Source organism: Hemiscyllium ocellatum, chromosome 3 (genome assembly GCF_020745735.1).
Source record: "Hemiscyllium ocellatum isolate sHemOce1 chromosome 3, sHemOce1.pat.X.cur, whole genome shotgun sequence".
Classification (NCBI taxonomy): domain Eukaryota; kingdom Metazoa; phylum Chordata; class Chondrichthyes; order Orectolobiformes; family Hemiscylliidae; genus Hemiscyllium; species Hemiscyllium ocellatum.
In genome coordinates, this window is record NC_083403.1 from 87,515,786 (window position 1) to 87,587,874 (window position 72,089).

The window sequence follows — 72,089 nt, forward strand, 5'->3', positions numbered from 1 at the left end:
TACTATTCTATGAAGTAATGCTTAACTTTTTAACTCTTCTTTCTCTAACTACTTTGTACCTAAACTTTTTATATATCTAGCTACCTTGGTAGCTAAGATGGAGCCATGTGTGGCAACATTATACACTTTTCACTATACTCCTGTATTTGAGTGCACGTAACAAATATATAAAATCTAAATCTAAATCATTAAAAGAGCTATTCACCTTTCTCAGTACTTCAGCCAGGTACAGTTTTCATGACATCTGCTTTTTGTGAAGGACATCTTCACTGAAATATGTCACCTCCTGAAGCTACAATGAAGTGTTTGAGCAGGACATGAACAACATTGCCACTGGCTGTGTAAGTGAATGTAGCCATGAACTCTTATGCATCTAACTACTTCCAGATTGCAGCAGGAGGAATTTGTAACATTTCACAGTGTTGTTAAACAGAGGTCATTGATACTTTATTTATTGCTTACTAACTTTTCCTCGTTTATCAGAGACAAACAGATGGAATGAGCGTGTGGCTTTGATGGATCTACATGCTTTCCTCTGGTGCAGGCCGTCATTGACAATTGTACAATGATTGGTAACTTCTGTATGTCAATTTTGTCCTACATCAGAACGAAAAGGGATTTCGCTTCAGTGACCAACTGTTCGCTTCAGTGCTTGCTATCCTGACATATTCATGGTGCCTTCATTCTGTAGCAGTTCAATGTTCAACAACAAAATAAAGGGCTACTATGCATCAAGGGCTATCCACTTACCAAACGTTTGCTGCCTCTAATGTGCAACCCGTGCACTTGTGTGCAACATGCATATAATGTAAACTGTGCATCCAAAAAAAAGGTATTGAGGCAGGGCTTTTACATGCCGAAACAATGTTTTCACAGCCTGGACCTACTAGAGCAGCTCTGAATTTCCATTCATCTCGAATCAAAAGCTTTAACATCCACCTACAGAGCGAGTGGCTGCAAAAAGCTGGAGGAAGAAGAAGAGTGCAGACAACCTATATAGCCCCCTTCAAGATGAGCTGTCTGCAAAAAAAACCTATGTGTGACACCAGTAATTGCAATGCTCAATCTCTTTTCACCAGCATACCTCATCTTGCCTCTTCTACTGACTGTCACATGTTTTACTCGGTCACAATGCAAAAATAAAAGCCACTATAAAATATACATTCCAAACAACATTTATAAGTAAAGTAAATCCAAATGCAGAAGTCAACTAATCATGCTTGTTTATTCTCTTAGTGCCTGTTTACTATATGTTGACCCAATGGTCACAGTATGGCTAGTGAAAGGCCATAAGAGACTGCAGATGGCTTAGGAGGGCAACCTGGAACAGATCTGGATCTAGAAAGCCTTGCTGTAGGCAATAATATCTCAGCTTTGAAATTGACAGTCTAAATTGGTTCACTATCAGCCAACAGAGACGGTGGAACAGCAAGGTTAGGAAGGTGAATGCTACCTTTCTGAACACTCTCCTGCATGTATTTCCCGAAACAGGCCCTCAGCGACCCTTGTATGCGTTGCTGCGAAACATTGCAGCTTCTATGTCAGTAAGGCAATGTTGGATGATAGCAGTCTGAGTTTCCAATGCAGGATTCAAACTTGTGCTGTGCTGCAATGGACACTGAGGCAATAACCATCAGATACTGCATCACAGTTGGATCTGCAAGTCTTCTGAAGTTGGCATCCACTTTCATGCTGGAGAGGATGAGCACCTTTGCACAAAGCCCAGTGTCATTTTGGTGCTGCACTCTTCCATTCTCATTGATATTGATCACAGACTTTTGCCAAGTTTCCCAATGCACAAAGCATTTAGATGCACATACCCATTAAGTTTTCACTGTTATAGAGTCATAGATATACAACATGGAAACAGACCCTTTGGTCCAACTAGTCCACACCAACCATGCTCCCAAAGTAAACTAGTCCCACCTATGTGTGCTTGGCCCATATCCCTCCAAAATTTTCCTCTTAATGAACCTATCCAAATGTCTTTTAAACTTTGTAACTATACCTGCATTCACCCCTTTCTCTGGAAGTTCATTCCACACATGAACCACACTCTTTGTAAAAAATGTTGCCGCTCATGTCCTTTTTAAATCTTTCTGCTTCACCTTAAAAATATGCCCTCTAGTTTTGAACTCCACCACCTTAGGGAAAAGACCCATGTCATTCACTTTATTTATGTCCTTAAGATTTTATACACCTCAAAAAGGTTGCCCCTCAACCTCCTGTGCTCCAGTGAAAAAGTCTCAGTCTTTCTAGTCTATTTTTAAATCTCAAACCCTCCATTCCCAGAAACATCCTGGTAAATCTTTGTTGAACCTACTCCAGTTTAATAATATATTTCCTATAACAGGGTGACCAGAATCTGGCATGCTGCCATTTGTGCTGCACTTTGTCCCTGCTTTGGAAACAGGACTTATGCTTGGTCCAGATATTATTCTCCTGTAAAATATATTTTTCATCTGTACCTGAACTTGTGGCTGCAAGTATAAAATTGAATGACTGCGTGTCATGTTGCTATTTCTCCAATGCCTGATCATGCTGCAGTGCTTGGTTATATGAAAGAAGCAAGAGAAAAGGGTGGGGATTGCACAGATGATGGTTAGAGGAAGGAAAAGGTGTTTGCTGACAATACTTGCACCTTCTAAATCAGCAGAGTGTATGACATAAGCAGAAATGGGACGTGAGTGGGGTTACAGATGAGGATATAATTATCATTTATGTCAGTTTCTCCACCATCTATATCAATAAGCATCCCAATAATGGTTAGCATCATCTCCCCCATGAAGTCGTGGCTTACATATGGCCTTTTCCCTCCTGGTTAGTTTCTGATATCTCAGCCATATGCCATCTTGGCTTATAAGAAAGAGGGAAATATTGTCAGTCAGTATTAGACAATCTGTTTAGATGATATGACTGTCATGGTTGAATGCCTGGCAGTTGTAGAAGCTATGCAGTGTAGGAGTGTGGCTTGCAGCGCTGTTGAGTGAGATTTGCAGCAGTGCTATGTGCGGTGAAATTGATACAAATTGTTGCTAGGTGAATAATCAAGGTATGGTGAGTTAAGCTTGTGCAATTGCTAGGAAATGGCAGTTGAAGATGCTTTTATTGACCTTGGTCACTCTTGTGAGGTCATTGAACCTTTTCTAGCACTATGTTTTGACTTTTAGGGTTTAACTCCTAGCATTGACTCTACAGCTAGTTGCTCCTATTCTGAGATTGCATCAGCAGAATCTCCTGTCTCCCTGTTAATAAAGGATGCCTCTGTTCCCTTTTACTTCTTCAACCAAGTGCATGTCTGAAACCTTAGAGCCCACAGTCTCCCATGTTTTACTGTTATTCAATGTATTCCAGGTGAAATTCACTTGTTGCTTGACTGTCAGAACTTGCTCCAGCTACAGTGCACCTTCTCTTTAAGAATTGTAGGCTATCTTTAAACAGAGCAGCGAGCTTTAACTGCTGCTAGCCATTCATAGAATGGGCTACCTGCTTAAACAAGCAGCTAATCGATTGAAGGGTTTTTACAGGTTGGATACAGAAATTGTTTAAAACAAAGAAAAGCAAATGCTGCCTTTGTACGGTCAATGGATATGGATTAATCACACTTCAAAATCCCCTCACGTGTTTTAGGAAATGGATGTGGGGGGGGGGAGGTGTTGCTGAGAATGCTGTCAAATTGAGCCCCTGGTAGTTTTGTTTGACCATTGTTTCTTTCTAGTGTGTTCAATGTAACATAAGCAATGCAATTGTTGTAAAATACAGTTACAATATCCTGCGATAATTCACAATCCAACACATACTGAGCAGTCTCTCGTAGTCAAAATCACTTGCTTTGTTTAGATGTTGAGAGGTTCAAATGCAACACTTCCTTTTTCTGCTCAGTAGTTCTAAGTTTGTTCCTACAAGTCAAAGCTGTTTGATTGCAGAAGCAGTCAAGGGAGGAGCTTTTATTAAAACAGCCTGATGGTCATTGGTTAAAGTTGCCACTAACTGACACTAAGGGAATAAATGAATGTGGGACTCTTTTCCTGATCTGGGAGTTGATCTCACCAGCTTTAAGCATCAGCACCACTGTGATTTAATCTTACTCACTTTTACATACATTTCCAAAAGTTAGACAGATTATCTTTAATTGAAGTGATCTGATCCACAGTAATGGCTACAATAATAAGCCCATATTCATGGACAGAGGGTTTGGAATCTCCTGCTGGGGAAGGAAAGCCCAGGGCAGGGCTTACAGCTCACGAATCTTCAGGCAGGAACAGAGCTGAACCACGAATCCGGAGACCCATGAATGCCTTCATGGTTTGGGCTAAGGACGAGAGGAAAAAACTAGCAATCCAAAATCCTGACCTTCACAATGCAGAGCTCAGCAAAATGCTGGGTAAGTATACACAAGAAGTTTGAACAAAAATCAATCAAATATAATTTTAACTGAAACATATTAGTCACAAGTTATACTTAGATAGACAAGGTTGTATCTAAAGTTGTGCCAAAGCAAACCAGAAAATTGATTCACCATAAGTAAAAAGTCACATTTTTAAATATTTGAAATTATTTTATTGATGAACTCAGTTTTATTTTAATTTCTGGAAATGGCTCTATTTAGAATATAGAAACACAGAATACTATTAATAGTCATTTTGATTGAAGACTGCTTGCAATTAAAAAGAAAATTGAATACAACAAATCTGGAACATCATTAATTACACACTTTTATTTATTACTGCCTCTTCTTAAATTATATTGGTTTAAGTAATTTGTGAATGGTCAGCGGTAATGATTTGGTTTTTAAAGTTTTAATTAAAATGTAAATATGTAAGGTTACATTTTTCACTGTACATGCTTTTATAAGTTAAGAAAAAAGTGTGGTTAATATATAAAATTATATTTATTCTTTTCAGAACCAAGATGTGGCCCTTTACTGAAGTGTGTATATTATCTTGTCTTCTCGACTTTGTTAATTTCTCAACCATATAATTGATGATAAAATATTACCAGAATCTTTTGTTTAAAATTACACTGCTGACTAATGATCCTTTCTTTTTACAAAAGCTGTATTGGGACAAATTAAATTTCTAATGAATATAATAAATTTCTAAAATTCTGAAACATAATGACACATTATGGTACATGAATAATTTTAAAGCAGATTGAGTATAACATAATCCTGCCATTTTTACTATTAAATGAACTGTCTTTTGTGACATGATATAAAGTGAAATTTATCCTGTTCAGGATTATATTTAATCTTGCTTTAACCCTAAAGACTGCAGGTACGTAGATGCTGATGTGATTCCTTTGAACATTGAACACTGAATTGTCCCACCTTCTGCATTCAAACCAAAACGCTGTGTCTGCAGACTTTTAAAAAATTAACAATAGCTAAGTTTGTAGCTGAGGTATATACTATTGCTTTGGATTGGCTGGAATAGTTTTGTTGTTGATTTGTTTTAGCTTCCTTTTTGCTTTGTTTTCAACCAAATCCATCTGATGGTGTGCTAAGGAAAAAGATAACCCAAGAAAATTTGAATGTAGCTAAGAATTAAATAAATTTTCCTTCTGTAAGATGTTAACCTCATAACCTGTAAGAGGACTGGACTGCAAGTTTCAGTTCTTAAAGTAAAGTAGAGACGGCTTGATTGAAAGAAAAATATGTCAAGCCTCCAATTTTTGCTTATCCTTAATTAATTTAAAAATAATTTTAACCTAATAATTTTTTTTGTTTGTGCCTGAATTTGGTTTGAAAGGGTCTGACATGTTAGTTTATGCAGGCCTTCCTACATAACAAAGCGATCATTGAAATGTAATTACTGTACCTATATCCCAAAGGGATGTAAAAGTATGTTTTAACAGAATACAGTTTAGTGTATCCAAAGTGTTCCTGTGTAGATAGCTTCCATGTGTATCAAAAACCTTGAATTCAGTATGCAACATGTCATGGACTTTTAATTCAAATCATGATTTTGTTTTGAGTGATGCATTTGAATGAATTTTTATAAATCCACTAGGTGGCATCTAAACATCTGCCACAAGGATCATCATTTAATATATTCCACATAAAGGAAAATATAATGAGGAGTTTGAATTGAGTAGGGTGTCTAAAGCTTATCTAAGGGGTTATACCTGTATAATCTTGGGTTAAAAAAGGAAAAGAAGGGAAATTAATTGAAGCAATTGAAAACAAAACCGCAAGGCCAAGTACAGATAATCCATTTTCCCCAATTACTGGAATGGAGGCCCCCCCACTGATCCCCCACCCCCCTCCCCCGCCCCAGGATATATGAATCCATTTGTAACTTACAACTGGGACTCAACTTCAATGTAAATTACTAAAACCCATACAATATACTAAATTAGGGATTGGAGTGCTGAAAAAGTTTCATGTCATAAGCTGACAATAGAGGCCACAAAAGCTAAATAGTGCTACAAAATGTAGACAGACTGTGGCAAACGAAAGTCCATACAGATAATTGCAACATAATGTACAATGGAAGAAAAATTAATTGTGGCATACATATCCAATGAATTGCATTAATACTGGTGAAATTGAAAAAAAAATAGGACTTGACATTTAACAGCCTAGATTTTCCATTGGTGGTTTTCTCGCCACTTGACCCACTTATATTAAACAGGTTAATTCCAGTACAAAAATAACGGCGATTGGAACATCTAGGATAACATACCCAGTCCTTATAAAGCTGCAATCAAAAGCTATCACATAAGAAGCTGAGATGAATTGCCAAATTAACAGAGTAGCTGCTTGAAGATATTGTGATGAGACCGTATAAGCTTGTGGTACCCCTGTGCCCTGAATACAGTTTAGGTGAACAAGATACAGAAGAAGTAGTGTAAAGAGTAGTAATGATTATTAATGATTATTTAGGGGGAAAGAATTGAGAAGCCTGTACCTTGAAATGAAGCAACATTTTAAAAAATTTAGGAAGTATTGAATAATACAACTGAAGTAAATCTAAAGTACTATCTCAAATTAAGTTATGTGAAAGGTCATACATTTAGAATGGCAATAGACAAGCATGAACTGATGTCAAGCATCAATACCTACAGTAGATTTGAGGTCAGGCAGAGTTATAAATGCACAAACTTGGGAAGCACATCAGAAGCAATCAAATTATCTGCACTGTAGGTTGTTCTAGAAAGATGATCTTCAATTTCTGTACTTCTTACCTGTCTTTTTCAATTAGTAAATGTTAGAAGTAATGGTGAACCAGATTTGTCCAAATTGAAACCAATGTTATGGACTTGATAGCTAACTATTCCAGTTTAAAAAGTTCCAAATTGCAACAACCCCAAAGCATTATCAGTGGTATCAGTGTATTTTTGCAAAATCTGAGCAGTAATTAACATTGCATTTGCTACTTTTATGTAAATATCCTTTTCCCTTGCATTAGTCAATGAATAATATTAGAGAAAGCACAAGAGCACATGCTTGGAAAACTGATGTTATCTTACCTTGACGCATTTTGGCAATAAAACAATCATCAAGGCTAAATGGACCAACTAAGATTGTTTTGGGTCATTTCTATGTTACTTTAAAAGAGCTGAATTCTTCTTCGAAACATGTTACAGAATGAAATACGAATAGCCAAAGCCAAATTCTGAATCCAAGTTAGAGATCAAACTCCTTTTTCAATATAGATTGCAGAATCTGACCTAAATTGTAATCACCTGGGACCTTTTAGTTATTTCCTATTCACTTGATCTTCACAACAATTCCAGTTCTTGCGTATTTAGTGTGCAGCCTCCATTCCCAAGCAGTTGCCTGATATCAACTTCAGGAATGGCAGTAAGTTGATATAGATTTTTATTCATCAGATAGATTTCTACAATTTATAGTAGACAATCAAAGTCAGTAATAATTCATATTCAGTTCTCAGTGCATAGAAAAACATGTCATTTATGGCTTTTATCATTGCTTTGTTGCCTTTTGAGCAGGAGCCACAGCTGAGGCAACATGTTTACAAAGGGTTTGCTGGAAATCTACACGGTATACGCACAGGAAGTTCCATTGACATTATTTTTAGTTCTGGCAAATGACTTCTTGCCACTCTTATTGAATCTGGTGGAGTCATCATCTTGAATCTTAAGTCAATTAATTTACTACCTAAAATATATGTCTAAATAGACTGCAAATTTTCATTCATATTTGCGGGGGTGGAATTATATTAAACTTAATCTTTCAATCAGCTTTTCTTAAAACACTTTCTTAAGGATTAGATCTTACAGACTGCAAAATTGTTGAGTAATTTATCAACCTGTGAGACATGATAGATTTCAGAACAAAATTACAACACAGCATTGATTGTATTCTAAATATACCCAAGAGCAAATCTCTTTTAATGTTTCAATAATTCAATAACAAAGTTTAAACAATGGTCTTGTGGCACAGAAAAGGTATTGACTTGAACACCCTGTCGAATGCTACTTTGTAAGCAAGAGCAGGTTTTCCTTCTAAATTTCTATTTTGCTTTGTATTTTCCTTGCAGACAAATAATAACTAGTTATACTAGGGTATTATACCTCTTCCTGTTTAAATGCAAAAAGGTGGAAGGAGTCTTTCCAATATCTACATAATTACTTACAACAAGTATGTTTCCAGTGCCTGTATGAAGCATTCAACATTAGTGGATAGGCATTCCATGACTCAAACACTGCAAATATATCTGCTATAAAAAATGGTGAAACAGTCTTAATTTAGAAACAAGAGTATTTTCTACCAATAACTTAATAACAGAAAGCACTTCTGATAAAATGAGGAAACTGAATTTGGAAATTAATTATAATAAATTCAATATTTCTTGAATATATTTATTTGGAGTTCTTTCTGAACTCGGACTCTCCTCACGAAAGTGTTCCTTATTCAATTAAAAAATAAGTTTTGCTTTCTATAAAGACAATGTTTTCTAGTGCCTGCTGGGGTGATTGATCTCAACCAGAGTTCACACTCCAAAGATACCCGTTGGAGAGAGCATCTATGTGGACATCAGGTAATAGAAGGAATGGACTTGACTAGATTGGTTTATATACTTGAGTGGTTTGCCAATACGGACCATCTAGGGTCTGCTTGTGCCAGAGGCAAAACGGCTCCTGATGCCAAGGGGACTGCGCCTTACTTTAGGAAATGGTTTGGACAAATTTGGGAAGGAGGAGAGGCATGGAAAATATTTTGTACGATTTTGGCAATTAACCGTGTTAAAGACTTGTGTGAAACCTGTGGGTTATCAACAGAGAGACTTTAATCATTGTGGAAAGAACTGGAAGTGAAGAATTAGGCCTAATACAATTGTTTTATCTGACATTCAATTCCTTTAGGAAGAAATGATTAATTATCTAACTCTTTCTATTTGATATTTTAAACTGCAGAAATAAAGATTTTCATCTTGCTCACCATACATTTCATTTCACTTGGGTAAACAAAAACCAATAAGTAATGTCTTTATTTTAACAATATTGCTTTTCTTTCATAATTTTAACACTGAAAGCAGTTAATCTCCATCACAATCTCATGCGACAAGGTATTAAATAAAGCATTAGTGTTTATTGTTCACAGCACAAACTTTTTTTTTAACTGTAAAAGTATATTCAATTATAGAATATTTTTTTCTTATGGATAAAGAAGTGAGTATAGAAGAAATGATGTCTAATTATGAATTGGAGATGAATTTGATTTATAATTTTTACCTCTGATTGAATTCATGGGATATATTTTAGGCAAATCATGGAAAGCACTGACTCCTTCACAGAAGAGGCCTTTTGTAGAGGAAGCTGAAAGATTACGAGTCCAGCATATGCAGGATCATCCCAATTACAAATACAGGCCTCGGAGGAAAAAACAGATCAAACGTCTCTGCAAACGTGTGGATCCTAGCTTCCTGCTCACCAACATCTCGCACGATCAACCTCCTGTTCACGGTGGAAGAATGTGCAGGGGACCTCTGGAGGAGGAAGAGGATAAAGGCTATCCACGAGCCTCAAGACTTCCTGTAATCAGCAGATTCAGGGAAACACAGACAACAAACAACAGCTTTGACAACTATGGGCTACCCACTCCTGAGATGTCCCCTTTAGATGTGATTGATGCCGATCACAGCTTCTTTCCAACTCAGTGTACAGAAGATTCTCCTTCCCAGATGAATGGACTAATGTATCATTCAGACTACAGTCAAAGCCCTATCCAATGTGGAAATCTCAGTCAGATTTCAATTCCCCAGAACAGATCTACCATGATGCACTCTGCAGCCAGGCATCCTCCACCTCCTCCTTATTATAACCGGATCCAGCAGCCGGCTCCACAGTGCATGAACTCAAGCACATCAGTTCACCTTTCTCCTCCCCATGACCACCATCACCTAGATAATCTGGAACATATCACCCAAGCTGAGCTTTTAGGAGAAGTGGACCGCAATGAGTTTGATCAGTATTTGAACACCTCTAGTCATCTAAATCAAGCAGGAATGGTAATTAATTCACATCTACCTGACATTTGTTCGCCAGGAGGCACAAATTCAGAGAGGAGCCTTATATCTGTATTAGCAGATGCTACTGCAGCTTATTACAACAACTACAGTAGCTCTTAGAACAAACAAATAGACTTGTACTTTTTTAAAGTAACAACAGTATTATTTACAAATATCTCTGGGCATGGAAATATCCTCAGGGTGGTAAACTAAAATAGTCATGCTTTTTCATAGATGATGACCAACATATTTATATTGGCTTGAAGTAATTTTTGCAACATTTGTCAGATAAAATTTAAAGTTGCTTGCTATTTGGATGTTTGTTTTCAAACATTATGCTGAAATGTTTGTGCTTGTAAAGAGTTTGCAAGAGATATATCTAAATCCTCAGTAATTGCTTCTTTCTTTTTCTGTTTGGTTATTGTATGCCTTTTCATTTCAAATGTTTGCATATTCTTCCAGTGGATTGAGAAAATTTAACTGATCTGAAATTACTGATCCAATACTGAATGAATTACTATGCTTTCAATCTAATAAATATTTCATGGAGTATTGATTGCTGTTTTATTTTCAATTTGCTGAGCATTCATAAATATCCACAATGCCATCCAATGAAAACATTACCATATTTGGTCAGATTCAATTTTTACTTGTAACTAACAGAGCATGGTTGCCATTTTACACATGGCATCTGCTCATTTGGGATCTCTGTGATGTGGAGGAACCGGTGTTGGACTGAAGTGGACAGAGTTAAAAATCACCCTACACCAGATTATAGTCCAACAGGCTTATTTGGAAACACTAGCTTTCAGAGCGCAGCTCCATCAGGTAAACGTGGAACAGGATCATAAGACATAGAATTTATAGCAAAAGATTGCATTGTCATGCAGCTGAAATGATATATTGAACAAAATTGGATTGTTGTTAAGTCTTTCATTTTTTAGAATGCATTGCAGGTTTCATTAATATGTAAATCCCAAAACTTCTATTACATCACCTTCCCGAGATAACTTAAGGTTTTATAACAAAAGGTGACATCTCAGCTCAGACAATGCATTGTCTAAGGGCAGAGTCTGGCTGTATCCCAATCTTAAGTCGGACTGGTTCTATTTCTGAAGTGGAATTTACAAAATATTACATGTATTGACTGCCTACATTGACTACCTGTAAACTTTGCATTTTTTGAGCAATATAGAATGTATCTGCAAATATAATTCTGCAAATACAAATTCACCCCATAGACTTATATGAGTGTGTGCGTGCATGAGAGAGAGAGCGCGTGTGAGTGCATGTGAGAGAGTGTGAGTTTGTATGTGTGAAAGTTTGGTAAAGTGTATGTGTGGGTGTGATGGAGTATAAGTCTTTGAGAGGGTGTGTGCATGGGTGAGAGTGTGTATGAGAGAGTGTGGGATCTGTGAAGTCAGCATCAATTATGATTCACCTGAACAATGCTGCACAATGAAAAGCTTGCATTACTGGGTACATTTTAACAACTAAGTTCTACAGTACCCCATGTGGCAAGAAATTCACTTAATCCAATTTGTTGAGAAGTGAGGATTTACCCGCACAAAAGGAGAAAAAGTTCAAATGAGAATTTAAATCTTCCAGCACTGCTTCCATTGGCAAGAGTATGAAGGAATGATGCTCAGGACATATGTGATGTGGGACAATGAGGATGATCTAACAATCAAAGTGCAAAACTAAATTCTTTATAGTATGGAAGATATTTCTCTGAATTTCTCAAAAAGATCCTTCTTTTTTACTTCTAAATATTTCATTCAAATTTCTCTAAACCTATTCCATAGCTTTCTGTTCTCTAATAGAAACAGAAGTTGCTGCAAGTTCACAATAAGCTCACTAAACTATGAAGACAGAAGTCAAGTTACATTTACAAGCACATCCTTTCTGATGAAGAATAAGGAAAGAGGAGAGATGAAGAAGAAGGTTTAATTTAGAGGCTGGAATGACCAGAAAAAATATTTTTGGAAAATTTCAGGTTGTTTTTGTGTCTGGGCTTGTGTCTTATGGGCTTATGGTTATCTAGGAAGTGTCAAAAATAGAATAATCAATACCAAAAGCTAAGAATCATATATTTTCTGAGGTTATTGGATGTGTGTCAATGCAGAAACTCTATTTTGTAGAGATCACAAGAGTATTCAGTTTGTGAGCACCTGCTTTACTCACAGCAAGCTTCCTTCCAACACACTGTAGTATTCTCCCAGGCAATATTGGCCTTATGATTGGCAGTGAAATACTTTGACATGAAATATACAAAAGTATAAATGGTAGGACATTTTGCTATCATTTACTTAAGATAGCTTGATTAAAATAGTAAACAAGTTCCAAATGAGGAAAATCTGAAAAACAATTGGAACTGAATGAAACCAAATGAGGGATGATTGGGAACTGACGAGTTTCAAAGTACAGTCATTTGACCCAAAACATTAACTCAATTTCTCTCTCCACAAATACTGCAGACCTGCTGAATTTCACCAGCATTTTCTGTTCTCATTTAAGTTGATATATTTTTATGTAGGGAAAGTATACAGAGTTCAAAGTGAAGCTAATCAAGGTGAGAACAAATTTAGCCATATAGAGGTAAATAGTGGATGAGGAATTTTTGGGAAAGAAGCTAAGATCCTGGAGGCCACCCTGAAAAGGCAAGGAGATCATTAAATCCAAATAACCCGGCATAATTGAAATAGCACAGAATATGAGGACTAAAGTGCACAGCTCACTGTAGTGTAAATACTGTTTTTGTTGTCCAGCATGCTGTAAGAGACATTGTTGCTTTTTAAATGATTCCTGAGGTTAAATTGAACATTGAGATGCACCAGACACATCCTTATTCTTCATCCAGAAGTTGGGTGCTGCTTTCAGTTTATTGCAATGTTGGAACATTCATTTCCAGTTTTCGTTTGCTGGCATGGAATGTTTAAATACAACAACAGCCCACTCTCCCTATAGCATTGTTGTGTTTCCATTATGCTAAAGTTTGTCATTTATTACATGTATAAACACCATTTTAACAGATAACCAATTAATAGGATTTGTTTTCCCGGAATATACTTTATTCATAAACTTTGTAAACATACACAAAACATCTCAGCTTAAATATTACAATATTCAGGGAGTTGATGGCCTAGGGGTATTACCGCTGGACAATTAATCCAGACACAGAGGTAATGTCCTGTGGATCCGGGTTCAAAACCTGCCATGGTAAAATTTGAATTCAATTAAAAATCTGGAATTTGGAGTCTAATGATGACCATGAATCCATTGCCAACTATTGGGGAAAACCCATCTGGTTTACTAATGCCTCCCTTAAGGGAGGAAACTGACATTCTTGCCTGGTCTGACCTACATGATTGACTCTTAATGGCCCTCTGGACAATTAGGGACAGTCATTAAATGCTGAGTGAGCCAGTGATGCCGTCATCTCATGAAAGAAAATTCAATTTGCACCTGTAAAGCATACTCCACTCAATATGATTGTAATAGCCTTATGATTTACAGGTATACAGGTCAGGTATACAACCCAAGAGCAAAAACATTTCAAATTGAACATTGCAGAAAGTGCAACGTGTGTAAAGTTTTCTATTAAATGTGTTTCACCCGGAGGTGCTTCATTACATTTCAATACCCTTAATTTACAACGTATATGTTTTGAAGAGCATACTACCAGGGGGATATAACATTTCCCAGCCTCTCAGTGTACTGTGTGGCTGAAAGGTACCAGGCAAAGACCTTTCTCCATTGTGCCACTGTCCATGATTTAATGCATGCTTCAGAATGTAATTCAGGATCTTGGAATGTGCTGACCTGTAATACTCTGTCAAGGACAACTCCTTGCATTGGAAAACCAGCAAATTTCAGACAGAACAAGGAGCTTTTCTTATTGATGCTTGTGTTGGCATTTATCTCTGGGAATGTCCTGTAGAACACAGCTGCTCCAGCTGAACCTTGAAACAAATCTGTTGCTTTTCCCTTCAGAACTTGGAAAGTAAGGAAAGTGAAACAAACATAATGATCAAAGAACATATTCTGCTGATTATTGTACCATTTTACCAAAAAATACAAATAGGTTAAAATAAACACACTTACATTGTATAGCTGTAAGTAGTGAAATCACAAGTTGAATTTTAATGTTCTGACCTGCTCACTGTGGCGGGGGTTGGTGTGTGCGAGGGTGGGGGGGTGGGAAACAGTGTTTGAGCACTGTAGCTGTCACCATTTTTTCAATCCAGTTACTGTTTTTTGTGCCAGAATTCCAAGTTTTCCCAGCAATCAAAGTATATAGGTCTGATGATGACCTGCAGTCCATTCCAGCTAAAACACTTTATGGAACCATGTAAAAATGAGAGTTGAAGCATAGTAAAAGTCTTCAGACAGAGCCCAAAGCTTTAGGAATACAGGCACAACTGTCACAGTAGCACCCTGGTTCAGCAATGTATTTTCTGACATGATGCTTTGGGCTTTAAGATTCTGTTCCGTGTGAATTGGAGGAAAGGCCTTTATTGGAAAACAATCAGAGTGGTGCTGGAAAAGCACAGCAGTTCAGGCAGCTTCCGAGGAGCAGGAAAATCGACATTTCGGGCAAAAGCCCTTCATCAGGAATAGAGGCAGAGTGCCTGTAGGGTGGAGAGATAAATGAGAGGAGGGTGGGTGTGGGGAGAAAGTAGCATAGTGTTTGTACTCAGGGCGAAAAAAGATGAATAGTCTGACTCATTGAATTATATCTTAATGTGCCTCTAACTTGAATCATCCTTACTCTTCCTTCTCAAACCTTCACCTGCAACTCATTCCTCATAGATGTTGCAGCTTCACCCATTTTTTTTTCTCTCTCTCTCTCTTTCAAAGCACCTCCTCACTTCTACATCGAAATAATCATCATCCCCATCTTAATGCAAATGCACACCCATCTTTCACAGTGATTCCCCCCAAAAAATTCTATCTTTCCAACCTCTCAAACATTTTACATTTCACACTCTGGCTTTTTCTTTCTCTCCCTGTTCGAGAATAAAGATCTGGATACCACGAAAAAGCAGAAAAGTAAAAGTGGTCCTCCAGCCACCTCCACTTTAACCACTGAAGAGGAGGAAATGCTGGGATGAATTGGATCCTGGCGTGCATGGTCATTGGCGTTGAAGAAACAAGAGGTTCTCAGCTCTATGGTTCCAGAATAAAACAGTAACAGTCATATGGAATATATCACTGATACCCGTTATCTTGATATAACGAGGCAATGAAAAATGATGGTATGGTCAGGATGATTTAGGTTTAGTTCTAATCTTGTTTATGTTCTTCAAGCATTCCTCAGAAGGTGGTGCTGGAGGAGAATAAATGAAAACTCCTTAACAAAAAGCAGTCAGAGTGCAAATCCTCCAACTACCAGACAGTAGATGTGTTGTCCTATGATGAAGCACATGTTACCTGTGAATAGGAGCAAGATAGAATAGGACAGATACAGCAGTGGAGAATCCTTGGAAAGCATAGGATCCTTCAAGCTCTACTTCACTGGAGGCAAATGCTGAGCTCTGGTGGCTATCAAAGAAGATGAGAATTTTGGATCAGAGGCAGTATTTCCAGCTGCAACATACACAATTAGAAAAATTAGAGAAATCTATTTCTTGCATGAGTACCAGAAAGTCTCATATCTTTAATCTAAGTGAATCCTGGCTGTCACTAATGATCTGTGCTTTGATTTATAATGTATGATTTGTACAGACTGCTGCCAGAAGAGTATTACATTTTGAAGTCCTCTAGTGTATTGTGTAGCTGAAAGGTACTAGGCAATGAACTTTGTGTCTCTGTTTATGATTTAATGTGTCCCTCAGAATGTAATTCTGGACCTTGAAATATGCTGATCTGCAGCATGCTGTCAAGGACAACTGCTTGCACTGGAAAACTCAAATGCCACTCTGAGCAAAGTTGAGGAAAACTTCACCATAGCTGTTTAGCACCTCATTGAATTCCAACAAAGCAGTTTTCAGATTTAAAGGGGGATTATATAGGTCATGAGGGGCAAGACAAAGAAAGAGTGCATTGAAGTGTGAATCTGCTCAAATACATTTCTGATGCCACATCTTCCATATTCCCTCCTAGCCAATCAAACTCAGTGTCCTGTCCTGATGGCTGATTCTGCCCTTGCAGAAACACACATGGGCAATCATTGGCAGAGTCCTTCTGGGTGCAACACCACAAGACAATGGTCAACAGCAGTCACATTAGAAAAATGAGCAAACTCACTCTGAAAGTCTGAGGACGGGAGCTAGAGACAGGCAATGGGTATTTGTGAAATAGATGAATTGTTGACAGTGAGACCTCTTAGTGTTGTGGGCTAGGGATGTTCAGACAGTATGAAATTTGTATGAGAAGGGCTACATTGTACCAATTTAAGTGAAATGTGACTGAACCAGACTGTCCCAACTTTCCCTGGCAGCAATGAGTGCATTCCTCATCCTCTCGTTAAACTTTTTCCTCCAAGAAAGCAGAGCACTCAACACTTGCTTGTAGAAATCAATGAGGCAAAAGTGGCTACTGCAGATGCTGGAGATTAGAGTCAAGATTAGAGTAGTGCTGGAAAAGCACAGCAGGTCAGGCAGCATCCAATGAGCAGGAAAATCAATGTTTCAGGCAAAAGCCTTTCCTGATGAAGGGCTTTTGCCCGAAACATTGATTTTCCTGCTCCTCAGATGCTGCCTGACCTGCTGTGCTTTTCCAGCACTACTCTAATCTTGACTTCCTTGTAGAACTTCAGGGCCCAATGCTGTACAACATAATATGTACAGGTTCAAGCCTGTTCGTTCTGGTTTCTGAGAATCACTGTTTGCTCTCTTCATGCTGTCCTTATGAGCCACATCTTCAGAGGGTATCCCTTGTCTCCATCTCATTTGTCCTCCAAAGCAATTCTGCTTTGAAGTGTGAATATCTCTGGAGGACATGACTAGTGGAAGGTGAAAGCCTCAGACTGTTTCCATGAGAATCTTGCACAGATTTGTATGTCATGGTAGTTACAGACCACCTGATCGTTGATGGAATGGAATCTCAGTTGATAAGAATCCCAGGTATTTCACAGAACAACTGCAAGCACATGATAGTGGCTGGCGCAAACATTTGAATGAGCAGCACAGTGCATAGCACTTGCATTGAATGCCCAGAGATCTCACTTGCCGAGCCATGTTTCAGAAGATTTTCCTCATTAGTTTCCTGCAGCATCTTTTAACTTCCCTTGAAAGATCTGCGCACCTTATCCATATCTTTCACCGCACATTTCTCCTTCATTGCAGACAAGTACTGTTCTTTAGAAGTCTTTTTCAAACTCCCTTTCAAACACTTTCACTCTCCTGTAGGAGTCAAATTGTATGGCAGCATTAGTTAACTTGCACAATATTGCAATTGCAGTAAGATTATGAGAAGAACACACATTATAAGAGGGAGAGATTTGTAATTGGAGGAGGCTCATTGGGAATACTTAATTTTACTAATACAATGAAAAGGGCACTGAGTATTTATGTTCTTAGGAGGTTTGAAATAGTAAAACTAGAGAACATATCTCTGTATAAAGAAAATGATAGTAGCTCATGTCCTGAGTAGATATAACTCCATACAAACTAAGAGCCACTTGCTATAGTCAATCAGCTGCCTGTTCTGGGCAGTCATCTGAGCCCCTCTTTTAACCATTGCTCCTTTATATATTCTCAGGTACAACGCATGAAACATTTCTGACTTCCTTGAAGGATCAGTTCATAGAATCACTTTAGCTGACAATGCACTACTACATCATACCCTCACAATGCAGAGATAAGACTTGTGAGGATGTTAAACTATCAGTTTGAGGGTGTTTCACACATTAAGCAACAGTGAGCAGAAACAGTGAAATCTGGAAAAGGTGTAATAGAAATCCCCATTCCTCAGGATTCCTTACCCGCAAATGACAAGAATTCTGTTCTGAGGCCCTAACATTCAAAGGAAAAATGCCTATGAGTAAAACACATGATTGGAGTTGTGCAATATACTTTGCAGCTTCTGGCACATAGCAGGTAGAATATAACAGTCCATCTGCTGGATGTGTGGCCAATTGACACTATTTTGCCAATTTCTGCAGCACTCCTTAATGTCTAGAGAAAACTCAAAACTTCACCAAGATCACTGGGGTCTACTCCCATATGAGCTACAATGTTTATTACATATTCTATGTTATAAATCTCCTGCACTGAATTCTTCTTCACTCTATCATGACTTCACTGAATCCAATATAATTCCATTTGGGCCCAATCATAATCATGTCTTCTGTAAAATACCAGTAGGATCCAAAAATTCTCGACAGATCGTTTCCAGTTTCCACAGAAAGCTTAATGTAGATGTTTCCTTATAAATCATTTTACTACATATTGTTAATTTATGTACACACTTCCAAGGTGATACATTAAGCATGTGTGAACAGGAACAGTTAAAACTGAAAAAGGTGTAATTCCTTACCTACAGAGGCCAGCAATTCTGTTTTAGGCTTTCGATCGTTGATGGGTACAGCATCACACAAATCCGGGTTCCCAATAGCTTTAGTGGGCAAGTTACAGCTGAATTTTACATGTACTATGCCACTGTGTCCATGAGGATGCGGTCTCCTCTACATTGGGGAGACTGACGCCTCCTAGCAGAGCGCTTTAGGGAACATCTCCGAGACACCCGCACCAATCAACCACACCGCCCCGTGGCCCAACAATTCAACACCCCCTCCCACTCTGCCGAAGACATGGAGGTCCTGGGCCTCCTTCACCGCCGCTCCCTCACCACCAGACCCCTGGAGGAAGAAGGCCTCATCTTCCGTCTCGGAACACTTCAACCCCAGGGCATCAATGTGGACTTCAACAGCTTCCTCATTTCCCCTTGCCCCACCTCATCCTAGTTTCAAACTTCCAGCTCAGCACTGTCCCCATGACTTGTCTGGACTTGTCCTACCTGCCTAGCTCCTTTTCCACCTATCCACTCCACCCTCTCCTCCCTGACCTATCACCTTCATCTCCTCCCCCACTCACCCATTGTAGTCTATGCTACTCTCTCCCCACCCCCAACCTCCCCAAGCTTATCTCTCCATGCTTCAGTCTCTCTGCCTTTATTCCTGATGAAGGGCTTTTGCCCGAAACGTCGATTTTGCTGCTCGTTGGATGCTGCCTGAACTGCTGTACTCTTCCAGCACCACTGATCCAGAATCTGGCTTCCAGCATCTGCACTCATTGTTTTTACCTTGTTGATTTTAACCTTACTGAGAATCCTCTTGCAAGGATGCCTGCTTTGAAGAAGCTTTCCTCCTCTCTCTACAAGAATTCAGGGAGTCCCTCTCCCACTGCAACTCCCAGGTCATTTCCTCTGCCCTGAAGCTCTTCAACCATGTCCTGAAACAAACTCGCTACCACAGCCACATTTGCTTCCTCAGAGCCTGCCTCTGTAACCAACTCATCCCACACAGACTCCGAACCACCTTTAAATCAGCAGAGTTTGGACCTGAACAGGACAAACAGTACAGACTACAGATTCAAAAACACCTGCAACAGTTCTCCTTCAAGATCCTCTGCTCCACACTTGCAGCAATGCGCCGGTACCTAACCTCTCTACAGTCAGCCCTGCCTCAGCTGAGGGCCACACTCTCTCAGGATTGCAAAGGACCCACTCTGTACTACAACCTCAGGAGAATTCATGCTCTCAACAAACAGTAATTCAACTCCATCTCAAACATCAAAAACTGTAAGTACAACAAACTTTTATCCACCCACCTCCATAACCAGCGCTCCTCAAACATTCCAGAAGATTCCCCTGGCCTCGGAAACGCCATTAGCCATGCGACTGATGCAGCTTCCACCCCCACGCTGATTGATGATGTCACTTTTGCCCCCATCATGGCCACTCCCACAGCCACTTCCGCCCCTCACATCATCGCTGATGCCACACGCTCAGTGACTTCCGCCACCCCTCCTGCCGTGGTCACCACCACTTCCGCCCCCACCAGCGCCACTCACCTGCATTCTGCTGACACGCCCCTCACAGACCGCACTGTCACTATCCCCACCCCCCAGACCCCTGAGGGGAACACCACCCCTGCTCATGACTCCACCCCCATTCCCCCCACCACCACACCCACTCTAGTTACTGGCTCCGACCCCACTCCCAGCTCCACAACCACAACAGATCCCAGCTCCCAGCCCTACCGAGATTTCACCATCTCCCCAGACCTCCCCCTCACTGAGGACGAATGATCAGTCCTCAGCAAAGGACTCACCTTCATCCCCCTCCATCCACGCATCAATGAATTTAATACATGCTGTGACGTCGAACACTTCTTCCATCGTCTCCGCCTCCGAACTTACTTTCACAATCAGGACTCCCGCCCACCTTCCGAGGATCCCTTCGACCACCTCCAACACACTGCATCCACCTGGACACCCCACGCAGGCCTATTACCTGCCCTCGACCTCTTCATTTACAACTGCCGCCGGGACATTAACCGCCTCAACCTGTCTACCCCCCACTCTAACCTCTCATCCTCACAACACGCAGCCCTCCAATCCCTCTGCTCCAATCCCAACCTCACCATTAAGCCAGCGGATAAAGGGGGTGCAGTGGTAGTCTGGCGCACTGACCTCTACACCGCTGAAGCCAAACGCCAACTTGAGGACACCTCTTCCTACTGCCCCCTCGACCATGACCCCACCCCCCATCACCAAACCATCATCTCCCAGACCATACAGAACCTCATCACCTCAGGAGATCTCTCACCTACAGCTTCCAACCTCATAGTCCGGCAACCCTGCACTGCCCGGTTCTACCTCCGTCCCAAGATCCACAAACCTGACCACCCCGGCCGACCCATTGTCTCAGCATGTTCCTGCCCCACTGAACTCAACTCCATCTACCTCGATACTGTCCTATTCCCCCTAGTCCAGGAACTCCCCACATATGTTCAAGACACCACCCACGCCCTCCACCTCCTCCAAGACTTCCGTTTCCTTGGCCCCCAACGCCTCATCTTCACCATGGACATCCAATCCCTCTACACCTCCATCCTCCATGACCAGGGCCTCCAAGCCCTCCGTTTTTTTCCTCTCCAGACGTCCCCAACAGTACCCTTCCACCAACACTCTCATTCATTTGGCCGAACTGGTCCTCACCCTTAACAATTTTTCCTTTGAATCCTCCCACTTCCTCCAGACCAAAGGGGTAGCCATGGGCACCTGTGTGGGCCCCAGCTATGCCTGTCTCTTTGTTGGCTACGTAGAACAGTTGATCTTTTGTAATTACACCAGCACCGCTCCCCCACCTCTTCCTCCGCTACATTGATGACTGCATTGGCACCACCTCGTGCTCCCGCAAGAAGGTTGAGCAATTCATCAACTTCACCAACACATTCCACCCTGACCTTAAATTTACGTGGACCATCTCTGACACCTCCCTCCCCTTCCTGGACCTCTCCATCTCCATTAATGATGACCGACTAGACACTGACATTTTTTACAAACCCACCGACTCCCACAGCTACCTGGATTACACCTCTTCCCACCCTATCTCTTGCAAAAATGCCATCCCGTATTCCCAATTCCTCCGCCTCCGCTGTATCTGCTCCCAAGAGGACGAGTTCCACCATAGAACACACCAGATGGCCTCCTTCTTTAGAGACCGCAATTTCCCTTTCCACGTAGTTAAAGATGCCCTCCAACGCATATTGTCCACATCCCGCACCTCCGCCCTCAGACCCCACCCCTCCAACCGTAACAAGGACAGAACGCCCCTCGTGTTCACCTTCCACCCTACAAACCTTCGCATAAACCAAATCATCCACCGACATTTCCGCCACCTCCAAAAAGACCCCACCACCAGGGATATATTTCCCTCCCCACCCCTTTCCACATTCCGCAAAGACCGTTCTCTCCGTGACTACCTGGTCAGGTCCACGCCCCCCTACGACCCACCCTCCCATCCTAGCACTTTCCCCTGCCACCACAGGAACTGTAAAACCTGTGCCCACACCTCCTTCCTCACCTCTATCCAAGGCCCTAAAGGAGCCTTCCACATCCATCAAAGTCTTACCTGCACATTCACTAATATCATTTATTGTATCAGTTGCTCCTGATGTGGTCTCCTCTACATTGGGGAGACTGACGCCTCCTAGCAGAGCGCTTTAGGGAACATCTCCGAGACACCCGCACCAATCAACCACACCGCCCCGTGGCCCAACATTTCAACTCCCCCTCCCACTCTGCCGAGGACATGGAGGTCCTGGGCCTCCTTCACCGCCGCTCCCTCAACACCAGATGCCTGGAGGAAGAAGGCCTCATCTTCCGTCTCGGAACACTTCAACCCCAGGGCATCAATGTGGACTTCAACATCTTCCTCATTTCCCCTTGCCCCACCTCATCCTAGTTTCAAACTTCCAGCTCAGCACTGTCCCCATGACTTGTCTGGACTTGTCCTACCTGCCTAGCTCCTTTTCCACCTATCCACTCCACCCTCTCCTCCCTGACCTTCATCTCCTCCCCCACTCACCCATTGTACTCTATGCTACTCTCTCCCCACCCCCAACCTGCCCAAGCTTATCTCTCCATGCTTCAGTCTCTCTGCCTTTGATGAAGGGCTTTGCCCGAAACGTCGATTTTGCTGCTCGTTGGATGCTGCCTGAACTGCTGTGCTCTTCCAGCACCTCTGATCCAGAATGAGGTTAATTGTTTTAAGGCAAGGTTTCCTCCCTTTCTCAGAGGAAGGTCCCACCATAGAGTTTCACCAAACAATCAGATTGTGTGAGGTATTAGGAAAGTGGTAGATTCCTTATAAAAGAAACATTAATCCCTTCAAAATCATTATCATCTACAAGATCTCTGTCCAATTTTCTTTTCTCCATAGTCAAGCCATTATACAATCATGGACAGAACTAATATTTTTGCTACAATCCTATCACCTACACCCCCCCCCCCCACATCTTCTCTACACTGGGGAGACCAAGCATAAACTTAGGGAACGTTTCACTGAGCATCGCAACCAGGTCTGCAGGGCCTGACTGGACCTCTCACTCACCACCCATTTCAATTCCCCCAACCACTCCCTTTCTGATATGACCATCCTTGACCTCCTCCATTGCCAAAACAAACCACAACTCATATTGGAGAAATAATACCTTATTTTCTGCCTGAGCACCCAACAGCCTGGAGGACTCAACATTGAATTCTCCAATTTCAAATAACCTCCCTTCCCAGCCCCTCATCCCCCTTCCACTGCTCCCTGCCACCAACTGGATTCATTCCTCCCATTGACCAAACAGGCCATACCCTCTATCTGTCTTCATCTATCCCCACTTCACCACCCTGCCCCTGCCTTCCCCTTTATCTAATGCACCCCCCATGCCCGCCCCCAGTACTGAAGAAGAGTTACACCTGAACCGTCAACTTCTGCACCTCCTGATGCTGCCTGGCTTACTGTGTTCTTCCAGCCGCCTGCTTAATTCATTTGTTCAGTAGGCTTTTGTGTTGTCTGGACACTTTCAGTTAAAGACTCACTTCTGATCTCAAGTGGGCTGTACTATTCATTCCTGCTATAAATATTTGTGCCTTCTGGCAAATTTTGCTGAGTTTTATCTTTTGATTTGTCAGTATATAGAGTCACAGATAGACTGAATTTACATGGTTTAATTTCCATTCTGGTCTTGAGTTCCTTCAACATAATACTGGTAGTAGCAGCACAGTCTTGGTCATTCTTTGTTCTTATTCATTACTGTTCAGTATGGCCTGCCAGCCACTGTTTCGTCTTGGCCATTTCAAACATTTCTTTTATGTTATTGTGGGTAACAGAGTAGATTCTTCCTTCTTTTGGGGTTTCACCATGAGACTAGGAAGCCCAATGGAAACTTGTGTTCACTTCCCTTTGGTTAATGATGGTTTGTTTCTGTACTAGTGTTTCAACAAGTGATGGTTTCTGGACCAATTTTTCTCTTGTAATTGTGGGACTCCTTCTGACATCTTGAAAATGTTGAGGACCAAACAATATGCTATCTCAAAAATGAGGTGTGTTGAGATATTTTTTAATAAACATGTTCATACACGTTATGATACCTCTCGAGCAGGTGGGATTTGAACCCAGGTCTTTTGGCTCAGAGGTAGGGATCACAGAACATAGAACGTAGAACTCTGCAGCATGTGAACAAGCCCTTCAGCCCATGATGTCGTGCCAAGCATGATGCCAAATTAAACTAATCTGTTCTGCTTGCCCTTGGTCCATATTCTTCCATACCTTACAAATTCACATGCCCATCTAAAAGTCCTTTAAATGCTCCTATCATATTTGCTTCCGCCACAATCCCAGCAGCATGTTTCAGACTCCAACCACTCTCTGTGTGAAAACCTTGCCCCTCCAATCTCCTTTGAACTTCCACCCTATCTACTTGAGTGGTCACTTTCAGGGAGCTATGGACTTGAATCCCAAGATCCCTCTAAAATTAATGCTGTCAGGGTCCTGCCATTAAATGTATACTTTTCCTTAACGTTTGATCTTCTAAAATGCAGCACCTCACACTTCCCTGGATTAAACTCCATCTGCCATTTCTCTGCCCATATCTGTAACTGATGTATATTCTGCATTGTATCCTTTGATAACGTCTTACACCATCCACAACTCCACTGAGCTTGATATTGTCTGCACACTTTGTAAACCACCCATTTACATGTCGATTAGGAACAATTTAAAAATTTACCAGCTGTTCTATACTGCCTGTGTTATAGTGGAACTGGTATTATTTCTCTGCTGTTGACAGTTATTCCACATGCACCACATGGTCTCATCTCTACTTACTGCTGCTTCTGTTTATTCAGCCATGGGAATTGGTCTGATAGGATCGTGATTTTAGAATTGGTATCAAGCTTAAATTTAATACGATGCCCATTGACAAAGACAATGTGAATCCTGGATTGTTGGAAATCACCACAAGTACCTTGATTATCTTTTCTAAAAGTGACTACCTTGTCATATTAATGTCTTTCTGTGTGTAACCTTCTTCTGACCTGTACCTCTGTCATTGCATGCCACATTTGTACTTAGTGTTTTATTTTGAGGCAATGCTGTATATCACAAACTGTGGCTTCCGTGAAGTCCAATCCTGTGTGTTTTTGACCTTGAATCTGCGAGAAAATATGAAATCTTCTCTATTTATTCAAAATGAAGTGTTTAATCTTATTCTGGCTCTTTCACTCTTCCTTGCAGCCATGCCTTGCTTTGACAAATGTTGATGGCAGCTATCTTCATTGCAGAAGATGAGAACTGTCTTTTACAGCTCCTGGAGTTAGTTGCTCTTTGCAAAGCCTTCTTCATTTGACCTCCTGTAATGTCGAAGTGTCAGTGACTTTTCTCTCTTACTAGCTCACATATTTGCCCCAGTGCTTCTTACAGTTTGTGTATAAAGCACTTGCAATGCTAAGCTTGCCTTTTTGCTGCTTGCACAACTACAGACTCTCTGTTAGTGATTTTCAGTTTCAATTGCTGACTAATTGTCTGTGTGTTCTAAAATAGTAATACTCTTATAGTAATAAATTCACTTGAATCATTCTTTCTTTTCTTCTGGGTCAGTCGAATTTTTTCCCCTTGTGATGCAGGTCAGATCCAACCACTGCAATCATGTGTGTTTTACTAGATGACTATTGCTGGCATGTCTCTCAATTTGTGGTATTGACTAAGTGTTGTTTGACATAGTTCACTGCCACGAACCCTCCTTTGTCTCTGCCTTGTATGATCCAATCCTAAGCAAATATTTCGCAACAGTATTTCATGTGGAAAAAGACACTGAAGCTGGGAACATTGGGAAATAAATTATGACATCTTAGAGAGTCCGCATTATAGAGGAGAAGGTGCTAGAGGTCATAACACACATAAAGGTCATTAAATCCCCACGACATTATGAGAAGCTAGGAAATAAATTGTGGGACTCCTAGCAGATATTATTGACAGCCACTGGTGCGTTACTGGAAGAATGGAGGATGGCTAATGTTGTGCCATTATTTAAGAAAGGCTGCAAGGAAAAGCCTGGAAACTACAGGCTGGTAATGCTGACATAAATAGTGGGTAAGTATTTGGACGGGACTCTGAAAGACCGGATCTACATGCATTTGGAAAAACATGTAGACTAGGAATTGATTAGGGATAGTCAGCAGAACTTTGGACATGGGTAATTGTGTCTCACAAACTTGAGGTTTTTGAAGACGTGACCAAGAAGATAGATGAAGGCAGACTGTAGATGTTGTTTACATGGACTTTGAGATAGTGGGGACTGCAGATATGGGCAAAATCAGAGTTGATAGAGTGTGGCACTGGAAGTGGCACAGCAGGTCAGGCAGCATCTGAGGAGTAAGACAGTCAATATTTCGGGCTTAACCCTTCATCCAGTACTGATGAATGGTTAAGCCCAAAATGTTGACTGTCTTACTCCTCAGATGCTGCCTGATCTGCTGTCCTTTCCAGCGCCACACTCTATCGACTCTACATGAACTTTAGCAAGGCCTTTGACAAGGTTTTGCATGGTAGACTGGGTAGTAAGGTTAGATCACCTGGGATCCAGGGAGAGTGAGCCAATTGGATGCAAAATTGGCTTGATGGTAGAAGACAGAGATTGGTGTTAGAGGGTTGATGTTTGGACTGGAGGCCTGATACCAGCAATGTTCCACAAGGATCAAAGCTGGATCCACTGTTGTTTGTCATTTGTACAAACAATTTGGATGAGAATATAGAAAGGCATGATTAGTAACTTTGTGGATTACACCAGAATTGATGTTATAGTGGACAATGAAGAAGGTACCTCAGAGCACAATGGGATCTTGATCAAATGGGCCAGTGGACCTAGGAACAGCAGCTGGAATTTAATGCAGATACATGCAAGGTGTTGGATTTTGGCAAGACAAACCAGGGCATCACACATACTGTTAATGGTGCAGCCCTGGGGAGGATTGTCAAACAGAGAGACCCCAGAGTGCAGGTGCATAGTTTCTTGAAAGTAGGGTCACAGGTAGTCATGGTTGGGAAGAAGGCATTTGGTATGCTTGCCTTCATCAGTCACAGCACTGGATACAGGGGTTGGGATATCATGTTACAGCTGTACAAGGCATTGATAAGGCTACATTTGGAGTCCTGCACACAATTCTGGTCGTCCTGCTGCAGGAAAGCTGGATTTACTATGACTGGAAGGTTAAGGAGAGACTGGATACATTTTCACTGGAGTGCAGGAGGCTGAGAGGACCTTATAAAATCATGAGGGATATCGATAAGTCTTTTCCATACGATAGGGGAGTTCAAAACTAGAGGGTATAGGTTTAAGGTAAGAGAGGACAGATTTAAAATGGACTTCAGAGGCAGTGTTTCAAACAGAGGGTAATACATAGATGGAACAGCTGCCAGAGGCAGTGGTAGAGGTGAGTACAATTACAACATTCAAAAGACATTTGGACAGGTACATGGATAGGAAAGGTTTAGAGGATATGGGCCAAACAAAGGCAAATAGGACTAGTTCAATTTAGGAAAGCTGATTGGCATGGATGAGTTGGGCCAAAGGGTCTGTTTCTGTGCAATATCACTCTATGACTGTATTGATTAGTAGTAGAGGATATTCCATTGTAGTAGATCTACAGAAGAGGCACTTTGCCTAGATAAGAAGACGGTATATTGCTTGATAGTAACAAGTAAAACTACATTTGGTCAAGAATAGATACTTCATTTTGTGCCACTGTACCCACAATTCAGTTAGGGAGGGAATTCCAGGATTTACATTCAACAATAGTGAAGGAAAGGTGATATAGTTCCAAGTCAGGGTGAGAAGAGGCTTAGAGGGGAGCTTGCAGCTGGTGGTGTTGCCATGTACCTGCAACTATTGTCCATCTAGATGGTAACAGTTGTGGGCTTGGAAGGTGTGCCTAAATATAAGGAAACAAAATGTAAAAATGTCTTTAAAGCAGAAATATCTTAAATATTCAAAAATCTGTGATTAAAAGAAATGAATGTCCTAATTTATTGTAGAACCGTTATAGTTATAGTTCTTTCCTATTTCAGCTTAGCACCAAACCTTAAATCTGTATTTCATGAAACACTGACACTTAAAATGATAAAATAATGTTTTTGGCAGATTCACAACTGCGTTGTAAATGGTGATGAAGCTACTAATAATTATATAAAACTAGAAAATGATCTCTTCTTAGTTCATATAGATTTGTGAAGTAGAAGTTACATTGTAATTTAAAGTCTGATTACTGAACTAAGTTGAACTAAAATCTGTTTAACTGATTTAGAATAAAAAGGAATGCAATTGACTAATCGCGGCCATTGACTGTTTTCCTGAATTTGGGAATTTGATTCTGAAGTTGGCGGATGTGGACAAAGCTCTGTTTCCTGCCTGATAACATTGCTTCTACTCTGCATTGCCTCTCTATCAGGATGTTTGTAGTTATGTTACTACATTCATCAGATGGAGGAATGAACAAATCTGGGGAAAAGTACTCACTGATTAATATCACCTGCAACTAGTGACCCCAGTAGGAGAGGACTTGGGACAAATTTTGTTTCTTAACAACCAGTTTTAAGTGATGGTAAGAATTTAGATAAAGTAAGGGACTTTACTTTGTGTTTTCCACACAAGTTTAGACTGTTAACATTATACTTTTGTGTTACACATCAGTACCATAATAACCACACTTAACTATTTTGTGTGGGCCATGTATATCCAAGTAAATCGTGTTAATTTGCATTCTCATAGTAACAGACATTGGGATTCAGACACAGAGGAAAATATATCCCATAAGATTTTCTGACCATGCTTCAACGTAAGGAGTATTACAAGTATAGCAGATGATTTAACGGCACTGATGGACACAGGACAGCATGCTATAATGGAAACTTGGCTAAAAGAGGAGCAGTATTGGCAGCTCATTACCCCTGGATATAGAGTTTTCAGGCAGGACAGAGTGGCTAGACAAACAGGAGGCTGGAAGAACACAGCAATCCAGACAGCATCAGAAGGTGGAGAAGTCAACGTTTTGGGTATTAATAGGATTGAAGAAGGGTTAATACCCAAAATGTTCACTTCTTCACCTCCTGGTGCTGCCTGGCTAGTTGTGTTCTTCTAGCCTCCTGTTTGTCTACTTTGGATTCCAGCTTCTGTAGTTTTTTTTGTCTCTAAGGATTGAGTGGCTGACGATAAAATGCAGAGGGGTCCCAGTATATTAAATGGGTTAACAAATTAGGATGCATGGGTTCAATTTAGGAATAAAGAGGATTATCACACTATTGGAGTATACTATAGACCACCAAATAGGGGAAGGGAGATAGAAAAACATACATATAGGTAAGATTCTACCTGTAGGAATAAGAGGGCAATAGTAGGAGGAGACTTTAACAATCTCAGTATCAACTGGGTTTCGAACAATATAAGGAGTATTGAAGGTAAAACATCAAGCACTGTGTTCAGGAAATTTTTAAAAAATCAATATGTGACAAGCCCAGTGACAGGAGATGTGATTCTAGATAAAAACTGAAAGAACTGTGGAGATAAAATTATAAATTGCTGGAAAAGCTCAGCAGGTTTGGTGCATCTATGGTGCCGGTGCGGACTGGGTTGGAAAGACTGTTATTCTCAACATTTTATTTTTTTTTCTAATTTATTCCTATGATTTTGTACTTTTGTATCTAAGATGGCATGTAAATGTTGGTCATGCTGGACTTTTTGATTCTTAATTTTTCTAATTATTTCCTAAGAATGTACTTAATAGATTAGATTAGATTACTTACAGTGTGGAAACAGGTCCTTCGGCCCAACAAGTCCACATTGACCCACCGAAGCGCAACCCACCCATACCCCTACATTTACCCTTCACTTAACACCACGGGCAATTTAGCATGCTCAATTCACCTGACCTGCACATCTTTGGACTGTGGGAGGAAACCAGAGCACACGGAGGAAACCCACGCAGACACGGGGAGAATGTGCAAACTCCACACAGTCAGTCGCCTGAGTCGGGAATTGAACCCGGGTCTCTGGTGCTGTGAGGCAGCAGTGCCACCGTGCCGCCCAAATAATCTGTACCTACTTGCCTTTGTACTTTAGATGGCCCCATAAATGGCAATTTGTAAATATTTCATAACACTCATGTGAGAACATGTAACAATAAAGCTAATTCTAATACTCAGTAGTCTGAACAGTAAGATAAGCATGCTAAACACTGCTTTAACAGCCCTGCCTATCCAACGTTTAAGGAACTATGTACCTGAACCTCTAGGTCTCTCTGTTTGACAATTCTACCCAGGGCCCTATCATTAACTGTATAAATCCTGCCCTTATTTTTTTACCAAAATATTATACCTCACATTTATCCATACCAAATTCCATCTGCCACTCCTTAACCCACTGGTCCAATTGATTATGATCACTTTGTAATCTTAGATAACCCTCTTTACTGTCTTCTTTACCAACAATTTTGATGTCATCTGCAAACTTACTGACCATTCTTCCTAAATTTTTATCCAAATCGTTTATATAAATGACAAACAATAGAGGTCCCAGCATTGATCTCTGTGAAACACCACTGATCAGAGGCCTCCAATCTCTCTTTACTGGGAATCTAGGATACAATGTCAAGTTGCAGGAGAAAGAGATTAGATTAGATTACCCCACTGTGGAAACAGACCCTCCAGCCCAACAAGTCCTCACCAACCCTCCAAAGAGTAACCCACCCAGACCTACTTCCCTCTGACTAATGCATCTAACGCTATGGATAATTTAGCATGATCAACTCACCTAACCTGCACATCTTTGGACTCTGGGAGGCATCCAGAGCACACTGACACAGAGAGAATGTGCAAACTCCACACAGTCACCTGAGGCTGGAATCAAACCTGGGACCCTGGTGCTATGAAGCTATAGTGTTAACCACTGAGCCACCGTGATAAATTAGGATGGATAAGAAGAAATTTCTTCACTAAAAGGACATGGGTCTTTGGAATTTTGTATCCCAGAGGGTTATGTATTTTTTAAAATATTCCTTTTACAGCATGTGGACATTCTTGGTAAGACCAGCATTTATTGCAAAAGAAAAACACCAGAGAGCAATAAGTTGAGTTGCTTGCTAGGCTGCTTCTGCTGGTATTTGAAAGTCAACCATATTGCTGAGGTCCAGACTCACCTGCAGACATAACTAGGTAAAGGCAGTAGACTTGTTTCTAATAATTGAATTTGCTAATTAATTAATTTGAATGTTGCTATCAGCTGTGTTGAAATTTGAACTCTGGCTCCCGGTGTTAGTATTTCACTGCCATTACTGTAATGCTACCGCCGCAGGTAAGACTAGGGACACTGATGGGTTGATCTGGGCTGGCATAGAAAAATTTTTGATCTCTTATAAGGCCAGGAAGTGTAGTTGCCTAGCCATCTGTGGATCTGTACTATTTCATCCTATTTTGGCCATCTCATGTGCAAGGGAAAGAAAACAAAACCTGTCACTCACATCTTCTTTAAGCTTACCCTCTTAAATCTAGATTCCTAAGTAATTGACATTACTGCCTCGAGGAAAAGACTCCAACTATCCATTCTGTCCATGCTTCTCAAAATCTTGTAAACTTCTGTCTGGTTTTTCCTCATCCTTCAATGTTCAAGTGGAAACAAACTGAATTTGTCCAATTTGTTTTCATAGCTGATAACCTCCAAACCATCATGGTAAACACTTTCTGTGCTCTTACCAAAGCCTCTGCATCTTTCCTGTAGTTTGGTGAACAGAACTGTGCACAATATTTCAAATGTGGCCTAACCAAAGTTCTATACAATTGCAACTGAATGCTAATATTGATGAAGGCAAGGATGCTAGATGCCTTTTTGACCATCTTATCCACTTGTGCTGCCACTTTCAGGGAACAGCACACCTAAATCTCTGGTATGTTGATGCTACTGGTTCTGTCATCTCCTGAATTAAATCCTCCAAGTGCATTAGTCTGCATTTGTCTGGGGTGGCACAGGGGCTCAGTGGTTAGTATTGTTGCCTCACAGCACCAGGGACCTCGGGCGACTGTCTGTGTGGAGTTTGCATATTCTCACTGTATCTGCATGTGTTTCCTCTAGGTGCTCCAAGTTCGTTCCACAGTCCAAAGATGTTCACGTTAGGTAAATTGGCCATGCTAAATTACCCATAGGGATTATACCCGAAACATCGAATTTCTTGTTCCTTGGATGCTGCCTGACCTGCTGCGCTTTTCCAGCAACACATTTTCAGCTCTGATCTCCAGCATCTGCAGACCTCACTTTCTCCTCGCATGGGAGATCATGCCTCACAAATGTTTTAGATTTCTTTGATGAATTGACCAGGAAGATTGATGAAAGCAGGGTGATAGATATAGTCTATATGGATTTCAGTAAGGCCTTTGATAAAGTTCCACATGGTCAGTTGTTCTGGAAGATTAGATTGTATGAAATCCAAAGTGAAGCTGGCAAATTGGATACACAATTGGCTTGATGGTAGAAAGCAGAGGGTAATAGTGGAAAAATGCTTGTCGAACTGGAGGCCTGTGACTAGTGGAGTGCCTCAGGGGTCAGTGCTCGGCCCTGTTGTTTGTTATCTATATCAATGATTTGGATGAGAATGTACAAGGCATGATTAGTAAGCTTGCAGAAGACACTAAAATAGGTGGTATTGTGAACAGTGAGGAAGGTTCTCAGAATTTGCTGCAGGACCTTGATCAACTGGGAAAGGGGTCGAGAAAAAGCAAATAGAAATTAATATAGATAAGTGTGACGTCTTGTATTTTGGAAAATCAAATCAAGGTAGGAGTTTCAGGGTGAATGGTAGGGCCTTAAGGAGTGTAGTGGAAAAGACAGACCTTGGAGTTCAGGTACTTGATTCTGTGAAAGTGGAGTCGCAGGTAGACAGTGCAGTGAAGGAAGCTTTTGGTACACTGGCCTTCATCAATTAGGATATTGAGTATAGAAGCTGGGAAAAAAAGACATGGAGGTCCTGGGCTTCCTTCACTGCCCCTCCCTCACCACCAGACACCTGGAGGAAGAACGCCTCATCTTCCGCCTCGGAATACTTCAACCCCAGGGCATCAATGTGGACTTCAACAGTTTCCTCATTTCCCCTTCCCCCACCTCACCCTAGTTCCAAACTTCCAGCTCAGCACTGTCCCCATGACTTGTCCTACCTGCCTATCTTCTTCTCCATCTATCCACCCCACCCTTCCCCCGCACCCAACCTATCACCTTCATCCCCTCCCCCACCCATCTATTGTACTCTATGCTACTTTCTCCCCACCCCCACCCTCCTCTAGCTTATCTCTCCACGCTTCAGGCTCTCTGCCTTTATTCTTGATGAAGGGCTTTTGCCCGAAATGTCGATTTTACTGCTCCTCGGATGCTGCCTGAACTGCTGTGCTCTTCCAGCACCACTAATCCAGAATATAGAAGCTGGGAAGTTATGTTGCAGTTGTATAAGACCTTGTTGAGGCCACACTTGGAGTACTATGTTCAGTTTTGGTCACTTTGCTATAGGAAGGATGTTATTAAACAGGAAAGAAGAAATTTATAAGGACTCAAGGGTCTGAGTTACAGGGAGAGGTTGGACAAGCTTGGACTTTTTTCTTGAGGGTATGTCTCATAGAAGTGTATAAGATCACAAGAGGCATGGATAAGATGAATACACTCAATCTTTTTCCAAGAGTTGGGGAATCATGGACTAGAGGGCATCACTTCAAGGTTAGAGGGGAAAGAAGAAACGGGAACCTGAGGGGCAACATTTTTACACAGAGGACGTATATGGAATGAGCTGCTGGTGGAAGTTGCAGAGGCAGGTACATTTACACTATTTAAAGGATATTTAGACAACTACATGGATAGGAAAGATTTAGAAGGGCATGGGTCGAGAGTGTGGTGCTGGAAACGCACAGCAGGTCAGGCAGCATCCCTTCATCAGGAATAAGGCTTGTGAGCTAAGGGGGTGGACAGATAAATGAGAGGGGGTGTGGGGCTGGGGTGAAGGTAGATGATGATGAGGGTTATGGTGATTGGTCAGAGAAGAGGGTGGAATGGATAGGTGGGAAGAAAAGGCTAACTATCACAATATTAGGAACTGGGGAATGAAGACGAAAACAGCTGTTTGAGGATAAATCCCCATCAGACATGTGGGAATCTTTTAAAGGCCAGTTGATTAGCATTCAGGACCAGCATGTACCTTGCTTCCCACCTATCCACTCCACCCCCTCTCTGACCAATTATCATTACCCCCATCGTCATCTACCTTTGCACTTTCAGCTACCTTCCCCCTGGCCCCACCCCATTTATTTGTCCATCCCCTTGGCTCACCCACACAAACACATGCAAACTCCACACAGGCAGTTGCCCAATACAGGAATCAAACCCACATCCCTAGTGCTGTGAGGCAACAGTGCTAACCTCTGAGCCACCGTGACGCCTCCATTTGTATGCCTCCTTATTCTTTCTGACCAAGCTCTCAATTTCTCTTGTCCTTCAAGGTTCATGAATCTTTCCACCCTTACCCCTCATTTTCAAGGCACATGTTGATCCTGAACTCTAATCAATTGCCTTTAAAAAGATCCCCACATGTCTCAGCTGTCTCAGTCTCCATTTCAGTTCCTGCCTAATATTATGGTATTAGCCTTTCCTCAGTTTAGTACTTTCACTTTTAACTTTATCCATAAATAACTTAAAACTTATAGAATTATGTCACTGTTCCCGAAATGCTCCCTTACTTAGATTTCAATCACCTGGCCAAGCTCATTGCCCAGTAACAAGTGGCCTCTTCTCTAGTGGGACTACTCATGTATTGTTTCAAAAAAGTATCCTGGACATACCTGACAAATTGTCCTCCAGCCAAGCCCTGGGCACTAAGTGAATCCTTGTCAGTATAGGACAAGTTAAAAGTTACCCACCATAAGCAGAGGGATCTTGGTGTCCATGTACACAGATCTCTGAAAGTTGCCACCCAGGTAAATAGTGCTGTGAGGAAGGCATATGGTGTACTGGGCTTTATTGGCAGAGGAATTGAGTTCCGGAGTCCTGAGGTCATGTTGCAGTTGTATAAGACTCTGGTGTGGCCTCATCTGGAGTATTGTGTGCAGTTTTGGTCGCCATACTATAGGAAGGATGTGGAAGCTTTAGAACGAGTGCAGAGGAGGTTTACCAGGATGTTGCCTGGAATGGTAAGAAAATCTTATGAGGAAAGGCTGAGGCACTTGGGGCTGTTCTCATTGGAGAAGAGAAGGTTTAGGGGAGACCTGATAGAAGTGTATAAGATGATTAGGGGTTTAGATAGGGTAGATACTAAGAACCTTTTACCGCTAATGGAGTCAGGTGTTACTAGGGGACATAGCTTTAAATTAAGGGGTGGTAGGTATAGGACCGATGTTAGGGGTAGATTCTTCACACAGCGGGTTGTGAGTTCATGGAATGCCCTGCCCGTATCAGTGGTGAACTCTTCTTCTTTATGGTCATTTAAGCGGGCATTGGATAGGCATTTGGAAGTTATTGGGCTAGTATAGGTTAGGTAGGATTCGGTCGGCGCAACATCGAGGGCCGAAGGGCCTGTACTGCGCTGTATCCTTCTATGTTCTATGTTCTATAACTACCTTGATGTTTTCATGTTTTTCCATACTCTGTCCACATATTTGTTCCGCTACCACCTGCTAGCTGTTGGGAGGCTTGTCACCCAAAGTGATTGCACACTTCTTGTTCCTAAGCTGTACACATATGGCCTCACTGGATGATCCCTCCAAGGTATCCTACATCAGTACAGTTGTGACATTTACCCTAATCAGCAACACAATTCTCCACCTCTTTTACATTACTCTCTAACATGTCTGAAACATCTAAATCTCAGAACGTTAAACTGCCAATCTTGTTCTTCTGTCACCCAAGTCTGTGTAATAGTTACAACATCATTCTTCAGTCTAGAACCACAGCTTACTTTGCCATACCTTAGTTCAGATTATTTATATTTCCTTTTACATTTGTATGTTTGTTTTTTTTTATGCACAACATTTCACTAAAGCGTTAAACTACCAGACAAAACTTTAACTTCTTATTTGTTAGGTTTGTATAAACATTACAAAAATCAGAGGTAGAAAACAATACTGCCTTTTCTCTCTGCTCCAAATTCCCCTTCTCACCAAACCCATACATATTGCACTCTATTTACAATGTACTCTTTTTTCCAACCATCCCTGTGCACTATCAGATTATGTTCATATACCTCTCACATTGCACATTGATAAAATTTATTACCCATCTTTCAAAGTTGGATCAACATGGAGACACCCTCTCCTTCTCATCCTTTTCACCTGCAATGACCCCTATGTGTGGCGCCATCAAGGTAGCTGAGCTTCTGGTCCTCTTACTGGTCAAATGGACTTGGGACCTGCTTTTGTCTCTAGCAGCAGGACCTCCTTCCGTGAGGAAATATTCAATGCATGCTCGCCAATGTTTATCAAAGGGTTCCTGCTCTCAGAATACTCTAAATAATTTACACTCTCTATAATCAATTCATGCAACCACTCTGGCTCTTTGACACCAGTGAGGCCTTGTGTAACCAAAGTATTTGAAATATATTTTGGATTTTTTGCATGCGCAAGCACCTGTTTTTTTCACAGTTGGTTAAAAAGCACGTGTAACTGTGATTTCCTCAGAGGATCGCGGGTGAGAAATTGATAGTTTATTCCGTTTCACCAGGCATACTTGCCATTGGAAACTGGGATGATCCTGTAGAAATTCAGGACTCGAAATTCTAAACTTACCTGAGTAACGCAATTAATGGGAACACAGGTAACTAAATAAAAATTATGGATTAAATTGAATTCAGAAGAGCTCATCATACCTAATAATGTTTGAATGTGTTTGTCCTATAAGGCAGCTTTACAATAAACATAAAAAAAAATGTTCTATGCAGATGTAGAGATTGTATGATGTGCACAAATGGGAAAATTGTACATGCATAATAGAGGATAATATTGTACAAGTTTAGACTAAAGTTTGGATGACCGAAGGGTATCAGTGCAAAATAATATCCTGCTGCGTTTTGTTGTGACAATTACTCCCACCCAGCATGTAATGTGATATGCTCATCAAACATCAGACTAACTTGACAGATATTAGGAAATCCACATTCAAGTGAATTACATTGCCTCACTTTCAGTGCAAACTGCAAAGCACAACACCACAAAATCTAAATCTGTTCATCAAAGCAGACTGTATTGTAGACAGATCAAGGAATAGGGATTACTGTGAAAGTTAGGTCAACCAGTGTCAGGCTATAGCCAGTGCTTTTTTCTTGTAATGTTAGCTCATTACAGTGAATATCAAACTTTAATACAAGGCAATAAATCAAGAAAATAAATATCAAGTGGAACATAAAACAAGGTAGCTGTGCAAAGCAAATTTAAACTCTACTAATTTTAGTAGCATATCCCACAGTTTCAAACCCCTCTGTGTTAAGTAAGTCTCTCTAGCGCTCTATTCTAAATCTGTACCTATTTCTCTGCCTAGAACCATAACAACTGGAAACTGGTTCTTTCTATTCTGTCCCACCCCATACAATTTTAAACATCTATTTCACATCACCTCATATACTCCTTTGTTTCAATGAAGATTGCCCCAGTTTTTCAAGTCTTTCTTTGTTTTTGTCAAGAAGACACTAATTGTAATGGTGGAACAGGCTGGAGAGGCTAAGTAATCTCCTCGTGTCCCTGATTTTCTACTAATGGGCATATAATTGGTCAATACGCAAGTCAAGTTGGTTCCCCTCCAAATCACACACTATTCTGATTTAGAACTATAACACCATTACTTCACTGTCACAGAGTTAAAATCCTGGAATTCCCTTTGTAGCAGCATGTTTGTATACCTATGCCACAGTATAGCATATTCCACATTGTCAATTAGAGATGGGCAATAATTGTGGATCTAGCCACTTATAATGCATCCTGTGAATGACTGCAAAAAGATAAGAGATATTAAATTTCAATAAGAAACATTAGGACATTACATACTACTTGGAAAATGAAATTTTCCAACGCGCCAGAGATCCGGGTTCATTTCCCGCCTCAGGCGACTGACTGTGTGGAGTTTGCACGTTCTCCCCGTGTCTGTGTGGGTTTCCTCCGGGTGCTCTGGTTTCCTCCCACATTCCAAAGATGTGCAGGTCAGATGAATTGGCCATGCTAAATTGCCCGTAGTGTTAAGTAAGGGGCAAATGTAAGGGTAGGGGTATGGGTGGGTTTCGCTTCGGCGGATCAGTGTGGACTTGTTGGGCCGAAGGGCCTGTTTCCACACTGTAAGTAATCTAATCTAATCTAATGAAATCTAAAGTGTTCTTAGTGTACAAATATACAAATTACTAAGAGTAGCAACACCGTTTAATGAGACCGTTAAAAAGGAACAAATCAACGTAGTCAAGCAACCATGGGTCCATTTAACCATTTAACATTCTAAATTGACAAACAGCCAGAGAACTCAGGCTTAACAGAAAATTGGTCAAAGTAAAATAAACAGCAGCCAACCACTGAAACCAAAGTCAAAGAAGTTACAAAACTTCAGGGGAACAACTGTGAATTTGAGAAGCATCCATGAGACTTTCTGGTACCTTTTCTTGCCTACAGGTGTCTGAGGACATGCACTTTACACCTCCCCAGTGTGACAACCCTGTGGGGTGTTGGTGGGACTCCACTGGATGATTTGAAGCCTACTCATCACCCCATTGGTCAAAGGTCACAGAACATTCAGGAAAGTTCAGGATGAGGGGGAATAAAAACGTATACCTGGAAGTCACCTCCTCAGCAAAGACACACAGGGAACACCTGCACAGAAAACCATGTGGCAACCCAAGGAGACCCAGGAGAAGATTTGCCCTGTCCTTCCACCCTCATGGAAGGGAGTCAGCCCTATATTAAAGAAGAGGGTGATCCCAACAGCCCAGCTCAAATTTGTAGACCATTGCAGCTAATATCTTGTTCAGTCGGATAGAACTTGATGGAGAGGTAATATTGTCAACATTTGGGAATTGCACTGTATTTTTGCAGTGCAAAATTGCATTGTATTTTTAGTGAAGAATATTTTGTTAATAAAATCAATTTGAACCACAAACCAAATTCTATGTCTCTTTCTCCATATCACTGAGAAAAGTGTTTGGTGAAGAGTTTTTAATACATAAACTGGTTGAAGTGTCCAAAGCATGGACAACATTGGCATCCCTGGTTGATCATAGTTAGTTTGTATAACCTCCGGAGTTGAACCCCATCAATCTCAGACTCTCAGACATCCAACTTTAGCCTGGTGAAAAGGGCAGCTGCCCTATGTAATGGCCAGGATTCAAGTGGATGAAAATGGATGAAAATTTCCGACCAGGTTTTGCCCATAGACCAAGCACTTGTAACATGAAGAGGACAAGCAGAGTGAGTGTAGGGTTGGGGACACATGGAAAAGGAAATCTAGCATAGGCTGTTATAGGCTCAGGAACTTATGAGGATACAAAGATGCTAGGGTAGGATCACAAACCCATGAGAGAGGGAAATAAATTAGAAGGAAACAATAGGAGAAATGGCACAGTGCCTACAGTGGGAGATATATGAAAAAAAGTACCTAAACAAGACCTGGCCCAGGTAGATTGGTCATTATAGTGAGCAAATATGAGTCTGGGTCTCACAGGACAGACATGCTGGGAGGCAGTTCTCAAAGTTGAAGGGGAGTGTGTTTTACAACTCAGCAAGGCTATAATGATAGCTAGCTGCATGGAGCAGCTGAGAGGAGAAAATAGGAGAAGCTGAAGCTAAGTAAGGAAATGGAGGAAGTGAAGCAGGAATTGGAAAAGTAAGAGTCATAGCAGCAAAGCAGGAGCACAGGGACCAGGTGCACATTATGTACTTGGGACATTTTCAGACCCAGTGTGGTAGAGGGTATCAGAAGTAGCAGTGCACAGTCAGTGATCAGGATGCAGCCCAAAGAGCTGTCCATGAGCTGACCAAAAAATACAAAAACCTACAGGTTGAGCTCAGAGTCCTGTAAAAAGCAGGCAAAGAAAACAGGGCCCCCACTGTCCAGCATTCAAGATGCCAGAATGAATTCAAAAATTAAATCCCAACTTTTGCGCAAAAAGGAATACAACACATATTTGGGACAATGGCATGAGATGGGGACGATGATTATGGGATAGACTGGGAGGAAATAGAATAGCAAATCTGTAGATAGCCCAAGAAGGTAAAGATTGGGGACCTCCCCCAACCCCCAGGATCTTTCCCTGCCCTAATGAACCCACTGTTGATAACCCATCAGGATGACTAGAACTAAAATCCAATAACTTATACACCCTCATTTACAATGGCACAATTGGCAGAGATAACAAAAAGGATTCCTGTATTTGACTCCATTACTGATTTCCATATCTTTTACAATAGCGTTCTCCAAAAATGTTCTCCACAGACTCGATGATGTTAAGGAGGTAAAATTAATGTTAATTTGTCTGAGCACCGTGATCCATTCTACTTTATCCAATCCTCAGAATGTAGGAGGATGGGAACCGCAGGCCATGAAAACAGCAATTGTAGCGGCTGTAGGATACAATAGAGGACAGCCTGTGGAGGGAGTAAATAAGTGTAGGCTAAAGGGAGAGTACCCAACTGCATTTGCCAGGTGCCTGTGGCTACAGTTTACAGGAGTCTTCGGTAACCTAGATCAGACCTCACTGACACCACAAAACAGGACAAACTGGACTTGAATATTTATCTCCCTTGCCACTGAGGCAGCGAAGAAAACCTGTGAAAATGTTGATCCCTCAGATCATTGCTTGATGGGTGGGGCTAGGTGTAAGGTAGCTGAGAGTGCATTAGGTGGATGGAGTTGGGGGTAAAGGTGAAAGGTCGGAGGGGAAGGTGGAGTGGATAGGCGGGAGGGAAGATTGACAGGTAGGACAAGTCATGAGGCTGGTGCCGATTTGGAAGGTTGGGACTGAGAGTGGAGGGGTGGTGGTGAGGGGAGGAGAAGTGAGGAAACTGGTGAAATCCACATTGATAGCATGTGGTTGCAATGTCCCAAGGCAGAATGCGAGGCATTCCTACTCCAGGTGTTGGGTGGTTAGGGTTTAGTGATAGAGGAGGCCTAGGACCTGCATGGTCTCGGCAGAGTGGGAGGGGGAGTTGAAGTTTTCAGCCGCACGTGGTGGGGTTGGTTGGTGCGGGCATCTTGGAGATGTTCTCTGAAGCACTCAGCAGGTAGGCATCCTGTATCCCTGATGTAGAGGAGACTACATCAGGAGCAACAGATACAGTAAATGAATGTGTGGAAGTGCAACGAAAGCTCTGATGGATGTGGAAGGCTACTTTGGGGCATTTGACGGAAGTAAGAGGGAGTTGTGGGCACAGGTTTTGCAATTCCTGCAGTGGCAGAGGAAGTTTGCCAGGAGGGGAGGGTGGATGTGTGGAGTGTGGGGTGTGGACCTGACAAGGGAGTTGCGGAGGAAATGGTCTTTACGGAAAGCAGATAAGGGTGTGGAGGGAAACATATCTCTGGTGCTGGGATCCATTTGTAAGTGGCAGAGATGGCAGAGAATCATGAAATGTATCTGGAGGTTGGTGGGGTGGAAGGTGAAGACCAGTGGGATTCTGTCCTTGTTTAGTTGTGGGAGCCGAAAGGTTTGTAGAAGATGTCAGTGTTGAATCGGTCACTGTTGATGGAGATGGAGAGGTCCAGGAAGGGGAGGGAGGGCAGTGTCCAAGATGAATGTGTAGCTATGGAGCTGGTGTATGGGAGAAGGGTTCACATTTTAGATAATTGGAAGCTTTTCTTGAGTAGAAGTAACCTATACAGGAAGGATGGATTGCACCTGAATTGGAAGGGGACAAATATACTGGCATGGAGATTGCTGCAGCTGCTTGGGAGGATTTAAAGTAATATGGTGAGGAGGTGGGGTGGGGGAGTAGGACCCAGGGAGGTAGTGATGAAAGAGATCAATCTGAGACTGGTATACTTGGGAAGAGGAGCAAGTCAAACAGTCAGGGCAGGCAGGGACAAAGCAGAGCATGAGGTAGGACTGATAAATCAATCTGCATTTACTTCAATGCAAGAGGCCTAACAGGGAAAGCAGTTGAACTCAGGGCATGATTAGGAACATGGGACTGGGATATCATAGCAATTACAGAATCATGGCTCAGGGATGGACAGGACTGGCAGCTTAATTTTCCCGGATACAAATGCTACAGGAAGGATAGAAAGGGAGGCAAGACAGGAGGAGGAGTGGCATTTTTGATAAGGGACAGCATTACAGCTGTACTGAGGGAAGTCATTTGGGTGGAAGTGAGAAATAAGAAAGAGATTATTACCTTTTTGGGATTGTACTATAGAGCTCCATACAGTCAGCGGGAAATTGAGAAACAAATTTGTAAGGAGACCTCAGTTATCCATAAGAGGGGTGATAGATATAGGACAGATTTCAGAGGTAGTTTCTTTACTCAGAGAGTAGTAAGGGTATGGTATGCTTTGCCTGCAACGATAGTAGATTCGCCAATTTAAGTACATTTAAGTTGTCATTGGACAAGCATATGGATGAACATGGAATAGTGTAGGTTAGATGGGCTTCAGATTGGTATGAAAAATGTGTTGCTGGAAAAGTGCAGCAGGTCAGGCAGCATCCATGGAGCAGGAGAATCGACGTTTCAGGCATAAGCCCGTCTTCAGGAATGAGGAGGGTGTGCCAAGCATGCTAAGCTAAAAGGTAGGGAGGAGGGACTTGGGGGAAGGGGTATTGGGAATGCGATAGGTGGAAGGAGGTTAAGGTGAGGGTGATAGGCGAGAGAGGGGGTGGGGGTGGGGGCGGAGAGGTCAGGAAGAAAATTGCAGATCAAGAAGGCGGTGCTGAGTCCGAGGGTTTGGACTGAGATAAGATGAGGGTAGGAGAAATGAGGAAGCTGGAGAAATCTGCATTCATCTCTTGTGGTTGGAGGGTTCCTAGGCAGAAGATGAAGTGCTCTTCCTCCAGGCATTGTGTTACCATGGTCTGGTGATGGAGGAGGCCAAGGACCTGCATGTTCTTGGTGGAGTGGGAGAGGGAGTTAAAGTGTTCAACCGCAGGGCGGTTGGATTGGTTGGTGCGGGTGTCCCAGAGGTGTTCTCTGAAATGTTCCGCAAGTAGGCGGCCTGTGTCCACAATGTAGAGGAGGCCACATCGGGTGCAGCGGGTGCAGTAAATGATGTATGTGGAGGTGCAGGTGAATTTGTGACGGATGTGGAATAATCCCTTGGGGCCTTGGAGGGAAGTGAGGGGGGAGGTGTAGGCGCAAGTTTTGCATTTCTTGCGGTTACAGGGGAAGTTGCCGGGAGTGGAGGTTGGGTTGGGGGGGGCGCTGTGTGTGGACCTGACGAGGGAGTCGCGAATGGAGTGGTCTTTCCGGAATGCTGATAGGGGAGGGGAGGGAGGGTGGTGGGGTCTGCTTGGAGGTGGCGGTGTCTTGGTGGCGATTGGAGGGGCGGGGTTCAAGGGCGGAGGAGCGGGAAGTGGGGGAGGTGCGGTGGAGAGCGTCGTCAACCACGTCTGAAGGGAAATTGGGGTCTTTGAAGAAGGAGGCCATCTGGGTTGTTCGGTATTGGAACTGGTCCTCCTGGGAGTAGATGTGGCAGTGGCGAAGGAATTGTGAATATGGGATGGAGTTTTTACAGGGGGCAGGGTGGGAGGAGGTGTAATCTAGGTAGTTGTGGGAGTCGGTTGGTTTATAGTAAATGTCCGTGTTGAGTCGGTCGCCCGAGATAGAAATGGAGAGGTCTAGGAAGGGGAGGGAGGAGTCTGAGATGGTCCAGGTAAATTTGAGGTCGGGGTGGAAAGTGTCAGTAAAGTGGATGAACTGTTCAACCTCTTCGTGGGAGCACGAGGTAGCGCCGATACAGTCATCGATGTATCTTAGTCTGCTTGGCACACCCTCCTCATTCCTGAAGAAGGGCTTATGTCCGAAACGTCGATTCTCCTGCTCCTTGGATGCTGCCTGACCTGCTGCGCTTTTCCAGCAACACATTTTTCAGCTCTGATCTCCAGCATCTGCAGTCCTCACTTTCTCCTTCAGATTGGTATGACAGGTTGGCGCAACATCGAGGGCTGAAGGGCCTGTACTGCACTGTAATGTTCTATATTCTAAAACATGAACATTGGTTGAAAAATAAAAATTCTGCAAAATTTTGAAATATTTACTGTGCTCTTTGAATGGACATGTGGCTTTTCAGTGGTGATTGGCAGTACCGGACAACAGGTTTATATATTAAAGAGCATGGGATGATAAAGAAGGTGGAAGTGGATGGACATAAGATGCATTGCAATGTCACATCAAGTTCGTTCAACAATACCTTCTAAAACCACACCCTCTACCAACGTGAAGGACAAGGGCAGCAGATTCGTGGGAACACCACCAAACTACACAAGCCATGCACCATCCTGACTTGGGAATATATCACATAATCAATAGAATGCATAAGAGGCCATCCACCTCATCATGCACTGCATATGTATATTATTGTTTGTTGTCTCTTTTTAGGTCAAAATCCTGGAACTCCCCACCTAGCTGCAATGTGAGTGACCCTCACTGCGTAGATTGCCCAGTTCCAGGAGCTCATCAAGAATTTCTCAAGCTGAAAATGTGTTGCTGGAAATGCGCAGCAGGTCAGGCAGCATCCAAGGAACAGGAGATTCAACGTTTCGGGCATAGGATGCTGCCTGACCTGCTGCACTTTTCCAGCAACACATTTTCAGCTGTGATCTCCAGCATCTGCAGACCTCACTTTCTCCTCGAAGACTTTCTCAAGGGCAATTAGGAATAGGAAATAAATGCTGGCCCAACCATATCCTGTATGGTTCTTTGACTAACTGATAACAAAGAGATAAAATAAGGCAATGGGTTCAAAGGTGGGCAGCATTCTATTCGAGTGAAGTACTTTAATTCTTGGATATCCATTTTCCATTATATGATTGGTAACCAGGGGCAGGAAATCTCAGAATCCTGGCCAGATTAATTGATCTATAACTGCCTGGCATATTTCTATCTGCTGTTTTGAAAAGAAAATGATTTTTGTCTTTCTTCCTTAACACAATTTTTATTTTCAAAGCTGGAGCTTTAAAAATTGTGAACATTGCCTTTGCTATTTCTTATCCATTGCCCCTCAGAAATCGGGGATGAATCTGAGCCGGAGTGGGCCAGATTAGTGCAGAAAGCAAGGCAGCAGCAACTACAGTGTTATGAAAACAAAAATCACAGCTACAATGGCTTACAGAAGAGAAGCAGTAGAATAACAGCCACCACAATAAAAAAGAACTCTTGCATGACATAAAGTCTACAGACTTCGATGCAACAATCATTAGTTGGTGAAAAACAGTACAGAAAATGCCTCAGAAAGTCCCGAGCCGTCATTTCATTCCAGTATCAACTAGACTTGTGGCTCCATGAACAGTGTGGCAATCCCATTCTGGTAACTCTATCAGTAAGAACTGCCCTGAAATTTCTTTGCAGTTAATAATTTCAGGGTAATGGAAGACCTCAATAGCATTTCACAGATGTCAACACATAATTGCATCTGGGATGACACTTATGCCAACAGTCCAACAATTCATTGTGATTTCCTTAACATGGTGAATCAGGCTCTGTGGGCCTTAGGCTTTGCTGCCATCACTGGCTTCCTGCAGGTTCAGGGTTAGATTGTACCCACATAGCATTTATTAATAAAAAGGATTCCATATTTGAAAGTTTAATGTTGGAAAGTGAAATAACTGCACAGAAGCCTGTATCCAGTCACCAAGTCACGCTTTATTTATTTGTGCACAGTACACTGGCTGTGGCCAGCCAGCTCGGAGTCAGTCTCCTGAACTAAGGAGATTCTAAATCCCCTGTTAATACTGGTCAGTCAGTACCTCCTAACAATCTCAGTCAAGGAGGGTCCATCCACGACAGTAAGGTTCAACTGTACCTATGTATGAATTAGCCTGTAAAACTTTTTATTAGCTGCATACCATTGTTGAACTAGCGCTTCTGTAAAGACGAATAATTCGAGATTCTCAATAGCATCTTTTTTTGGATGAATGCTGACTGAAGTGGCCTGTAATGAAACGTACTTACTGAAAATCAAAATTTCCTATTGCTGTTTTGGTAAAAAAAAGAAAATAGCCTACCTTAAATCACCTGTGGCATTTATCTTTATCGGATGGGAAGAATTGATGCTGATGTGGAAGCTTTATCTGTGCGCCGGATTGGTAAGGTAACCCAGTTTTTTTTTATTCTTTGTTTTTCTGCAGTCTCTTTGGGAATTTAAAACAGTGGGGGTGGCCATTAGGGCAATTCAATGTTCCTCCTGCAGAATGTGGGAGGTAAGGTTCACCACTAGTCTCCTGTCAACTTCATCTGTGGGAAGTGCACTCAGCTCCTCAAAAACCATGTTAGGGAACGAGAGCTGGAGCTGGGTGAAGCTCGGATCATTCATAAGGTAGAGGGGGTTATTGAGAGGAGTTACAGGGAGGTAGTCACACCTCAGGTACAAGAAAAAAGCAGATGGGTTACAATCAGGGGACAGAAAGGGAACTGGCAGGCAGTGCAGGAAACACCTGTGGCCATTCCCCTCAATAACAAGTATACTGTTTTGGATACTGTTGGTGGGGTTGGGTTAATAACTTACCAGGGGTAAGCCAGGGGGTACAGGTCTCTGGCACAGAGTCCGTGCCTGTTGCTCAGAAGAAAAGGAGGTGATGAGCAGAGCATTAGTCATTGGGGACTCAATAGTTAGGGGGACAGATAGGAGGTTCTGTGGTAACGCGAAAGACTCATGGATGGTGTGTTGCCTCCCAGGTGTCATGATTCATGATGTCGCTGCTCGTGTTTTCAGAATTCTTGAGGGGGAAGGGCAGCAGCCCCAAGTCGCGATCCACATTGACACTAATGACATAGGTAGGAAAAGGGGTGTGAACGTAAGGCAGAAATTCAGGGAGCTAGGGTGGAAGCTTAGTGCTTGATCAAACAGTTGTTATCTCTGGTTTGTTGCCATGCCAGGTGCTAGTGAGGCGAGGAATAGGGAGAAAGAGGAGTTGAACACATGGCTACAGGGATGGTGCAGGAGGGAGAGTTTTGGATACTGGATAATTGGGCTCATTCTGGTGAAGGTGTGGCCTCTACAAACAGGGTGGTCTACACCTGAACCAGAGGGATACCAATATCCTGGGGGTAAGTATGCTAATGCTCTTCCAGTGGGTTTAAATGAGTTCAGCAGAGGGATGGGAACCTAAATTGTAGTTCCAGTGTCCAAGAGGTTGAGAGTAGTGAGGTCAGAAATATGGTTTCAAGGTTGCAAGAGTTCACCAGAAAGCAGGAAGGTGGTTTGAAGTGTTGTCTACTTCAGGAGCATCCGGAATAAGGTGGGTGAGCAGGCAGCATGGGTTGGTACCTTCGACTTCGATGCTGTGGCCATTTCAGAAACATGGATAGAGCAGGGTCAGGAATGGTTGTTACAGGTTGCAGGATATAAATGTTTCAGTAAGAACAAAGAAGATGGTAAAACTGTGGCATTGTTAGTCTAGAACAGTAGTATGGTAGCAAAAAGGATGTTTGAGGACACGTCTGCTGAGGTACTTTGGGCTGAGGTTAGAAACAAGAAAGGAGAGGTCACCCTGTTTGGAGTTTTCTGTAGACCTCTGAATAGTTCTAGAGATGTAGAAGAAAGGATAACAAAGATAATTCTGGATATGAGACAGAGTAACAGAGTAGTTGTTATGGGGGTCTTTAGCTTTCCATGTATTGACTGGAAATACTATAGTTCAAGTACTTTAGATGGATCAGTTTTTGTCCAATGTGTGCAGGATGGTTTCCTGACACAGTATATAGACAGGCCAATAAGGGGTGAGGTCACATAGGATTTGAACCTGGCCAGGAGTTAGCTTTGGGGGTAGTTGAGCACTTTGATGATAATGGCCACAATTCAGTTATGTTTATTTTAGCGATGGAAAGGGATAGGTGTATAATGCAGGGCAAGAGTTATTGCTGGGGGAAAAGCAATTATGATGCGATTAGACACGATTTAGGACTCACAGGATGGGGAAGGAAACTGCAGGGAATGGGCACAATTGAAATGTGTACGGTTAGATTACTTACAGTGTGGAACCAAGCCCTTCGGCCCAACAAGTCCACACCGACCCGCCGAAGCACAACACACCCCCCTATATTTTACCCCTTCACCTAACACAACAGGCAATTTAGCATGACCAATCCACCTGACCTTCACATTTTTGGACTGTGGGAGGAAACTGGAGCACCTGGAGGAAACCCATGCAGACACGGTGAAAATGTGCAAACTCCACACAGTCAGTCGCCAGAAATTGAACGCGGGTCTCTGGCGCTGTGAGGCAACAGTGCTAACCACTGTGCCACTGTGCCGCCCAATGTGGAGCTTATTCAAGGAACAGCTATTGCGTGTCCTTGATAAGTATGCACCTGTCAGGCAGGGAGGAAGTGGTCAAGCAAGGGAGCCATGGTTTACTAAACAAGTTGAATCTCTTGTTAAGAAGAAGAAGGTTTATGTTAGGATGAGATGTGAAGACTCAGAGTGCTTGAGAGTTACAAGTTAGCCAGGAAAGACCGAAAGAGAGAGCTGAGAAGAGCCAGGAAGGGACATGAGAAGTTGTTGCAAGTAGGATCAAGGAAAACCCTAGAGCTTTCTATAGGTATATCAGGAATAAAAGAATGCCTAGAGAAAAGATTAGGGCCAATCAAGTATAGTACTGGGAAGTTGAGCATGAAGTCGGAGGAGATAGGGAAAGTGCTGAATGTATATTTTCTGTCAGTATTCACTGTTGGAACAGACTACTCATCACATCTGTCTCTATCGCCCTTCATAGAAAAAAGGTAAAATACACTTCCTAAAACCACAGTCTCATCACACTGATAAGGACCCCTTTATGTAATCCTCTATTCAGGTCAGCACTTTGCCCCATCACTTATCTTGTTTAGCAGTCTCCTGTGCCACAACTTGTCAAAGGCCTTCTGAAAATCCAAATAGATTACATCCACCGGCTCTCTTTTGCCTAACTTGCTTGTTCCATCCTCAAAGAATTCTAACAGATTTGTCAGCCATGACCTCTCCTTGACAAAGCCATGCTGACTTAGCCCTATTTTACCATGCACTTCCAGGTACTCCACAATCTCATCCCTAATAATGGACTCTAAAATCTTACCAATGACCAACAGCAGGCTAACCTGCCTATAGTTTCCTGTCTTCTGCATCTCTCCCTTCTTAAACAGGAGTGTCACATTAGCCATTTCCCAGTCATCTGGGACTCTCCCTGCCTCCAGTAATTCCTTAAAGTTCACCACTTAACCATGTACAATCTCATCAGCTATATCCTTCAGAACTCTAAGGTGTAGTTTGGGTGATTTATCCACCTTGCCCAGCACCCTCCCCTTTCTGAAACCTACTACATTCACTTCTGCCCCTGACTCTCTTGAAGATCTGGTATGCTGCTGGTGTCTTCCACTGTGAAAAGTGATGCAAAGTATGTATTCAGTTTTTCCATCATTTCTTTGCTCCCCATTACTACTTCACCAGCCTCATTTTCCAATGGTCCAATGTCCACTCCTGCCTCTCTCTTGTCTTTCAGATATCTAAAATAACCTCTTCCAATCTCTTATATGACTAGCTAGCACATTCATAATTCAACTTCTCCCCCTTATTTGCTGTTATTGTTATCCTCTGCTAGATTTTAAATGCTTCCCAATCCTCTGGCTTCCCCCTAATTTTCATCACGTTGTAAACATTCTTCTTTGCTTTGACGCTGTCCCTCACTTCCCTTGTTAACCATGGTTGCTTCATCCTTTCCTTAATATGTTTCTTCCTTTGGATGTATTTTTGTTGTGTCTCCCAAATTACCTCCAGAAATTCCTGCCATTGTTGCTCCACTGTCTTCCCTGCTAGGATTTCCTTCCAATCAATTCTGGCCAGCCCCTTCTTCTTGTCTTTGCAGTTACCTTTGCTCAATTACATTACTGTTACATCTGATTCCAGCTTCTCCTTTGAAATTGTAGGGTAAATTCTATCATAGTATGGTCACTGCCCTTTAGGGGTTCATTCATCTTGCGGTCCTAATTAACCTGCTTCATTACACACCACCAACTCCAGATTGCATATTCCTTATTGGGCTCTACAACAAGCTGCTCCAAAACAAAATCTCATAGGTATTCCACAAATTCTTTCTCTTGAGATCTGCTATCAATGTGATTTCCTCAGTCGACCTGTATATTGAAGTCCCCATTATTAATGTAATATTGCTTTGTTACATGCATTTTGTATCTTGTGACTTATTTAATTCTCCACATCCTGACTACCCCGTTCCTAATGAAGGGCTAATGCCCGAAAAGTTGATTCTCCTGCTCCTTGGATGCTTCCTGACTTGCTGTGCTCTTCCAGCATTACACTCTTGACTCTGATCTCCAATATCTGTAGTCCTCACTTTCTCCTCCTGCTTGTACACAACTCCCTACAGAATACTTTTTCCTTTGTGGTTCCTGAACTTGATCCACACAGATTCAACACCTTCTAACTCTCTATCACTTCTTGCTATTGATTTAATTTCATTTCTTACTAACAAGGCAACTCTGCCCCCATACCCATCTGCCAGTCCTTTTAATACAGCATAGAATCATAGAAACCCTACAGTGTGAAAACAGGCCATTTGACCCAACAAGTCCACACGAACAATCCAAAGAGTATCCCACCCAGACTCATTCCCCTACCCTATTTACTTTACATTTCCCCGACTAAAACATCTAATCTACATATCCTCAAACACTATGGGCAATTTAGCATGGCCAATTCACCTAACATGCACAGGTTTCGACTGTGGGAGGAAACCAGAGCACCTGGAGGAAACCCACACAGACACGGGAAGAATGTGCAAACTCCACACAGACAAAGGTAAAAATCACACAACACATGATAGTCCAACAGGTTTTATTTGGAGTCACTAGCTTTCGGAGCATTGCTCCTTCATCAGGTGGTTACCCACACAGACAGTTACCCAAGGCTGGAATTGAACTCAGGTCCCTGGCACTGTGAGACAGCAGTGCTAGCTATTGAGTCACCATGCCACCCAATATGGACAATCAGCCTTTTATTCCTCACATACTTATAGAAAGCTTTAGGGTTCTCCTTTATAATATTTGCTAAAGACTGCTCATGTCCTCTCTTTACCCTTCTTAACTCTCTCTTTAAATCCTTTCTAGCTGATCTGTTCCTCAGCCTGTGCAGAAAGTAGAGATGTGTTGGGCTTTCTTGTCTATGGAGCTGGTGTTGAGGAACCAGGTGAGATTCTCCTCCAGGTGGACACCACAAGGGAGCCGTCCAATTCCAGTGGAGAGTGCCCTCCTGAAGTCAACAAACATCTCTTCCGTTTTGTCCATGTTCAGAGACAGATTGTTGGCTCTACACCAGTCTGTTAGCTGCTGCACTTCCTGTCTGTATGCTGACTTGTTGTTACTGCTAATGAGACCCATGACCGTCATGTCACCAGCGAACTTGAGGATGTCCCTTGACCTGTGCATCGCTGCACAGTCGTGTGTCAGTAGGGTGAACAGCAGTGGACTGAGCACACAGCCCTGGGGGGAGCCCGTGCTCAGTACGATGGTGTTGGAGATGCTATTCCCATTCTGAATTGACTGAGGTCTTCCAGTCAGGAAGTCCAGGATCCAGTTACAAAGGGAAGTATTTAGGTCCAGCAGACTCAGCTTTTCAATCAGATGCTGAGGAATGATAATGTTAAATGCAGAACTGAAGTTTCTGAACAGTAGTCTGACATAGGTGACCTTCTTCTCCAGATGGATGGGGACCAGATGGAGGGTGATAAAAATGGCATCATTTGTTGAGTGGTTGGATCAATATGCAAACTGGACAGTGTCCAAGGAGGGGGGCAGTAGGGTCTTAATATGCTTCATCATGAGACTCTCGAAACATGTCATGATGAGTGTAAGTGCAATGGGGCGGTAATAATTAAGACACGACGCTGAAGATTTCTTTGGCACGGGAACGATGGTAACGGCCTTGTTGGAATTTTGGTATAGCTCAGGGAGATGTTAAAGATATCCATGAGAACATCCACCCTCTGAGCACTCTGCCAGGGATGTTAGCTGGTCCAGCAGCCTTATGTGGGTTGACTCTGCATAGGGTTTTCCTCACATTGGCCCTGGTAAGACACAGAACCTGGTCATAGGGAAGGGGGTGTGTGGACTTCCTCACTGCCACATCATTTTATGCCTAAAACCGTGCATAAAAGTTGTTCAATTCATCCGGGAGGAAGGTATCACGAGCACAAGCAGGCGATGCTGTTCTGTGGTTGGTGATGGCCTGGATACACTTCCACATGCACCGCATACCGCCGCTGTCCTGAAAGTGGCTGTGTATCCTCTGTGCATGTGTACGCTTTGCCTCTTTGATGGCTTGGGTCAGGTTGGCCCTCACTGTTGTTAGGGCCACTTTGTCATCTGCTCTGAAGGTCCTCAGCAGCACACACACCTTTGTGATCATCCACGGCTTCTGGTTGGGGTGAGAAGGGATGGTCTTGGACACAGCGATGTCATCAAAACACTTGCTAATGTAGCAAATCACTGATGTCGTGTACTCCTCTAAGTTGATGGAATCATCATTGGTTGCCACCTCCCTGAACACGTGCCAATCAGTACACTCAAAACAGTCTTGATATGCTCCTGCAGGCCAAGTTTTCACCTGCTTCAGAACCAGTTTGACACGTCTAACAAGCAGTCTATACGCTGGGATTAGCAAAACAGATGTGGTGTGAGGAGCTGAGGTAGGGCCGGGGCCCTGCCCTGTATGTGTTGGGGATATTTATATAAACCAGATCCAGTGTGTGCTCCCCTATCATCACAAAGTCCACATGCTGATGGAACTTAGGGAGCACAGTCTTGAGATTTGCATCGTTAAAATCTCCGGCAACAATAAACAGTCCATTAGGGTCCGCGCGCTGCAGTCCGCTGACAGCCACATACAGTTCACAGAGTGCTTCCTTCGCATTAGCACTGGGAGGAATATACACCCCAATTATAAGGACAATAGTGAATTCCTGTGGTCAATAAAATGGTCTGCATCTAACAGTCACAAACTCCACCAATGATGAGCAGTAACTGGAGACTATCACAGAGTTTCTGCACCATTTTGTGTTGATGTAGACGCACAGGTTCCCATCCTGAGCCTTACTGCACAGAACTGCAGCGTGAAACAAGGCATGTCTGTCTAGCTGAATGGCAGTGTCAGGAACTCTGTTGCTAAGCCATGCTGCCATGAAAACAAGGCCGCAGCAGTCTCTGAACTCACACTGAGTTGCCTGCCACTGTCCGATACACTCCAGTTTATTGTCCAGGGAGCAGACATTGGAGCGCAGAATGGACAGCAGAGCTGGCTGACTAGCACGCTTATCCCGCATCCACCTCCTCACGCACTGCTTTCGATGACTCAACACCCATCTATTGGCCTCAGGTGAGGCTGAGGACTGGAAACCTGGTTTCTGCAGCAAGCCGAGAACTCCTCCAATCTTAGTGCTCGTGTTTGAAGTGTGGTATTACTCTCACTTTCTGTGATTCTTATGAGAGTATTTTTTCTGGTTTAAACCCATGGGAATCCAGCACTGTGTTTTTGTTGCTTCTCCAATGCTGGTTTGGAGGTGAGTCTCACTGAAATGTTGCGTTTTTTATTTGCTCACCCTTGTAAAGCATTTGAAACTTTATCTTGTTTTTTGTGCCAGATAGAAAGCGTGAAATGTCATCTATTGTCATCTATTGTCTATTTACATCATCTATCCAGTGAAGCTACAGTCATGACTAGACATGTCCTCAGACTGGTCCATGAACTGCAAGTTTCTGTAGCTCATTTGACAACACTCCTTTTCGTTTTCAAACATCCAAATTTAATAATAAAGTCCAGGGAAGTTTTTGTCTCAAAACAATATAAAGGTTAAAAACATTTTAAAAAAGACAGAAAAAGGAGAAGAAGAAGACTATTTGGCCCCTTAACTCCAATCAGCATTCCAATATGAGCATGGATGATCCTCTACCTCAGTAATACTCCCACACTTTTCCAATACACCTTGACACCTTTAGCTCCAAAAACCTATTTGTTTTGACTATATTCTGTGAAGGGGTAAATGTAGGGGTATGGGTGGGTTGCGCTTCGGCGGGTCGGTGTGGACTTGTTGGGCCGAAGGGCCTGTTTCCACACTATAAGTAATCTAATTCTGTGATGATAATGTCACTGAATGTCAAATGCAGTGGTTAGATCATCTATTGTTGGAGATGATCACTTCCTAACATTTCATTGAATCATAACACCTCCACAGTGTGGAAGGAGGCCACCCGGCCCATGAAATTCGCACCGACCCTCTGTAAAATATTCCAATCAGAACTAGCTCCCTATCATAACCTCACGTTTACTATTCACATATTTTGCACATCCTTAAGGTTAGGGACAATCTAAGCTTTGGCAAAAGTGAGTACTGCAGATGCTGGAGATCAGAGTCACGATTAGAGTGGTTCTGGAAAAGCACAGTAGGTCAGGCAGCATCCGAGGAGCAGGAAAATTGATGTTTCGGGCAAAAGCCCTTCATCAGGAATAGAGGCCTCATTCCTGATAAAGGGTTTTTAACTGAAATGTCGATTTTCCTGCTGCTCAGATTCTGCCTGACCTGCTGTGCTTTTCCAGCACCACTCTAATCTTGACAATTTCAGCTTCACCAATCCACCTAATCTACACATCTTTGGATTGTGGAAAGAAACTGGAGTACCCACAGAAAATCCAGGCAGACTTGGGGAGAATGTACAAACTCTATACAGATAGTCGTCCGAGGGTGGAATCGAACCTGGGTCCCTGGAGCTGTGAGTCAGCAGCACTGAGCCACCACACTGCCTCCAAAACTATGTGGCATTTCTACAGCTAAAACACACATGCAAAGATTGAAGGTAGAGGCTAATAAAAGATGCTTATAAAGATGAGAATAAGTTTAGTTTTTATCATTACAGGCCTGTCAATTGCTTCAAAATTTCTCTTTCTGAGTTGAAGGTATTGAAATGTAAAGTCAGATTTGGCTGCTGCGATTGTTTCGATTGTTGATAGTTGGAGGTTGCTTGCATGGGCAGGTTCAGCAGAACAAGTTCTAGGAGGGAGTGAAATCTCCTTTATTTCACTTTTATGGGATTGGTTATGGCCCTTGGCAGCCTGGTTCAGTGCAGCATTATTTAGCTGATTTGATATATATTCCTTTCCCTATTGAGAACCCTCTTTCTGATGCGGTGTCTCAGAGTGCTTTTTGGTATTTTGTTTTAAAATGGTAGCTCATTAACTCAAGATGGCTGCTATATTAGCTATTAATTAACTTTACAACTTATATTAACTTTTACAAGAGAGAAGAGATAATGTTGAGCTGATATAAGGCACTTATTAAGACCTCTACAGGAGTATTGTGAGAGATAGCAAAAATAATTTAGTAGAATGGTTCCAGAAGTAAAAAGCTTCAGTTATGAGGACAGATTGAAGAAGGTGAGACTGTTCTCCTTATAAGGAAGCAGGCTGAGAGGAGATATGATAGATGCTTGCAAAATTATGAGCTTGTTGGATAGAGTAGATAGGCAGAAGATGTTTCTACTGATAAAAGGAACAAAAACGAGAGTTTAAAATGACGTGCAAAACACGTTTTCTGCAGTGAGTAGATAGGGTATGGAATGAACTGCCTGGAAATGTAGTGGATTCAGTTTCAAGTGAGGCATCAAGAGGGAATTTGATGATTATTTGGATAGAAAAATCATGTATGAAAAAAGCAAAAGCTTGGCACTAGATAATGGTACTTGTTTGAAGAACTGATGCAAGATGAAGGGCCAGAATGGCCTCTTTCTGCACCATGAAAGTTCTGTGATTCTGTAATGAAACCTTGTTCCACAAAGAAAAGTCAGCTGTGCTGGAATTTCTTGTAAGGGTCCTTCCAATCCCCTGGTTTTCTCTGAAACTTTGAGCTTTCACACTTTTATGTTGACCAAGTTTTAAACAGATTCTAAACATCTTCCTTTTTGGTTAATGCTATCTTCTGACAGTCATGTGTCTCATTAGAGACATTGAATTTGGCTTTTCTCTCCATGTAAAGAATAGTTAGCTTCTTTTGCAAAATGTATTCTAATCATACATTCATGACACTACCTTAAAGTTAATGCTGAGATCCGTGTACATTTCTAGTTAGCTGCTGTTCCCCAGACCACTTCTTCAATCTTCAGACACATCTAGCTGTTGAAAGTCTGTATGCTAATCTCCAGCACTGCCAGAATGAAACTCCCAATTTTTATGGAATATTCTCCAAAGGATATGTAAATTAAATGAATCAGAACTTTGAAGGATTCTGCTCAGCAGAGCGACTACAGATACAACCCAAAACACACCATTTGGTGCAAAGTGTTGCAGTGAATTTCAAAGCTTGAATTATCTATTTCTGTTGGCCTTGAATTTAGTCTAATGGATTAAAGTATTATCTCACTTTTTTTTTAAAGCTCCGTTGCATGTAGAATTGCAAGGATACAACAAAAAGCATGCAGAGAAATTTGCATTGGCTATTCTAAGGAAGACTAGAAGCAGAATTTGCCCTAATCAATTCTATACACCAATGTACAATAGGTAAAACTCAAACATGAGGCTCCATTTAACAGATTTTTGTCTATTGTAGTGATGAGGTTCACCACAGATTAGACTGAAAAATTGAGGAGCGCACCTGCTATTCTCTACTCTGCACTCTTGGCTGGCAGTGTTTGAGTTACTTATCTGGATGTTTATTTTTCTAATTTGTAACAATGCATTCACTATTTTATTTCATGTTTGCTTTCATTTTTATTGTGCATTTAAAGTAATAAACTTATTTAATAAGTCCCTCTAAATTGAATACTTATCCAAATCTAAAAGTTAATCATCATTAAATTTTGGATTTAAAGCATTTTGATTTCATTAAATGATGAAAAAAGCGATAATATTTTTGAAAATGGTCCGAAGTCCAAACTTAATGTTTACTCACAGAACATTTTGAAGTTTCTCAAGGTAAGCACTTTGTACTGTAATCTGAACAGCAAGTAAATAAATCTCATAACAAAATTAAAATCTAAAGTGTGCAATGATATATGCAATTCTGCCCATCAAGTCAATCTTTTCAGTAGCTCACATTGAAATTTCCCAATTTAGTGAATCAAAGAAGGTAAATTTTCCATAAAAAGACTTGCGAAATGCACTTGGTCCTCAAAGGATATTCAATCAATATTATAATATTGAACTTGGGATTGATATGTAGCAACATTTGCACTATATAAGTGTCAGGTAATGACCATCCCTAACAAGGGAGAATCCAACTATTTCCTCTTGACATCCAATTACACTACTACTACGAGCAGCATCCTCAAGATTAGCATTGACCAGAAACTGAATTGGTCCAGTTGCATTGCTCCAAGACCAGGTTAGAAGCTTGGAATTCTGTGGTGAATAACTCACCTCCAGACTCCTCAACCTGTCCATCATTTACAAGATGCAAATCAAGCATGTAAGGGAGGACTATCCAGTTGCTTAGAAAGGTATAGCTTCAACAGCATTCAAAAAACTGCACAGCATCCAAGAAAATATAACCCCCATGGTTGGCTTTGCTGCTGATAGGCACATTGGTGAGCAAATATGAGAGAGAAACTGTCTGTGATTGGAGCACTGAGCAGCGTAATGTGAGTGGATTCACTTATCCTGAGAGGCCTTGAGCCATGAGAGTGGCCTAGAGTCTGGCATTGTGAGAGTTTCAGGGGGACACTGGCTTGGGGAGGAGGGAAATGGAAGTTGGGCTGTGGGGGCTAGTGAAACTATGAAAGTTGGGCAGTAGTTTGGGACAGAGTGGAGCAAATTTGGAGCTGGGAGTGGTGCTATGTGATATGAGCGAAGAATGAGAACCAGGACAGTGTGGTGGAATGTAGAGTGTGGTGTATGGGTGGGTGAATTTGCGGGTGGGTGAGTATATGGGTGGAAGTCAAGTGAATGATAAGTGGGCAAGTGTGTTTTTGTGAGTGAATGGGTGGGGTGTATGAGTGAATGGTTGGGAGTGTGTGAATGGTTCAGTGGGTGAGTTAGTGACTGAACATGAGTGTATGAATGCACGGTGGAAGGGTGAATGATTGTGTGGGTGGGCAAATGAATGTGTGGGTGGTTGAGTGAATGGCTGGGTGGATGAGTGAATGGCTGGGTGGATGACTGAGTGATTGAGTAAGTGAGGAATTGTGTGTGTGAGTGTGTGAATGAATGGTGGGTGGATTAGTGATTGTGGGTGAATGAATGAGTGGGTTGGTGAGGCTGCATGTGCAAGTGAAACTCAATTAGATATGCACCAAACCTCATCCTCCTCCTCCATCCCCAATAATCTATTTAAAAAGGAGGTTGAGACATAAGCTGAGAGACAACATATTTCTGACTCTGGCTTTCTTGTGAATGCTGTTCAGGCCATCTCAGAGTGTGCTTCACTGGAGGTGAAACAAGGTCAGCGTTATTACATCCAACTCCTGATCTTGGTGCTCATTCCATGAAGATTGGACTTGAAGCCTATCCTCTCTTTCTCTCCATAGCTCTGCTGCTTATCTGAAAAGATGTAAAGAAATTTTAATCATTAGCCCTGCTGCTTGGCATTTTAATTGCCCACTTTTATTAATTATTCATTTAAGTGATTGGAACTTTTACAAATTACTGGTATGGCAAACATTGTAGTCAATGTGGATAGGCTGGCACTGACTTATGGTGTGTTCAGGTGGGAAGTAGCTTCAGATAGGTAAAGTGTGTGCCCTGGTGGTTAAACAATGATCAGGGTGAGACAGATGGATTGTAATGCAAAAGAGAGTCAGCCACGGACAGTGGGATTTCATGGGGATTATGTCATTACATTGTCAGTGAGAGACAACACTGAATTGACAATGCACTGCATCCTTGCAAAGATTGCATGTACACAAGGAACATGTCTTCTGGTCTTCAATATTGAGTTATTCTGGAATGATGGGCGGTAAGATGGGGCTGAACTTTGATGTGACAAGCACCAAGGTGTGTGGTAGGTAATTAATGTGACAAGTTTGATAAGGTACAGAATGAGAACCCCCACTGGGTCCGATGGTGAAAAACCTTCCAAAACCTCATCACATTTTGCACTCAGCCAAAAAAAAAGTCATATTCAGCCCTACCTTTCTGAAATTTCCTCACCAGTCCCTCAAGATTGAAATGCGATCTCTCATTTGAGAAGGTTGGACAACACTAACCTGCGAGGACTGCAGATGCTGGAGAGTCAGAGTCGAAAAGTGTGGCCCTGGAAAAGCAGCACAGTAACTCAGGCAGCATCCGAGAAACAGGAGAGTCAATGTTTCAGGCATAAGCCCTTCATCAGGAATGTGGAGGGGAAGGGACTGAGAGATAACAGAGGGTGGGGCTGGAGCTGGGGCGGGGGGAGGGGAAGATAGCTGACAAGGTGAGAGATCGGTGCAAGTAGGGGATAATTATGATTCTTGGAACCCTTCAACCACATGGCATCAACATCGGCTTCACTAGTTTCCAGATCTCTCCTCCCCCACCTCATCCCAGATCCAACCTTCCAACTTGGCACCACCCCCTTGACATGTCCAACCTGTCCATCTTCCTCTCCACCTATCCATTCCATCCTCTCCACTAACCTATCACAATTGCCCATCCCATTTTATCTAGGTCAGTTAGGGCAGGGCAATAATTGCTAGTCTAGCCAGAATTCACACATCTTTCAACTTTAGGGATGGGCAACAAAAGTTTGCCTAGACAGTGACAGACTACATCCTGCGACTGAATATAAGAAGTGTAAAATAGTCTGCACTACTCAACTATGAATACTTCACTTTAATAGCTGACATTAGCATGGTGTTGCATTGCCGACGTAGTTTTCATACAAAATGAATTAGAATCCATTCAGTGTGGAAACAGGTCCTTCAGCCCAACAAGTCCACATCAACTTCCAGAGGATAACCCAACCCATTTCCTGATGGTATTACTCTACAATTTCTCCTAACTAATGCACCTAGCATACATATTCCTGAACACTGTGGGCAATTTAGCATGGTCAATTCAACTGACCTGCACATCTTTGGATTGTAGGAGGAAATCCACACAGACACAGGGAGAATGTTCAGATTCTACACAGACAGTTGCCTGAGACTGGAATCAAACCCAGGCCCCTAGTGCTGTGAGGCAGCAGTGCTAACCACTGAGCCACCATGCCACCCAAGTGGCAGGATGAAAATTGTACACATATCTAGAGCTGTAATAATTGAAGTAATAGTTAAATTTTTTCATGAAAGTTCACTGCATATATCTATAACATTACAGAAAAGTTAATCCAAATGTCTCTCGTGAGACTTGTTGAGTTTATACTCATGAAACAACTTATAATTAATGAAAGTCTTTTTCCTAGGATGATGACGTCAGTGTGTAAGAGGGAGCATAACTACGAATTGAGGGGTGATAGATTTAAGACAGATGTCAGAGGCAGATTCTTTAATCAGTGAGTGGTAAGGGTGTGGAATGCACTACCTGCTAATATAGCCAACTCACCCACATTAGGGAGATTTAAACAATCCTTAGATAAGCAAACGGGTAATTTTGGGATAGTGTAGGGGGACGAGCTAAGAATAGTTCACAGGTCGGCGCAACATCAAGGTCCAAAGGGCCTGTTCTGCTCTGTATTGTTCTATGACTATAACTTATTATTAAGTTTTTTAGTTTAGTGTTAAAAGAAAACTTGTATATGGTTAAATTTAAATTGAGCTGTATAGTATGCAGTTGGGGAAGGATGGTGCATTTGTGTTATAATAGTATGCTATTTTAGAGCTGAAATGTATTAATTCAAACAAGATTAATTCACTTGATGCTTAGTCATGATGTTTGCTGTCTCTCAGGTAATTTGGTGAGGAGTTGATAACTGTGAGTCATATCAAAATTGACTCCTATAATAAGCTTAATGCTGCTCTTGTATTTGATGGAATTCATGGTTTGGTTGAATTCATGGGAAACAGTCAAAGTGACTTTTTGATTTCTATTGCTTGATTCAGCAAGAAATTGATGACCTTATGTATAAAATGAAAGCGATGTAGTTTGAGAAATAGAACTGAATTGCAGGCCATGTATTTCTAAAACCCCATGGGGTTTTAGAATGCTAAAAAAAAAGTTGATGCGAACATAACTAGCAAAAGCTGGATGTATCTTCTCTTTTTACTGCTACTCTGTATCTTTTCTTCATATAAAAATGTTACAAAAGTAAAACTTGCATTTATATAGGGCCTTTCACTACCCCAGGACATTGCAAAGTGTTTTCAGTCAATGAAGTAGTAATATAGTCACTGTTAAAAGGCAGGAACCAAATGAATAATATATGAAGATGAACCAGAGTATTCACCTATTTAAACCTATGAGGTATGGTTGACCATTGCTTGCAGTGTAAAATGTGTGATGCTGCTGGTCATTCATTCCATGTCCTGTCAAATTTTCAGCTTCCATTGAAACAAATGTGGAAGCTGATTTCACAAATTTTCAACTATTACCAAACATGGATTTTTTCCTAATGACTCAATGAAAAATGTAAAAAGGAATAAAAATGAAATTTAGTTCTCAACTTATACTTTGATTTGAGAAGTAGGGCTGAGAACAGCATTGGCACAGCTGAAAAATAAGTTGAGTTTCATTGTTGCAACGGTCATTCCAGTCCATCAGTTGTTCAATCATCTGTATCTGTGACTTTCATATGGTAAAAGTCACCAAAGTCCCACTTTCTTATGACAGTGAGATGTCTGGTTGTTAGTTTAATCTGAGGGTCACCACAGCTCAGGCAAGTTGCATGATTAAGAGGATAGGACTTTCATGGTAATCTTAACTGGCACAAAAATTGAACTTGTATTTTTGACCTACCGATCAGTTTTCCAACCAACTGAGCTAACTGACACACATGCAGCCTAACAGATGCACCATTTGCCATACAAACTGGGATCACTTGAAGCATGAAAGCCTATTGAAAGAATGCTACTCAATACTGTTGTATTACAATTTAATTGTTTAACATTACCTAAGAAGCTTATGTGCCAGTGTTAAGAATGTTTGGCTTTTTATTCATTCACAGGATGAGGGCATCACTGGCTAGGGCAGCATTTATTGTTCATCTTTAACTGCCTGTGTCACATGCAGGCAAGACCAGATAAGGATTGCAGATTTTTTTCTGTAAAAGGACATTAGTGAACCTGAAGAGTTTTCTCTGACAATCAACAATGGATTCAGGGCCACCATTAGACTCTTAAATCCAGACAGTTATAGAATTCAAAATCACCGTCTGCCATGATAGACAATTTTATCACAGTTTGAATTCCATGTCCCTGCATTAACAGTCCAGTGACAATACCACTAGGCCATTGCCTCCCTATACTAGCAAGACATAATAAAGTCTGTTGAGTTCTTCAATACCTCAATATCCATGCTCAATTTCTTATGTTAGATATTTTATTGTTCAGGTGAAACATACTGGAGACGAAATGGCATCTAGCATTGGTAACAGTGGTAGTATCTACAAAAGTCTAATGTGTTTGTGGTAGATATTTGGATAAGTAATTGAAGACCAACAATCAGCAACTTTGAACAACAGGGACAGTTGGACAAAAGGGACAGTTTCTCACATTTCAGTAGCAGTCAGCTTCTGACAATATAGATAACCGTACTGATCGGTACATATTACATTAATCACCTAGAAAGCAGAACTAATTTATTTGTGATTGCAATGCAAGTTCCTTCAAGATAAAATACATTTCTAAGAGCATCTTACTTAAAAAGTAACAATGCTCCAATTACAAATACAAAAAAGGTATAGATCCGCAGTGAAATATTATGAGTATCTGTCTTTTAAAAATGAGGGGCTGCTGATTTAATTTAATCAAATAAACTGTTACATGCTCCTGAAAGAATAGCTCCAAAGCACTCCTGGAAGAAAATTCAGGTTAAAAACATATTCAATATGTTAAAGTGGTTTTCTACGTTAGAATGTCTTGTCTGTGCTCAGACATCAGTCAGTTCTGTCAGTTTCTTTCTCCAAATCGATGTTAAGTAATGTTACTGTGATATCATCACTTTCTCCTTAGCTCAAATACCACCTACACAGTGGAAGAATTGTTTTGCAAGAAAAATGGTATTGATACATTACTTGAGGATGAATGCAAATATAAAACCATAGTGGCAGGCCAACAAGAATTGCATGTTTTAGCAGCAGCCTACAATATTGCTATGGTCAGAAAGAGCATCAAATCATCAAGCAGATGTGGTTTGTTGCACAAACCTGGAAGCTATGCAGCTTTTCTTGATATCTGTAATGCATGTGACATCAAGGAATATTGGGCATCAATGTGTAAGAAATTTCGTTCCCAAGACAAAACCAGACACGACAGCAAAACACAGATGGCCAACAAAATGATATGTTATGGCCAGGAATAGCAAGTCAAACCAAATTATCCTTACTATCACTGGATTCACAACACAGTGAAATTAAAATATTTAATGGCCCAGAAAATTGCCCAGTTATTCTTAACCAGACTCTACGAATAACAGGTGTTAGACATCAAGTTTATAATTTAAACAAAAAATAACAATTTATTATTAATACTGTGACTTTAAGCAGGACAAAGCTAAAGAACAAGATCATTTAATTAATATCTATGATTTAAACCCAATATTCTTTGATCATAATGTCACTCACCCACAGACAATCAGACTGACAGACACAGTTAAAAGAAAAATAAATGAATTATAATTTGCCTATGCAATTATTAGTTTCAAACAATAGATGCCAAGCCCTCATGTACTCCTTGAAAAATGAATTATTCACAGTATATCTAATTTTAAAGTCACCATTAAATACAAACAATGTCAGAAGATTTTTTCTTACTTCTTACAGTCTGGGATTCTTTTCACAGAATATTCAACAATTCTTTAATTGTACAGAAAGCCAGAGAGAGTCAAAACTAGCCATTCCTGAAGTTTCCAAAAATCACTTGACACCTGCCAAAGCTAGGCAAGAACCATTTTACTTCATCCTTTTTAATTTTTAAATTGGCATTCCGTTGATTCACTAACTCAACATCCAACCAGCTACCACCATTGGGCATGGCAACACATGGTGCCAAATTGTCTACAATGATCCTTAGATGAGTAATTAAGCTACAACATCTTCCGGGCCAGTTGTCAACTGTTACCATTTGCATTTGTTATCTTATTTTTAAAAACATACACAGGTGTTTAAAGTTCAACTACCCGTAACTCTCAGAGTTTCATAAAAAAAATATGAATAGTAAAAGAAGAATAGTGAGGGTTTTTACAGGTGCAACATTATAACACTGATATCTATCTATCTATCTATCTATCTATCTAACTATCTATCTATCTATCCATTTATCTAAATGTCTATCTATCTATCTATTGTCTTTTGTGTTTTGTTACAAAATACAATGAAAGATGTTGCACAGTTTTACCACTCTCTGGGCCATTTTAAAACACTGAAAAATAAACCAAAATATAGAACACAAAGACAGAAAAATAAAGAAATAGCATTCTTCTTTACAATCCTTCTTTAAATACTCTGCCATGGTCCAGGGGCCTGGTGACCTGCCCCAAAGTCTCCTTAGCTGCACCATTGTCACTGGAACAGGAGTTGCCACTGTTTGGCACACTGATGCCCCAGAAGAAAGTGAGGACTGAAGATGCTGGAGATCAGAGTCAAGAGTATGGTGCTGGAAAAGCACAGCAGGTCAGGCAGCATCCGAGGAGCAGGAGAATCAATGTTTCAGGCATAAGCTCTTCATCAGGAATGGTGGGGATGGGGGTGAATTCCTGATGATGGGCTTATGTCTGAAGCATTAATTCTCCTGCTCCTTGGATGCTGTCTGACCTGCTGTGTTTTTCCAGCACCACACTCTCTCCACTGATGCCCCTGTTATGAGTCCTCTCTGGACCTTGCTAATGCAGCCCATCACCAATGGCACTGTGTACCACACCTGTCAAACTTGACTCCGTCACAGCCATGAGTCTGCTTCAGGCCCACCTCGCTGATGCAGCTGCTGCTGTTGGGTCTTGTACTGGGTCCAAACCTGCCTCTGCTGCCACCCCCATGAATCTGTGCTGGATGCAGATGTCTTGGAGAATCCAAACTCACACCCACCACAGCAGACATGAGTTGCTCCAGGACAGCCTCATTGATGCAGAAGCAATCAGCGAGTCTGTGCTGGGCTGACTTGCTGATGCCATCATTGCCATCAAGCTCTTCAACAAGAGATAAGTAAAAGAAAATAAAAAAAAACAAGAAAGGAGAGAAGAAAAGAAGTGAAACAAAATGCAGCTGGGACAGGACCCCAACTCCACCGCCATCTCAACAAGCAAAGTGGTAAGAAGGTGCACAAATCCGAAAAAGGTAATGAGGTTGAGAGTCAACCAAGTAAAAGACAAGTTTCAGAAGATGACAATTTTATTGTTAACCTCACACAGAATGTTTGTATCACATTGTATGATCTATGTTGCTTACATATTCTAGAAACCTTTGAAATATTTATATTTCTAATTCACACTCACAGCCCAGGGGTTCAGTTTTATAAAATCAAGAACTGTGAATGCTGAAAGTCTGAAACCAAGATGTGGGATGTGGTTCATAGACTCATACAACATAGAAACAGGCCTTCTGACCCACCATGTCTCTGCCAACTAACACCAAAATATTCTAATCCTATCGCCAAAACCTTACCACCCTTTCTTCCCTGGAGGAAAAACACCTAGTCTTACATTTTAGGACCCTGCCATGGCACAGGATTGATGTGGATTTCACCAGTTTCTTTATTTCCCCTCTCCCCACATTATCTCAGTCCCAAGCCTCCAAGTCGGCACAGCCCTCTTGACCTGTCCATCATCTTTCCCATCTATCAGCTCCACCCTCCTCTCCGACCTATCATCTTCTCCCCCCATCTATCTATTGCATTCTCAGCTACCTACTTGACTCATTCCCATCCAACAAGCAGCATTTATATTTTATTAAACAATATAGTTTACAAAACAGCTAACATTTACAGCTGTATACAGAGAAACAGCAATTTTACAAGGGAGAGGAGTGGCAAAGCCAGGTCCCAAACCCTACCGTTCAACTAGTTTAGTTTTAGTTTTCAGGGAAATGAGGACAAACCTCAAATCCTACTTTCAGTCATCACAGAACAGTAACAAGTACACATAAGACAGCCCAATTAGATAAAAAATAGTTTGTTGAATATAGACCTCCCCAGCAACCCAGCAAGCCACCCATCCCTCCCACCTCAGGCAGTGTTTATATCAGGCCTATGATTCTCATGAAACTTTGTAGCAACAGCAATGCATTTTTGTCCACAAATTTCTTTAAGGCAAGGAATCTCACTTACTGAGCATCTTTCACAACTTCAGGATATTAACACAGTGAATATTAATGTTTGCTGAATTTCTTCTTTTATTTAACTTTAACGGGCAGTTTGGAAATATGTCACATGAAAGCCACAAGTGAATTTTTTTATTATTATTAAATTCCTGAATCTAGGCCATGAATTATCATTTAATTCAATTTGTGCTCCTAGGTTAAGGGTTGCTCTTTCAGCACTTTATCTTAAGTGAAACAAGAAATTGTAAAAGTTTCCATTGTTTCTGTTGTCACTAAAATCAAATCTAGCTTGTTGGTTAGAATTTCTGTGATCTCGTTTATTCTAATTGGCAACACAATGATTGGTTTCAATTGTGCTTCCTATGGTGGTTGGTGACTGACATGAGTCACAGATCACTCACTGAACCTATTCTTCATTAGGCACTGTACAGCTAATTTTAACTATTTCTCCATTAGTGAGAAAACAGTGTGGAATGGGGATTGAAATGGTGTCAGGTTGAATCATTCATGAGTATTTCAGCTCCTCACTATGAGTTCAGTCACCAGAAAGCACCTTGACCAGGGGAACAGAGTCCTAGTTGAAAAGGGTGTTGTGTCCTGATAACATCAGGGGCAGATATACCTTTTTAGCTTTTTAGAAAATTACTGGAGCACTGTGGAAATATTTAATACTTCACTGGCCACAAATGAAGTGCTGGATGATTGGAAGTCAGTTGATATGGTTCTATTGTTCAACAAGGGCAGATGGGACAAGATTAATTTAGGATATCTGGTCAGCATGGATAAGTTGGACTGAAGGGTCTGTTTCTGTGCCGATTACTTCTATGATTATAGTTGTGAAAATGTCCAGAAGGAGCCAGCATGATACATTGGTGGACTGCTCCAACCTTCAATCCAGTTTTCAAAGGGTCTGTGATGAAACTGCCTGCTATTCCTCTACCTGTGCAATTGTACTAAGTCATCAATAGCCAAGACCATGGTATCATCTTTTGCCTATGCTTGTTCTCCTGCACTCCTCTATGTGCCAGTGACCCGGGATATTTCTTCTTCCTCCAGCTGTGCATACACTCACCAGATTATGCCCCTGACTTTCATCTAGGTAGAGTAACTACTGAAGTGAAAGTCTCCAATTTGGTGGTGAGTGAGGGAACCTCACTGGTACATCATCTGACAGTCAGTGGTTTTCTGGATTAGTGCAGAAGGAGTTAGCCTCTTCAAGTTGGTGGTAATGTGAATGGCACTGGTATCTGCATGAAAGCAGAGAGGGCATTAGTTATGCAATCGGGGTAGAAGTATATTAAGAATGAGCTAACATTGGATGTAATGGGAAAGCAGCACAGCCCAACTCAATGAAACTTACTGGGTTGGCAGATACAAAGTTTCCAGCCTCCCCACATGGTGGTCTTAATCCTCTCCCGCCATCTCCAGGACATTATCAGATGAGCTGAGGAGTTGAATGTTGTCAGCTGTTCACATTTGTTTGCTGTCTTGACCTGGTTGCGCAACAGTTTCTCCTGAAATAAGACACAAAAAAGGAACTGAGTGAACTGCAAGGGGATGGAAAAGCAGTTAGCTTTATAGAAGAGGAGAGGTGGTGAATTGCCCTGGGTAATGGCACAGAAAGAACATAGAGTAGAAAGAGTTAATTTTTTAGGGAGATAGAGGAGCAACTGTGTAGAAGTGTGGCAAACAAAAGTGGAAGTAGTGCACCATTAGCTTTGGTGATCTTATTGTGTAGTGACTGAATGTGAGGTAGCAGGGAGAAGGTGGTATCACTTAACTCTGTGAACTGCAAATAACTGATATTCTTCCTATACTGCTGGACTTTTCTTATGATTGGAGAAACAGCACTGACAAAAGGCAGCTAACTGGGTCAGGCTGGCCGTTTCTGGTAGCATGGCCTTCTTTGCCAGTCTATAGGCTTGAGGTGATCCTTCCCTTCGCCGTCTCCATGTCCCTGTTCAAAAAGCAGGGTATGAGAGTTCCCTTGTGCAGCAAGTTATTAATGGTAATGGTTGAGTTCTGCAATAAGGCAGGCAGTTCCTAGCACGCAGTGTTTCAAGTAGTGTGTAACCGGTTTTAAGTATACATCAGTTGCATGAACATTGCAAAGTCCTGGCAACGTTGAGTACCTCTGTCTCTCCTTCTGCTCAATCCCATTTGTCAGGCACCACGGGGACCAGCTGAATAATTATTGAGCTGAAGGGGGATGACTTCTTGAGTAAAGTCAACATGCAGCCAAACACGTTCACTCAACCTAAACCAAATATTTTCGCTATTTCTTATTCTCTATCTGATAACAATTAATTTATATTAATGTTGGTTTTTCTTATAACATTTAAGAATTTGATATAGCAGGTGCGTAGGGTTGGTTGATGGGGAAGTGCGTGAGGTGGGTATGTGAATGAGTGAGCAGGTTTTTGACTCATAGTCAGGTAAGGAGAATTTGGCAGATTGGGGGATGGTCAGCTTTGGTTGACAGAGGCTCGTCGTGTGGTAGGGACTAATCCAATCTGGTTGGGATAGGTAGTCAGGTTCTGAGGAAGGATTACCAGACCTGAAACATTAACTCCGATTTCTCTTAACAGATGCTGCCAGACCCGCTGAGCTTTTCCAGCAACTTCTGGTTTTGTTTCTGATTTACAGCATCCATCGTTCTTTCGGTTTTTAATTCGACAGTCAGGTGCTAGGGCTGGTCAGGTCAGGTCAGGTTGGTTTGGATCGGGTAAGGTAATAATGTCGAGTTAGAAGGAATGGTGTCAGAATTGGATGTAGTCAGGGTGATGTGGGAGTAGATTGGCGCTTGAGGTAGATGTTGCATGGCTCATTGTATGATTAGAGGCTGAACAATTTTGTTACTAGAAGATAGATTAGAATTTCCTGTCTTACATTTCCTGGCTAAGTAATCTGGTAAGAATTGTCCAAATCATTGACTCAGAGTCAGAAACACTTTGGTGGCTCTCTGTGAGCAAGGGAGTTGTCACCAGAAGTCCAAATATCCTAGCTAATTCCTATGGAATCACTTCATTGGCACAGCCACTGACTTGCACTGAGTCATAACTATGGTTACCAAATATCTGGAGATCAGAAGATCTGAGCGAATAGGAATGCTTTTTATTGCAAAACAGTTAAAACAGTTTTTTAACATGTTCAGTAAAGATAAATGGGATGCAGGATCTGTGCTGTTTGAATGAGGTTCATGATTAACACTATTGCTGCTGCATTTAGTTTGTTTTCATCCAGAAGTGCTCTCACACACAACTGAACAGTTTTCCCAGCACCAAACCATCCGTGGTATTTTTTCACCTATTAGCACCTCGAGTAAATCACTTATGTTTTCCAACCGATTAATTTATGTGCAGACACATTAAGCTACAGAGAGGTAAGGAGAGCGGGAGGGTGCTAAAGAACAATTGAGATGGGGGGAATAAAGCACTCTACCCACTGTGGTGCTCACTTGACATTAAAGGATTCAAGAGTATTGACAGATACCATGTGCTACCTCTCAATGGTCACCTGCACACAAACATAGCCACTGAGGCAGGACAGACAGTCAGCAATAGTCAGAACTTCTGCCAGGACCTGCTTATAGTCAGCTTGGCCATATCAGGAGCAGATTCACAAGGGCAATTGCTGCTACACTTGTTAAAGTAAAATGGAAGCAGCTGCAGTTTTCCCAAAGCTGATGAAAAGTCTGAAAATGTTGAGTTGGCATTACAATAATGCCTCTTGAGCCGTGGAAGGTCTGGATCGGTGTGCAATTTGCCAGAATTGCGTTCTTTCATTCCACTTGAAAATGTAAGCAACAGGCAAGCAAAAAAAAATTTGAAAACACAATTTCCATCAGTTCCTATCGAACTGAACTTCCTGAAGCCCTTGGATTTTTTTCACTTGTTCTGAACACCATTTCCTTCCTCCCCCAGCTGTGTTTCCTGATGTGGCTTTATCACAGGAGAAAATTATTTCAGATAGGCAGGAGTTGGGTATTAACCAGTCTAAATACACGTCTATGACTCCACAAATTGAGAGTGAAGTGAGGCTGAGCTAGGAGATTTGTTGTGTTATTCATTTTTGTGCACCTTCAAGGAATGATCTGAATGCCCAATATGACTGGCAGTAAAACAAAAGAAATGACCAACATGACATTTTTACTTTTCTTTCTAGCTCCCAGAAATCCCTATCCTCACGTCATAGAGTCATGGAGTCATACAGCACAGAAACAGATCTTTCGGTTCAATTCGTCTGTGCCAACAAATTTTCTCAGACTAAACTAGTTCTATTTGCCAGTGTTTGGCCCATGTCCCTCTGAACTTTTCCTATTCATGTACCTGTCCGGATGTCTTTGAAATGTTGTAACTATACCTGCATCTATCACTTCTTCTGGCAAATCATTCCACCCTCTGTGTGAAAAACTTGTCCTTCAGGTCCCATTTTAAATCTTTCCCCTTTCAACTTAAACCAAGCCTTCCAGTTTTGAACTCCTCTACTGTGAGGAGAAGACTTTGGCTATTCACCTTATCTATGCCTCTCATGATTTTATAAATCTCTACAAGGTCACCCCTTAACCTCCGATGCTCCAGAGAAGAGTTCCAGTTTATGCAGCCTCTCCTTATAATTCAAACCCTCCAATCCTGGTAACATCCTTATAAATCTTTTCTGTACTGTTTCCAATTTAATAATATCCTTCCTACAGCAGGACAACCAGTACCGTAGGGACCATGCCAGTCTGTATTGGGAATATCATTGCTCTGCTTATGGTGATTTGAATCTTCACTTTTACTAAAGAGGTACACAAAAGAGACTTTGAGATAAAAGATAAAAATTGTCTCTACATGAATTCATTTTTAATTAGAATTTGGGTTTGCAAAAAGATACTTCAAATTAGGGGAACTTGGACTGTATTTGCCTATCCTTAAGCACAGAGTCTTAATATCACAGAATTGATACAGCGCAAAAGGAGGACATTCGCCCATAATGCCTGCACTGGTTCTATTGCCTTATGTTAATCTCCTGACTTCTCCACATATCCCTGCACACCATTTCTGATGTGGCTTTACCACAGGAGAAAATAGTTTAGGAC

General features: G+C 41.7%; 1 protein-coding gene across 1 annotated transcript; it reads left to right on the top strand.

Moving 5' to 3' along the window:
• Window positions 1-3,790: 3,790 nt before the first annotated feature.
• Window positions 3,791-10,818, top strand: sox7 (SRY-box transcription factor 7). The gene is made up of 2 exons (XM_060821271.1): window positions 3,791-4,384; window positions 9,733-10,818. The coding sequence occupies exons 1-2, from the start codon at window positions 4,156-4,158 to the stop codon at window positions 10,596-10,598; spliced, it is 1,095 nt and encodes a 364-aa protein (XP_060677254.1). The 5' UTR covers window positions 3,791-4,155; the 3' UTR covers window positions 10,599-10,818.
• The last annotated feature ends 61,271 nt before the right edge of the window (window positions 10,819-72,089 follow it).

What these genes read in the sequence shown, in the direction of transcription:
- sox7 (XM_060821271.1), top strand. Translation starts at nt 4,156, where the DNA reads ATGGCTACAATAATAAGCCCATATTCATGGACAGAGGGTTTGGAATCT. An exon ending in AGAGCTCAGCAAAATGCTGG is followed by an intron (nt 4,385 to 9,732) that starts GTAAGTATACAC and finishes GATATATTTTAG; the next exon opens with GCAAATCATGGAAAGCACTG.